This window comes from Eublepharis macularius, chromosome 10 (assembly GCF_028583425.1).
Source record: "Eublepharis macularius isolate TG4126 chromosome 10, MPM_Emac_v1.0, whole genome shotgun sequence".
Classification (NCBI taxonomy): domain Eukaryota; kingdom Metazoa; phylum Chordata; class Lepidosauria; order Squamata; family Eublepharidae; genus Eublepharis; species Eublepharis macularius.
In genome coordinates, this window is record NC_072799.1 from 52,536,731 (window position 1) to 52,608,819 (window position 72,089).

A 72,089-nucleotide genomic window follows, 5' to 3' on the forward strand; every position below is an offset into this window, starting at 1 on the left:
GGGATATTGTGTAGAGCTGTAATCCTTAGTCATTCACCTAATGTAGTCGTCAAACTAGTGATCCAGTAGTGGGATACCAACCTTTAAAACTTCTAAATCAGAGGGAAGAGTTGGAATAGGTCTGAACCACTGAGGTCTGGGTACATCCATCATAAGCAGACCTGCCTGTGGGTGGCAGGGCCTCAACTGATCAGCTCTGGCCTTAAGTTCAGTGGGAGACCACTTGACCCATGTCCTACTCTTTCCCACTGTTCTCTTCTCCTCCCAACCTAGTGGGGAGGTTCCATTGTGCTGCTCGGCACCAATGACAGCTTCATGATAGGGAGGAGTGGTAGTCATAGTGAAGAATGCCTGTATACAGGACAGAGGCTTTGGGTGCTTGTAATTGGGATTATAACCTATTAATGATGATCTGGCATTGTAAGGGGACTGACTGTCAAGCAAGTAACTGCTTAGGTTTCACTAACTGAAACTGACAGTTCATAACCTTTCTCTGTAATTCTATGGCTGCCCACCTAGTGTCAGCAATTGAACCTGCCATCACATTAATAGGAAGCTTATGAATATGACAATAACATAAGCGCCTCGCCTCATGTGTTTTAAACACAGAAATGCTGCCTGGTAAGGAAGGAAAAGGCTGCCAGCTCCCAGCTGGGAGCTGGGAAACTACTGGCATGTGAGTCACCACGCAAGGCTAGTTTTCAACCATATACCCCAGAGATGTGGAAAGATCCTAAGACAATAGGGTCTCCCAGGAGTTCCTGAATTAATCACCTCCACACCCTGCCATCTTTTCTTATTCACTTTCCCATTCCTGGCCATTCAGGGCTCTGATAGCCACTCCCATCCAGCCATTGTGGGTCATCAGTCATCACTGATAACTTTAGTTTTGCCCCAGAAGGTTTAATCAAAGCTTTCCCAGTTTGTTGTCTCACCCTGGAGACAGCCATTAAGTTATTGTTTTTGGGCAGAAGATGCAATCCTGCCCTAGGGTACGTTCCACAATATAATTGGACTACCCATCTGCCACAATTGTGAGTGTGCCTTGGGATCCAACACCCACCCTGAAACCCCCTTCTGAGCCTCTCATTTCCTGCCACAAAGCGCTGGTTGCTCAACGCTACTCTCACGGATGCCCCCTTCTCTTCTAGATTGGTAGCTATCACTCAAACTTGCAACTCTCTCCACTTTTCCTCGTTTTCTAGTTAGCTCTGACTGTGTGTGCTATGTGTATTTGTGCAACTGGTCTTTATTATTTTATAAATAAAAACTCTTTTTGGTTGAACATCTGTTTGTTTATTAAAGAGTTCACTAGAGGAACAATCCTTGTATACTCAGGTGAAAGATCTTGCTCATTACCCTCTCTTGCTGCCTCTTCTTGCATGCTAATTTCCCCAAACTTGCAAGGAGACCCCCATTTGGGTAATACTAGCTTCCTTTCCTCCTTCTTGGGCATTGCTTAACAGGATGGCTAACTTCATCTGCTGAAAAATCTGCTTTATGCGTCCACTCTCTTCAGTGTGTTTCAAAAAAAAATCTATATCCTTTTTAGTCTCTTTCTCCCACTCTTGACTGGCCCTTATAACCTTCACTTCTTCTTTTCTCCCTTGCGTCAATAGAGCTCCACCATTGGAAGAGACAGGAAAGTCAGTCTAGTGCCCACTAACTCTCCAAGCAGGAATAGCTGCCATGTGGAGCACTGTAATGCAGCCTTTAAGCCAATGCTTCACTTCGTCGTATCTGCATAAGGAAAATGTTTACAGGTTTGGCTACTAATAATTATATTTCATAAAACTGTGTCATAAAGCTACTTTTACACAAAGTTGTGGATGATCAATCTTTTTTTTTTAAAATGTGATGAATTATTTGCTCTAAACTTGTGTGGCACTTGCCTCTTTTTGAGCAAGTTCAATAGAGTGTGAACACAATACATCCTAGCAGAAGCCTCCGGATTGGCTCCAGCATAGTCCACTATTCCATCTAATTTCTGAGTCACAGATGACTTTGCAGCCCATCTATTTTTACTACTCTTTGTCAGAGAGCTGGCTATGCTGATGTATAATGCCATTTATATAAACAGGTTATTTCCACAGCAGGCATCTGAGCTGCTTCAAATGTATCATTTTTCAAAAAGCAATTCTTTATAAGCTCTGCTTTCCATTGCATTTGGAATAATGCAGGCTTGGAGGAGATGGTATCAACATTACAATTCTTGTTTTGTTAAAGTGTGTGTCATTAAATATGAGAACATGCAAAAGACACCCCTCAAAAACAAGCATTTATGTTGTCTAGATGCAAATTAATCCAGGAAAAGCAATATTTAGACAGCATATACAATGTGAATACTGGGAGTGAAAAATTGTGGTTATTTTGTACTTGTAGGGACAAAAATGCCCTGGATTGCCTCAAAGGAATTTCATGCCACATGTCCAGAGCCGGATTTAGATGAAGAGAGGCCCTAGGCTACTCCACTTGTGAGGCCCCTCCCAATCCCCCACCCTCATGACTAGAAGAAAATGGAAGAGTGTTATAAACAAAATTGAGTGAAGCCAATGATGATAATGGGTATTTAAAAATCTGCAATTCACAATTTCTCCTCTAAAGGACATAAGATGTTATTATTAAATACTATAGTGATTGTAAAAAAAATGCATAAATGTTAAAATTAACACTGAAAAACTTTTGCAATAACTGAACTTTGTAAACCTTTTGTGGAATAAGCATTAATTTTTAGGAAAATGAAGTTGTAATATTATTCTTAAAAAAACCCACTTGAGTTTACAAATTATATGCCTGGGAAGTATAAACAATATGATCATGATTACCTGACAGCGTGGCACTTTTAGAATCAACTTTATGTTGTTACTAAACAGTCAGTTTTAAAATACATATTAAAAAGTAAACTACAACCATCAAATACAGTAAGACTTAAAATGTTTTTTTCTAGCCTTCCTCATAGCAAAATCATCCAAAATTTCATCAACATTTGTTTGTCTAAGTTTGTCACTTTCAATGTGCAGAATGCTCAGTGCGGACAACCTCTCTTGAGACATTGTGGCCTTTAATTCGTTTTTAATTCTTTTGAGTCTTGAAAACTCCTCTCTCCTGAACAGTTAGTGACCATAAAGCTAAGAAACAGCCGCAAGATTGCTTCCACATTAGGAAAGGCCATCTGAATTTTTTCCTTGTATATAATTTGATAAAGGTCTGTATGAGACAGAGAGTGCTCTTCTGTAAGCCTATGGCTTTGTCTCACGTACAGGTGAAAGTGCAAAAGTTCATCAATAAGTTTCAGGTCAATATCTTCTGGGTATGCTTCCATCAACAGTTCAACACCTTCCTGAATTTCTTGCTTAGATGCTGTCAGATTAGCAAGAATGGAAAACAATTGTGCAGCATCACTGTACACAGTACTTCTTCTTTTTAAATTGGCTTCAAGTGTGTCTAATATAGGAATAAAGGATTTTATCCTAAACTTATCTCTTGAAGAAAGTGCATCTAAGGCATCAGGTGCACTTCTGTCATTTCTTTTCCGTTCCCTTCCTTGTTTTGTAGCTAACATTTGGCAAGGTGGCTTTTGCTTGTTTCTCAAGCTCATCAAAATCTTCTCTAATTTTCCTTAAAAAATCCAGAAGTGAACTGTACAAACTTGCACAAGAACTCAATAACAGGTCTGATTTCTGAAAGGCTTTGTTGACCTTGTGAAAATGACCTAGCACACAGGTCCAAAAATTCAGCATAAACACAAATTCCAGTTCTTCTATTTTCTGCAAAAGATTTTTAGCTTGAAGCCTGGTCTCCCCCTTCCCATTAACATCAGAGTACAAATGACTGAGGGCATCAGTTATAGCACTGTAACTTTCCAAAACAGCTTCTGTGGCTTTTGTGTGCGCGTCCCACCTCGTGTCTGACAAATATTTAGGCACTTCAGACTGAGGTGGCAAAACTGATTTTAGAACTGCCCATCTCTTTGTGGAGGATGAAAAGAAGGTATAAATTTCATTGATAATGCCAAAACAGTTTACTGCATCAAGGCTGCAATCCACAGCTGAACAGCCCATCAGATTTAAAGAGTGACCTGAGCATGGAATAAATCTTGCAAATTAGTTTTTTTCGATTTTTTGCTGCATACCATTGTACTTACCAGCCATGTTGGCAGCGTTGTCATAAGACTGCCCTCGGCATTTTCTAAAGTCAATTTCAAGCTCAGTAGTGAAATAGTTGAACAATAAATCAGCCATGCTTTCTCCTGAGTGGTCTTTTGGCTCAAGGAAAGTTAAAAATCGCTCAGTTGGCAAACCTTCAGGTGATATATATCTGATAATTAAAGTCAACTGATCAGTATGTGAAATGCCAGGAGTGGAATCTACTGAAAAGCTGAAATATCCAGCCTTTCTCACATCACCCAGAATTGCATCCTTAATTTTTTTTGCCATGAGTTGAATAATTTCCTCACACATAGTTTTTGACAAATAAGAGGGATTGCCTGATCCAGAATGTCCATACCAATTGATATGAGCAAGTAAAAATGGATCAAATTTTGCCACTAGTTCTAAAAGACCAAGATAATTGCCATTATTTGGACATCCAAAATGTTCATTGTCTCCTTTGAATGGTAAGCCTCATTCTACAAGAGTGCATATTACAGCAATAATTCTCTCCATGACATGCTGCCAGTACTGTTGTTCTGCTTTTATTTGTTCCTCTAGTTTGGAAGTTAACATTTGCCCTCGCTTCCTTGTTAGGTAGGCCAACATGGCATTCCTATGCTTCTCTGAGTTTTCATGAGTTTGGATAAGATGGGTGTTTTGCCAGTCATCAAACCGTTCAGTAGCTAAAGCTGTGGAAGAAGATGCAAGGTTTGGAAAGAGTTTACAAACAAAGCAATAAATCTGGCCTTTTGATGGAGAATATACAAGCCACTCTCAGCTATATGTTTCCCCATTTGCTTTTGTTGAATAAAAAAGAGCTTTTGTGTAAAACCTGGGTCAAATCCACATTACTCATTCTAAGTCGCATGTTCCCCGCATTCCCCACGCAATCCCGAGTGCCGGTCACATTACCTCATTAAACAGACGCATTTCATTCGCATTTCTCCCGAATATGTGGTCACAGGTTTTCAACGGGAGTTTCACGGTGGCCATGAACGGGCCAATGTGCAATTTATGCGGTTTTTTTAAAAACCACCCCCCTTCCTGTCTCTCCAGCTGTTCCGAGAGTTCCTATTGGCTGATTCAACTTGCAAGTGCGCCGTAGTCTGCAAAAGACTGATTTTGACTTCATAGCATTGGATTTATTGATTATGCTGTTTCTGAATCAAATCTGGTAGTTTGAAAAATCATTTTGGGGTGAATCCACCCTCAGAACGGACTCGCGAAACTTCCTTTTTAACTGTTTTTTATTTTTTTATTTTATATTACTGTAATATCGAAATTATGAAATATCGAAATAATGACACTCCAAGGAAGTGAAACTTCAGTAAAATTCAGGCACTGAACTGTCCTGCATAGGAAATGCCCACGAAAGCTTCCCACATGCTTCCAAATTTCCAAAAAAGAAACGGGAGAGAGCCATCAGTGCTGTCAGTGGGGGAAAGAGAGGCATCATTATCTTCAATGATGTTTCTTTATAAGGCAAGATCGAAATAACGGAAAAGTGCGCTAAAAAAAATAAAAAAAATGGGCGGGAAAAAAGGTCCCGCCCAAAAAAGCGGTTTTCGAGTGGCCGTGTGACCGGAGGGATGCGCGAGAAAGACGGATTGGAAGCAGGAATATGAACGAAGAGGAAAAAATCGCGGATTGGAGGCAAACGGAAGATACCCGATAAACATGCGGGTAATGGGTGAATGTGGATTTGACCCTGGACTGCTTTTTGTGCACTCGCTTGGAATTTGAAAATGGTCCACAATGATGCAGAACTTGAGAGGGACCCCTCTCTACCCAATAGGATACTTCCTCATGTGATAATTCTGACCACAAACCAGCAGCATCTGTTACATTAGATCTATGTTTTGTACTATCTTTATCTGCATCTGGAACACCTTGGACTTGGCCTATCTTACCAGGTGTGAACTGCAAAATCTGACTATTTAAATTATTTTCTTGTGGCTCTTTAGCCTCTCCCTGTCCAGTAAGTGACTCTTGAATTAGTTCTATATTTTCAGTTTGAGCCAGCATCATGGCTGCTTCCTCATAATCAGCTTGCTGTTCCACATCTTGCTTCGCTGTTTCTCTTTCAGGGAGGTTTTTGTCTGGTTATATGCTAGTAGTTGGCTCAGGCTGGATAGCTTCACTGCTGGCTCTTGTTGCTTCAATGAGTGGTTGATGCACGAAAGCAGTGATTGGTCTTAACTTCATTACCATAGCATTTTCAAGTCTCTGTCTCTTGTGCTTGCTAGCACCACTTTCAAATCTTTTACTCATGCTCAGATTAGAATCTAAAAATTAAAATTAAAATTAATCTTCAACTAGATAAACACATGGATCAGAGGTCCATCAGTGGCTATTGGCACAAGGCAGGGCTCATTTGGAGCCAGAACACACAGGAACGGCGTTCCAGTAGATCTAGAAAAGAGGTCATGTGGGTTTTGGCCCCGCCCACGTGATTTCTTTTCCTCCAAGTGCAAGGCTAGTGGGGCTGGGCTTCGAAGGAACAGTAAGCTGCTTGGATTCATTCTGCTCTGCAACTTTACTTTCATTTGTATGGGGGGGGGGAGGGGAGAGAGAGAGAAAATGAGTGAATGAGTGCAAGGCGAGTGGTGCTGAGCTCCAAAAGAACTTAAGCTGCTTGGAATTCATGCTGCTTTATTTTCATTTGTGACTTGTAAGAGAGAGTGAGTGCATGGGTGCAAGCAGGGCTGGCTCTCCAGAGGAGGGTAAGCTGCTTTGAGTTCATTCTGCTTTAAGGAAATACCTGGAGATTTTTGCAGAAAGGGGCCTGAGGGGTGGATGTTGCCTTCTGACACACTTCCAGTGATGTCAGGGGGTGTGACATATGCTAATGAGTTATGCTAATGAGTTCCTGCAGTTCTTTTTTTAGGAAATGACCCCTGGCACAAGGTATAGATGGTTGCTGCTGAAGGTTTACGGAATTCAGTTTGGCACCTGCACATTTTGGGGCTTTTCCCCTCCCAGGACCCTTCTTAAGGCACTGGTAGCGGGCAGAGCGGGGGAGACTCTGTGGTCAGAGTACCAGACTGGGGTTTTAAACCAAGAACAAAGATTTTATTGACTATGTACAAGTAACATGATTTTAAACACAAAAAGGCACTTTAAATCAAACACAGAGAGGAAAACACCACCAGGCACAAATAAAATAAGACAAAACGCAGTTCCTCTGTCCCTGAACTGATCCCTATACTTATTTCCCCTCGGGATGAGGTTCAGCTACCAACCTGCAGCCTGGCCTCCTGCCTTCTACAGGTAGTTCTGGATCCCTCCGAGGATCCCTTCCCACTGCTGCCTTCCCTGATCCCCAATGCCTCTCTCTGCCTGTGGACAATCTGCAGCAAGAGCTTCCTGGCCTCTCTGAGGGTTGCAGGACGACTCCCCCCTCCCAGGCTGGTGGGAGCATTTATATCTTCTGACTCCGCCCCCTGGCTTTCCCTCACTTTTTGGCCATAGAGGCACCTGGGATTTGTAGGCCTACCCTGGAGTTTTGCCCAACTTCCCAGGGTGGGTAGCCATTTTAACTTAACTAAACAACCTAAATTAAAGCAAACACAAGACGGAGTCTATTCTGTCACATCCAACAAGCCAACCCTATAGCACAACATCATTTTCCATTCTAAACATTTTCAAAAGTTTATAAACTCCCAAAATTGCCAAAAGGATTCAAAATAATTTTCTCCAAGACACATGCATTTAGGATGCTTGAAAATGATGCAAAAACATAGGTTAATATTAATAATTAACTATAATTTCTCATCTAATAATTCCAGCAGCAGCAAACACCAGGCTTCCATCCAGTAATCAATACTAGCCATTTAAAAGAGCCAACTGCCAAAAATGTTATATAAAATAAATATGTAAAACTTTGATTAGATTCTGCAATGGCTTTAGAACAATTTATCTACTATTAATGTATGAAGCAGTATTGTTTGGATTTATTGGCATGACAATTGACACCATCAATATTTCTTTTCATATCCAGGAAGTTCTGAGAAAGTGGTTGCAAGTGCATGCTGCAGGCAGGGCTCTGTGAAGTGTGAAAGACAGACTTTCCTGCCTGGGAGAGGTGAGGCCAGTGCCAGTCACATGTGCTTGCCTTGCTCTGTTCAAGCCAAGGAGGAGGGAAGGAATGGAAGGGACTTGGGAGAACTTGCTTGCCTGGTCTATCTGCCCCAGCCGGCCCCCCACTTGCACTCTCCCACTGATTAAAGTGCAGCACGTACCACTACTGACCTGACCCTTGAGCTGGGGATGGCTGTGCAGCTGGTTGTTGACTCTGGGCTGCTGGCTCTGGAGTCCTGGAGTCTGTACTCTGAATAGTGGCACCAGGGACCTAGAAGGGGCAGGGCTTGTCAGTCCAACCCCTGTACAGTCTCATCAGGGCTGGCCTTAAGGCAATTGGAGCAATTTGGCCAAATTGGGCCCTGCGGGCTGCTCCTAAGGGAGCCCCCGCACCAGGGCAATCTAGATGGATTTTATTTATATCTCTAAGATTCTGCAGACTTTGGCTGTGAACTGGGCCCCCCAAATTTTTTTCAAGTTGGGCCCCACCCCAGAGTTTCAAATTGGGCCCCACTTGCTGGCCCTGAGTCTCATAGTTGCTGGGCCCTGCCCTCGCATGAAGTCTTGGGTTTGCAATTTTGGGAGAGGGGAGACTGCCCGCTGGGGGGGGGGGGCTGGGCTGTGGAGGCCCCCTAGATTTAGAGGCCCTAGGCTTCAGCCTACTTAGCCTATACATAAATCCGGCACTGCACATGTCCTTAGTAAACACTTGGCAACACAGGCCAAAATTACTATCAGTTTGGTAGAAGGTTAATTCAGTTTTTGCTCAATGAATTTAACTATCAACCTATCCGAGACACTACTCGGAACATACAGAAGTGCTTTAGACTTTTATGGATAATAAGGAAAAAGCCCCCACCTGCCCACTTTAGACTTTGGTATGAGATTGATATAATGGATGGGAATGATGGAGACTAATTAATGGCTGGTCAGTAGTGTCCATCTCCTAGCCTGTTTCAATGTACAGATTGCTTACATGCTAGCTGTTTGTTTAGGATTGCTATCCTTCATGTACATGGAAAATCCAGACAATACTGCTATCAAACTGTTTCAGTCCACTGTGTTCAATATTATCCTGCTATTTTGTCAGACCTGGCTTGTGATGATATTTTTGACTTTGAATGGAATGGTAGTTCTAGCCTGTCCTGTGTGTATGAACAAAAATACTATGGAATTATTCCAGAACTGCAGAAACAAAACTGAAACAGATATTTTCTTGGTGCACACCCCTATATCTTAATAAAAAGCCAAGATTTATTTGTTTATTTACATTTTTAAAGTCTGCCCTTCGTGGATTACACTATGTAATTCAATGCAACCAGCAGGAAGAGACATCTAATAAGCAATGTAATAGGACTAGGATTGCAGAAATCTGAAACGAAGCAGAAATCAGAGCAAAGTACTAGTATTAAACATGGCATGTTAAACAAGCTTTAATAGGCACTAGACCAACAATAGTGCAAAGTAATTATTGGAATTGACTTTTACAGTTCTTAGCAGCAGCAATAATACTGATTGATTATCCAATTATGGAAAAAAACAAGCCTTTTCTAATATACAGAATTGATTGAGAAAAGTATAGCATGTGATGCTAATGATCAAATTAATCACCTGTTAACCTCAGCAATAAACTTGCTTCCAGCTGATTTTGGAAAAGTGATCCATCAAGAACAACCACAGTTCCCTACAATATAACCTCATGCCTCCTACAGGCTAAGATGGCTGTGTAATTGCTATGTGAAATAATGTGTAAGGAAAATGGAACCCTGCTGGTTTAGGATTCCAAATGCCAGTCTGATGCAGCCTGGAGGCTCACTCCACTTGCCCGTGTGCCTGCTTTGGCAGTCTTGTAACTCCTAGTAAACCTGCACATTTGTAAATAAACACGCAGGAATTATAAGTCTCTGGTGCTCTCTTCTTCAAACGAAACTGGTCTTGCAAAGGCTGCCTTAAATATTCCACCCAAAAGGAGAAAACCTGGAAGAATATTTTAGCTTGAAAAGCTTCAAATTTCAGTAACAGAAAACTAATTTGCAAACTTCATGGCATGCATTGATATTATTGTCCATTCAGAATCCGTTTAGTATGAATGGGTCTATAAGCATGGTCTAAAATGGCATGCCTTGAGAAAGTCAGAACTTCTGGCAAAAATGGTAATGTTTCTTAACTACTGTGGATATCACCTTCTTTACCAACACGAGTGAGAAGATTGGTTCCATGCCTCTTGCCATCAATATGCTTCGGGTTACATGGCATAGAAATGGACTCCTTAGCTAAACCTAATGGCTAAGAAGCAACATCAGAGAAGCATAGGTAGCAAGCTTTAAAGTGTTTTTCACAGATAGCTGCTAGCTAGCAATAGAAAGGTTTATTTGTTTTCTTGTCTATTGCCTGATTAAGAGTGTTTTATGCTTAGTAACACTCTCCGTAACTTGTACTCAATAAACTAAAAGGTATTTTATATTAAAGCTTGTGTTTGGTGTGACTGGTGGCACGTGAGTACAACTTCAGGCAACTGACAGACTGAAAAGTCTGAACTTTTTAAAATGAACAGGCACCTTCCTACTGCCTAAGCGGTCTTGTGTGGCTGTGGCTCAGCAGCAGCACCCAGAGTAGGAGTTTTGGGGTGCCTGATTCATACAGCATGCCAGCGGAACACAGTGTTGCACAGTGTTGCATGACTATCTGTGGAGTTGACAAACAATGGCAGCATTATCAAAGTGCTAGAGGAACACCATTGGCACAAGAAGCAATAATGGGCAGAGCTGGAGGCATGGCAGGGGACGAGTGAATTGTAAATCCTTTGCTTGCTTAAGAGAGCAGCCCCACCCTTAATGATTGCTTAACAATATGATTAAAACCAGATACATACAGTCAAAATATTCCCACTGGAAACTTTGGAAAGTCTCAGATTACTTTGCCCTTCACCACCCCAAAACACCTCAAAGGAAAAGTAAAGCAGGTAAGCTCCCACCATGCACCAGCGATGCCACGGATGAATGCCAAGCCCTTCCCTCCCTTTATTGCCCCCAAATACTCATTTTTCATTGCAGGATCAGAACTGGGACATGTAGAACTGAACTTAACAGAAACCTTGCACAGACAACCACTGCAACTCCCTCCTTTGGATGAACTGTCGTAATAACAGAATGTCCTCTACTAGGTAAATCTCCAAAGGTACCAGGGAAACAGCCCAGCGTGTAGAGTTAGAGAGTAGGCTGTGATATGCAAAGCAGAAAGTACCCACATAGTAGCATTCTTTATCCACTACTCACTCCACAACTCCTCATGAATACTTAGGCCGAATCCACACTACATAAATTTTCCCGCAGTTTTACAACTTTTTTTGCGCAAATCTCAGTGCTGTTCACACTACCTGTTTTCCATTCCACAGTTCTCTCGCTTCTCTTTCAGTTTGGTTTTCATCGCCAATTACTGGTCTATTGTGGGAGTTGCACGGTGGACATGAATGCCTAGAAGTGGTTTTCAAGCGCCTTTTCTTGAAACCACACCCACTTCCGTTTCTCTACCCTGAATAGGAAACCTGTTCCTAATGCGTTGATTGGCTTATTGTCCCCGCAAATGCTCCGTACTCCATGCATGATGGGCTTTCATAGCTTACTTTGTTCTATTGAAAACATTATTTTGATGTTACCAGAATAAAATCTCGTTGCTGAGGAAAGCGGTCTGGAGAATTCAATCCTCAGTGGCGTGATGCGGACCACCACACATTTTTTTCCTTTTTTAAATTTTTTTTAATCTGATTAATGTAATATCGAAATTCCGCTAAATATTCTTGCGCAATTCAGAATATAACGGAACACTTAGGCACTAAAGATTCCCTTTTTTCCACGGCCACTGCCACTTCCTAAATATTTTCATAATTACTGGAATTTTAAATAGGATATCTTTTTGCATAGATCCCAATTTGGTTTTCGGACGCAATCTTGAAAGTTAGATAGATGCATTGAGGAGCCGCTGCACCTATAAAAATCCTATAAAAAATCCTTTTTATAGGATTTTTAAGTACCCCACCAGAAATGTGAACCAATTGCTACGAAAAGTGGCATGTGATATGTCACTTTGCTGATGTTTCAGTATATGGTGATTTCAAAATAACGGAAATCTGTTTTAAAAAATTTTAAAAAAATTGGGTGGGAAGATTGATCCCCACCCACTAAGACAGCTTTGCCAACGGATATGTGAACAGTAGATCGTGCAAGGAATACGCAGTTTCAGCATGAATGTGAACAGACAGGTGAAATTTGCGGGTTGGAAACACACGGATTTTTTCCGTTAACAAAACGGAAAATAGGTGAGTGTGGATTCGGCCTTAGTCACGAGAACCATCTATTGTAGCTGCTGCCTATTTTTCAGTTCAATCCCTAGGTTTCTCTTTTCTTTTCACTGTCTTTCAATGTACAAGAAGGTAAAGGGTATTTCTAGGGTGGAGGGAAAATATCCTGTCCTTTTAAGAGAGGCTTAATATTTTTTTTAAACCAGATGATGCTATTTACCTCCATGTCATAAAAAAAAAACTTCTGCCTGTTTCCACACATTATTTTCTTCATTTATTTACACTATAGTCTGTTTTTGTTGGAAATTTCAATGTCTGGTGTACAGCAGCAGCAAAGAAGGAAGGAAGATGGGAAGAAGAGTCTTTTACACAGGGGGCAGCAAGGAGTGAGAGCAGCTTCTCTCTTGTTTCCTGGGGGCCATCTCCTTGTCTTGTCTCCTATTGGGCTAAACAGGACAGTATCCAGCTTCTTCTCTCTCCTGTCTCTTCTCTAAGATGTAGTCAGATAGTGAGCACCTATTTCTATCTCTCCCCTTTACTCTCAAATATGTCGTTCCTAAATAAACCTTTTAACCTCTCTAATCAGCACAACGTGACTTCACTGCGCTTTGTTTACCTACTCTGCCTATCAGTTTTTTCACTGAGACTCAAGGTGGATTATACACTGTAAATCTATAATGGTCCATACAAAGGGACATCTAACAAGCATGATGTAGGTTGAGGATATAATGAAGAAAAATGATATTACATCAGGAGAAAACGATGAAACATCAAAAGGTTAACACATGCACACACTGATATGTTTTATATACAGGATACAGTCCCTTTTCCTTTATAAAGTACCTTGAACTATTCTGTCATTGTATAGCTCTATTACCTTTATAGAAAATCTCATTTGAACAACTCCACTTTACATAATTTGTAGAATGACAGGAGTATTAGGTCCTTCCTAATTTGCTTATGCAGGCCATTCCACAAGGTGGTGACCACAACACAGAAAGCACATGTACAGGTGGTTGTTGATTTTGCCTATTTGAAGGGTAGCACCTGCAGAAGGCTCTGAACAGATGGGCAGAGCTGTCATGGCGGAACATAGGAGGAGAGCACATTGAACTGAAGCCAGGAGCTGATGGGCAGCCAACAGAGTGACCGCAGAATGGATGCAGCGTGCATGCCTTCATCCAGCTCCTGATAATAACTGAGCTGCAGCGTCAAGACATTTTTCTCCAGGCCAGGTACTCTGTGGGAGTGAGTATCATTGTTGCTATGCTGCCTTCTCTTTCTTTCTTTCTTTCTTTCTTTCTTTCTTTCTTTCTTTCTTTCTTTCTTTCTTTCTTTCTTTCTTTCTTTCTTTCTTTCTTTTTCTCTCTTTCTCTTTCTCTTTCTCTTTCTCTTTCTCTTTCTCTTTCTCTTTCTCTTTCTCTTGCTTGCTTGCTGCTATCACTGTATTTTTAACAATGCTGCTAGATGAGGACATGGTCCCAACTCGTTTATTAGGGCCACAGTTCTCCAGCATAATGGCAGTGTTCTTAGATGGCTCTTCCTGTTTTTTTCCTCCAATACACTAATATTATATACAAGGAGCTTTATTGTATCTAAACAGCCTGAATTATTCATGCAACAATATGGGAAAAAAGTATCTTCACAGAATGAAAAATGTTTCTCCACTCCAAAGTTGGTAGGTGCATATCTTTAATAAAGGTAACTATTATTTCTGTCGTGTATACCAACAATGAAGATGAACAGCTCACCCAAGGCTGCATAAATGCAGCTGCTGTTGGTTCCCATCATTTTGCTCCCTTGTTTCTGCCTTCAAGTATTGAATAGCCTTCAAGCCAATTTCCCCTCTGTCTTAAATTCATGCTTAAAGGATTTCCTAGACCATCATGGTCAAAATAAGAGAAACTACCTACACCAGGGGCAAAAGGTTACACCTGTAAACTTTCTGTCTTGCCCTTAGTGCTCCTGCCCTGACAAAAAAGCTGTGACCCTTCTTGCAGCTGGCATCCCAAACCAACTGAAGATGCCAAATGCAAGTCAACTGAAGTACAGAAAAGCCATGGCCTTGGCATTACTGTGTCAACATCAGCCACCATTTCAAGAAGGGAGATGTTTTAACATGCACTGAGGGCACTGAAATTAACTGCATGGACATAGTAGAACTGAAGAAGCCTCATGTACCAAAAGGCTTTTTGTGCCACTGAAACGCTGCACATTTCCTCGTACTGAGTTCTTTGCACCTGAGAACTAAGCAATGAGCATGCCTTTTCTCTATTTAAAATGACTGAGTTGTGATGCTCATCATTAGACGTACAGTCTTCTGATGCTGAGTAGTCATGAATCATCTTCATAACAAAAGTATGTATTCATCCAAATGTCAACAGGCAGCAGATTTAAAAACTCCTGGCTCTGTTAGGATGGCCTTAATTGCCTGAGCAGGGAGGAGCTTAACTTTTAAGAATTTAAAACCAGAGAAGCGTTTGAATACATGAATTATAAGCTCTGAGGAATGAACTTCTTGGGATATAACTTTTACAGCATGCTTGTTTATTTGGGACCTTCTTTTTGCCTTCCATCGCTGCCAAGGATGTATAAAAATAAGAATTATGAAACAAAGATTGTGCGGTGATATTTTGAGATCAACTAGACAAGAAAATTGAAGATCGGGCGAAAATGGGAATAGGAATATTTTCACGGTAGGTTTAGGTCTCATTTTTTAATATAGGATAAATATGTTACCCAACAATGAAAATTCTGAGAATCTACCTAGATCTGTTCAAAAACCTAGCCAATCAGAGAAACCCCAGAGCACTAGGATGGGTGGGACAAAGATGAGATGGGTAAAACTAGGGATGTATCCTGGTTCATAAGGATTAGTTATGGCAGCATATTTGCCCAAGGTATAATAGCTTCTGCTTTAAAGGGGTGAAACAAAAGACAAAGCATACAGAGAGAAGTTAATGGTTATTAAGGTCAGCTCCAGTGTTGTGTTAAGATTACCAATTCCAAGTGGAGCCTAGAGTTTCCCTAGAATTATATACTGATCTCCAGACAGGGTTGCCAGTCCCCTGGTGAGGGTGGGGGATCCCCTCTCCCAGCCTCCATCCCCCGCCACCACTTACCTGGCCAGCAGGGGTAAAAAGGCACAGGAACAGGCCTCTCAGGGTATGTTTCTGGCACAGTGCAACAAAATCACTTCCAGGAGTGATGTCACCGCACAGGCTGCAGAAGTGCTCCCACGCTTCTCACAGGGGCCAATTTGGGAAGTGCAGGAGCACTCCCACAGCCTGCGTGATGTCACTCCCAGAAGTGACGTCATTGCGCTGTGCCGACACTGTGTGCATGCTTAGCATGCCCACAAAGACATTTGGAAAGTGCCAGGTCCTCCCACTCATTGGGAAGGTAAGGGGACTTGGCAACCCTATCTCCAGAGTCCAGAGATCAGTTCCCCTAAAGAAAGTGGCAGCTTTGGAGGGTGTGCTGTATGGCATCATATCTCCAATGAGCTCCCTCATCTTCCCAAACTGCCTGCCCTAGGCACCATCTCCAAATCTCCCGGGAATTTCCCAGGACAGAGTTGAGAAATTTTTGTTTAAAATAAAAATTGGGGCTTATTTTTATTGTTCAAAATTTATATCCTGCTTTTCTCCCTGATCAGGACCCAAATCAGCTTTTCACAACAATCCCTCCTCTTCCACTCTATCCTCACAACAACACCCTTGTGAGGTAGGCTAGGCTGAGAAATTAGGATGGGCTCAGGATCACCCAGGGAGTTTACATGGTAGATCAAGGATTCTAACCAGGTCAACCCAGGTCCTAATCCAACAGTCTAACTACTATGCCATGCCACCCATGCAGTTGGCAACCCTATGTTGTGCAGTTACAATAATGCTGGATTTAGAAAAAAACTGGTCTTCCAAAATATAGAAGATACTGCCTGAGTGATACTAATGGAAGAGTAGTAAAGATCACACAAAAGGTGACTGGTACATATACAACTAATTGAGTATGTGGGAGACAGTGTACCACCATGTACTTCATTGTCTATTGATAACTAATCCATAGTTTGTGTCTACAAGTTTCTCACATGTAGCTCACTGCTTCAGAATCTAAGGTGGCAGCAGAGACTGTCAACTGCAAACTATGAGGAAGATTTTTTAAAGCTATTTTGCACTGATGTTTCTCTGAACCTTTATGGGATACAGCGATTCAATATACTTTCAAATTAATTTTCTGAGAATTTTGCTGTTATTTAATGTTTGGGGGGAGCATTACAAGCTTTAGAACCTGGTGCAAAGAGAACGCAATGGATGTCTAACTGCTACTGTGTCCGCATACCTAAATATGTATATATGTCAAAGCAACCGTGTATATTTGTCCATATCTTTAGCAACAGGTTTCTAATGCACAGAAGAAAAATAGGAACCATGTGGTAGTTTGAGGGCCTCTTTAACCTTCCCAATGTATTACAAATCTTTGGTTCAGGTGCCATTACCTGCAGGCAAAAAGGTCACGGACTCGAGTCTGCACTGCATGTTTTCCTTAGCAATAAGTTTAGACCAATCAGCATGTCAAGTGGCTCATTTTATGACTGTTTAGTAAGACTTGGAACTCTGTATCTATATAAACCAGAGTACTCTGTTTCTCAATGTCTTTGAACTTAAGTTTTGGGCTTGTGCACATCAGGGCCCATGCATGTTAAATAAACTTTAATTAAATTTATTTAATTAAATTTATTAGATTTCTTGCCCTCCCTCCCCATAAGCAGGCTCAGGGCAGGTTACAACATTATATAGTAGTACTATGAATTAAAACAATACACAATAAAAGATAAAATACACAATTTCATAATTCCAATTTTAAAAGTTAAAACCACCATCTAAGATGCAGTATGTGATAGTTCAGCATAATACATCCCATATACCAGTATCATGGAGGTAGGGTAGGGAGGTCACCAGAATGTAAAACAAGCGGGCTGAAGGCTGCAGTGGAAAGGCTGACCAGGCAGTTTGCCCATGTCTCAACCACCACCATAGGCCTGGCAGAACATCTGTTTTGTTACAGCTGTGTGAGTGGGTACTGGTTGTTTCCAGGTTCAATCACTACAGATAACTTGGCGTGCCTCAATTTTTCAGCACAATTTGGCAGGGTCTAGGTCTCTGTTTGCTTCCACAGCATGAACACTCATTCATATAGTTTTGCAGACGCTATTCTTTGTTGAACTTTACCCAGTTCTCTGTTGCGTTGTTCTGATTTTCCGTCACAATCTGTATTCTGACCTTGTTCTGCTCTACAGCTTGGCAAATTCTGATTTTTTTTCCCCCAAGGTTAAATCAGATTCCTCAAGCATCTTTTCTTTAGGCCAGAGTCCTGGATGCCAATTACAGCTTAGTCTCTAACAAGTGAATCTACAAATCCTCCAAAATTGCAGGTTTATCTTAACAGTCTAAGATCTGTAATGAAAGCATAGTGGCATGATATAGGTGCATAGGTAGGCCCTACCTCACAGACACACAAGCCATTCACACTCCTTGCCACCCACCCCAAACCTCCCTTACAGGTTAGGGGCTTTCCAGGCAAATAATGGCCAGGAGTCCACTGCCACACGTCACCTGTCTAGCCTCCACTACAGCAGGCAGAGAGCCCTGATCCAATTCATCACAGGATCCCCTCCAGTAGCTCCACTAGACAGGCAGCTGGTTCCCTCTATGTACATCTCCTCACCCAGCTACAGCCCAAGGCTATTGGAAAAAAGGGAATCCAAAAGTTACTTTCCTTTTATACACTCTGCCACCATTTAGACTAAGCCCATTTAATGTGACCAGTGTGTTTGTATGTGTGTCAGATATTTCCCCTCAGCTTCAGGCCAGCCAGAGTTAAATAAAGCAAAACATAAATTTTACAAGAAGGAACATTGGAATGAACAAATTTTAAACTAACAAACATATTGGGATAAAACAGAAAAGGTTTCAAAGTAACAGAACAGATTTATAGCCACTTATCTTTCCAGTGCCTCTCTTAGCAGAGTCTCAAACCCTTCTCCCGTCTTTCAAAAGCCTCCTTTCCCATCCTATGGACTCTAACTCTGATTGGTCCAGCATTCCTCCCGCTCCCATTGGCTCTCTCTCAGGAGAGCAGGGGTGCAATAATCTTGAAATTTCTGTAACAGTCTTATAACTAGTTTGTTCTTCACTAAGTTGCACACAAGCTCAGAGGCGGCCCTGGCTTTCTGCATCTGATGGAGACCCATGTGAGGCTGAAGCAAATGGGAGCCCTAAGCACAGCTGAGTCATACCCCAGCCCACCCCAGGCTTCCTGGTATGGGCCAACCTGGCCAGTCAGAGGACTTAAAGCGGCTGTGCCACTGATGCCAGTTCCCAGCCTCCTTGGGTGCCTAGGGTGATGTTCATAGTTCATTGCTTTCCCCCTTTTCTTCACCTGGCATGGTTTGTTTACTAAACAGTCTTGGTCCAGCAGGTGTTGCTGACATCCAGAATCTCATGTTCTCAGCTTGTGAAATGCACAGCCAGCTTGAGGAAAGATATGGTTCAAATTACCTAAACTAACATTCAGGCTGTGAGGATGTCCAAGATGTGAATCAGTGCAAGAGGCTTGAAAAAATTTCTTCCTATGTGAATCCACTATAAAGAAGAAATTGGAAAAGCATTAGCATTCACTATTACTCTGCCATGAATGTCGTAATATTTTCAGCCTTTGTCCCATTTATGAAGCAGTTCACAGCATCAGCCTCAACAGAAGTACACTATAGTGGAATGAATAATCTAAGCAATGGATAAAGCTTTCTGCAGTTAGAACTGTGTTTTTATATGGCCATTACACATCTTTTTCATCTGAATTACAAGGGTCTGACAGGCCTCTGTAGTGAGTGGTGGACTAGGATATGGTTGGGGACTTGGATTTAAAGTCCCACTCATGACGACAGCGTGAGTTTGGGTCAGTCACTCTGTCTCAGTCTAACATACTTCATAGGGTTGACATGAGATCAAAATGTGTGCAGGGACAACGACGACATATGCCATTCTGAGCTCCTTGGAAGACACGTGGGATAAAAATAGATTCGATGGTAAATAAGCCTGTACATCTGAAACAGAGGAAGAAAGGAAAGAGTTTTGTGGATGTGCTGACAAACAGCTAGCAGTGTGCTTTATGTTCAAATGTGGCATGAATTCACACCAAGGTGTGGGGTGTGTGATGGCTCAGAAAATACTGTATGAATAACACTGTGCTACTTGTGCCTCAGGAATTATTTGATGACAAGATGTAATTAACAAATTAAATGCGAAGAATTTACGTCATGACTGGAATTTGAAGCCATAAGCACGTTAGTCATGTTTTCCTGTGCCACGCTATCAGTGATGAGTACTGGCCCTGAGAATATTTGTGTATCTAATTTTCACACACCACCTATGAAACATTGAGTATAGTCATTTCCAACACTAGTATGAGGAAAAATTGAATGATGGGGTTGTCTGAGCAAACGGCTTAACTCTCTACCATTTTTCTCTGGTTGTATGACCTCTATTTCCTTTTACTGATCCTGGCATCCAGCCTTAGTATTGTACCACTTTGTTCACAAAACACACCGCCATCTACTGTCTTACTCAATGGTACCAGTCTTATAACAACCTGGATGAAAACCTAAAAATGTGGTATGTGAGCAAGCTCATCGGACATTCACAAACAGCTAGATTTACTGGTTGTCACAACTGATAAATATGGATCCAACTAGTGTGGAAAACAGGAAGGTTCCTTTGCCAGCCTTGTGGGTAAAAGTTTGGACTCTAGCTCAGATCGATGAAGGAAACATGCAAACGTGTCGCCTTGTGTAAATACAATGTAACTTTTCGCACTGCGTTAAGGTACTAAAAAGTGTCCATTTCAATTCAATACTGGCAGCCAGTCTCTTAGGGTTGCTGGATGAAAACTTGAGTAAAGAGAAGCCGGAGTTTTTGGTTCTCCACAATGGCTTGTGACTGTGCTGTACATGAACGTCTGGTATGTTTGATTTTAACTTCAATCACCATGGGTGGTGAAGTGCTCAATAGGAAAGAGCCATCTCCAGGTCGAGAAATTCCCGGATATTTTGGGAGTGGAACCAGAAGAGGGTTTGGAGAGGCACCTCTGTGGGGCGCAATACCATGGAGTCCACACTCTGAGCAGCTTTTTCTTCCTGCGGGCTGATCGCTGTGACCCGAAGATCAGTACTAATTCCGGGAGAACTCCAGCCACCACCTGGAGATTGGCAACGAAGGACGACGACACCCACACCTCTAAGTACTCCGCTCTGCGCGCTCATTTTTACGCCGCCCGGCACACACCACTTGCCTACACCGTTCTCGCCTCGCCGCCTTTTATCGCCTCGCCCCCCGCCTCGACGCGGCCTGTGACTGAACACTACACAAGGGCCGAAGCACCCCTTTGCGGCGAGAATGGCGCATGCGCGTTGTTAGGGAGGCCCAGCCGGCGAGTTGCCTCAGTAGTCGGTGACGCGCGGTCAGGAATCCTGTTCCTTTTTTTTAATTTCCTGTCTGGCGTGATTACGTCGCGTCGTCGCTTCCGGGTCAGATGTTGCCCGGCGCTTCGGAGCGGCCGGTGTCGAGAAGCCTCTCCTGTCTTCCGAGAGAGGCCGGCTCGGGCCCATGCTGAGGCGCCGCCGCCGGGCCTGGAGTCCAGGGGCGGCCAGAGGAAGAGGCGGCCGCCGCGGAGAGGCGAGAAGGGCCTGAAGGGAGCCGGGCGGCCCATGCGGGGCAGCGGTCGCCATGGACAAGATCCTGGAGGGGCTGGTGAGCTCGTCGCACCCGCTGCCGGTGAAGCGTGGGATCGTGAGGCGCGTGGTGGAGTCGGCCGAGGCGCCGCTGAGCGGGGCGCAGTGCCGGGCCATGTTCGCACTCAGCACCCGCCTCATCCTGCAGGGGCCCGACCCCTTCCAGCGCCAGGTTGGGCGGCAGGTGCTCGAGGCCTACGCCCGCCACCACCGCGACGACTTCGAGGCCTTCTTCACCCGCGGCCTAGTGCTGGCCCTTCTCCAAGGAGGGGCCCCGGCGTCTCCGTCGCTGACGCCGACGCCTCTGGCCCCTAGCCTGGGGCCTGCCCTCGACCCGGCCGTGCTGGACTACATCCAGACTGGCTTGCGCCTGCTCATTAGCTGCCCGGCTGTGCTGGAGCTCTTCGTGTTGCTGCAGGGGGAAGCGTTGCGGCTCGTGGGCGAGAGGCCGCCCGCCCCGCTCTGCGCCCGCCTTTGCCAGCTGCTGGGCGATTTCCCCCAGTGCCTGCCCCGCGGCAGGAAGCCTGCCCTCGCCTTCTGCCAGCAGCTGGTCCGCAGTATCGCCCACTTCCAGACTCAAGGCACCCGCGAGGCCGAGCTGCGCCTCTACGTCTCCCAAGTCACCCAGGTCAGCAGCCTTCTGCGCAGCATCTGGAAAGCAGAGCCGGACACCCTGCTCCCCTCCTTGCAGGAACTCTTCGCTATCATCTCCTCTACCGGTGAGTTACCCTCTTCCCACGGGTCCCTGTGTGCTTGCTGGTCTCTCTGAGGCTAGGCTGTTTAATGTAGTTACGCTGTGTTCTCCTTTAAAAAAGAGGGGGAAGGCTAGCATATTCCTCTTCAAGAGCCTTTTCAAACGGTACCCTTGTTATCTGGGAGTTGCTTCTCTGTGATCCCTACCTATGTTAATCAGGTAACAATACAATCAAGAATCATGTAGCTGAACAGGTTATCTCCTGTGGTAGTGCTGCCACACAAGAGGTGACCCAAACTTGATAAGTATTGACCATATGTGCAGTACCCTTTTGGTTCTCGTTTGAAGTGATATTATTAGGACCAATAACTCCCATGCAGCAGAAACAACATTTTAATTTATTTTATTAATTTGTTTCATTTATATTCTGCTTTTTTCCCCAGTGGGAACCCTAAGCAGCATACATCATTCTTCTCCATTTTATTCTCATAAAAACCCTGTACGGTAGGTTACGCTGAGAGAGTGACTTGCCCAAGGTCAACCAGCAAGCTTTTATGGGAATGGGGGACAGGGGTTGAACCTGGGTCTCCAAATCCCAGTCTGGCACCCTAATCACTACATCACACAGGCTCCATATGTAAAACTAGCCAGTTAGAGTCTCTAATAATTCTTAACACTTATAAAACATCTTAGAATGTTGAAAGGAGAGTTTGGACAGGATTGAGAGTTGGACCAGAGATACCTGAGTTTCCAGTTTGGTAAAATCAACAGGCTAGATTGATTCCTCCTTGTCAATGTGACAGTTCCAAGGTCAATTTTGGTACATTTTAGAATGTGTCAGGGAGCAGTTTGACTCTCTTGACATTCTCTATTTCTTATGAGACCCACCTTACATTCTACTTTTAGGTAGTTGTTCTTGGGTATTAGGTTGACATCTTTGTACTGAAACCTGTTGTAGTAAACTTGAAACCATGAAGATGGACTGAAGTTTTTATTAAGTATATGAAATAGTTGTAATGCTGGATATTGAATGGTCTTTGTTGAGCTAAGGATAGAATTGGTTGTAATATTACTGAAGTGTAATCAAAAAGCTATTTGTTTAGATAACTCCCCCAATAATCTGCAGAAGTCAATTAAGGGCATCTACTGGTGATGTAGTGTATGACAGAGCTAATTGGGTCTGACTTTGAAGGGTTCTGCTAGAAGAATACAGTGCATGCATTTGTTATGAAGGAACAAAGAAGTTGTGTGATCTTTGTACTTGCTCTGTCTTCATGTTTTTTAAAAGTTCAAATCTTATTTAAAAAAAGAAGAAGCAAAACATGGCTGTTTGTCCACCTTTTTAAATTTAAAGTTCTCAGAGTGGCTTACAGCATTTTAATGAATATAGTTTTAACTAGTTCTTCCTCCTCACTCCTATTCTCAGTATATTAGTCCACATTTCTAAGTGAATACTTTAAACTCATTTCTCCCAGGATGAGAATTCTCTGATATCCTGAGAGCTAAGCAGAGAGGAAACAGGTGCTACCCTGGTTCTGATTTTTAATTTGATGTTACCATTATAGATACTTCATTTGAACCCTCGGTTACCCTTGCAAGTCTTGTGCAGCATATCCCATTACAGATGATAACAGTACTCATTGGGAGCCTTACGACAGACCCGAATGTAAAAGATGCAAGTATGACACAAGCTTTGTGCAGGTATGGTCTTTGTAGTGGAGAAGGGCCTGAAAAATGCAGTTGTTGTCCAGTTAAAGAACTCTCAATCAATTCATCATACGGCTTTTTGTTTATTAAATATGCATAACTATACACATGAACAAAATAGTTATTCTTATTACCAGCTTTTTGCTTTTAGATTATGTTTATACTAGTTACAACAGGCATATCTTTAAAGAGGCATTCTTTCCTGTGTAAGTGAAGGGAAGAATGCCTCTTCTGAGCTGCTACTTGTTTATCCATATACTAAAAAGAATTTACTATTAAAATTTGCTGCCTAATTAACCAAGGGCACCTTTAAAATTGATCATATATAGATTGGCTGAACATTGGAACACAATAGTAATGAGAACAGTCTGGCTGCTAAACTCTATGAAAATCCTTTTTATCATCTTGGAAGTTGCTACATAGAAAAGAATGTATGTAATTTTAATGATACAAAGAGAGGGTATTATGTTCTTTATATCATAAAATCCTATCATAAAATCTAATATACAGATACATAGATCTGATGACAGATCTGTTTTGAGCAGTTTGTGTGTCTGAATGCTGTGCTAAGTAATTCTGAATGTACATATTTTGTGTTGGGGGGGCAATTGTATAGTGTTTGGGTCTGGGAACTTGAGGTTGGATCCAGACTTTGTAGTAATGGAGTGGATTTCTACCAAGTCCTTTTGGCCCACAGAAGTTGGGAAACATATGTTTCTTATATGAGAAGTGCTGTTTCTCATAAGAAGCCCTTGGGATCCAGTTCTGGTAGACTGTAATATTTTTGTCATCCAAAGTTAGGCAGTACTTCTTTCAGCAGCACATTTTTTTTGTCCCCCTCCCCCAATACTACTGCATTATTTGTAGAGAAATTATATTTTTATCATTAGTCTACCTTTCTCACTAAGAGCCAAGATGGATTACACATTGCCAGTGAAAATATTGAGGGGGAATTCTTATAAAATGATGCACTGGTTTCCTAAATCTAAGGATCCAAAAATAGTGATGATAAATGTTAGAAATGTTGATAGAACATTAACATTCACTGTTAATGGGCAAGTAAAAACAGTAAGAAGTTTCTTGTAACAAATACAATTCATGACTGTGATTAAATTGATTCTTGATTCTACAGTTTATCTATTCTGTCACATTTAAAAAGATGTGATTTCAAAGGATAAACACTCCTTTTATTTTACAAGGTACAGCAACAGATTTCTGAAGCCATTAATTTCCAACAATCCATGATCAGAAAAGGAGAAGGCTATATTTGTGCCCATGACAAACCTCTGTTGTGATACCTGAATGCAGGGTGGATTTGATTTAAATCAAACTGATTTAAATCACGATTTAAATCACTAGTCATTAAGGCTTGATTTAAATCATAGTTTTCTACATAAAGACTAATTCTTGCTGGTATAACTTTAATATGCAAGTAGATGCCTGCCTTACCGATAGGTAAAGGAACTTCATTAAAGTATTCCCAAACTGGGTCTCTTTTACGGCCTGCTGCCATTATAGGTTTTTTCCTCCAAGGAAAGAATGTGATAAACCTCAGGTCATACACACAAAAGATCCAAAGACTTGTGCAGTATTGTGCTCAAAAAGTTTCACTTTCATTTTGTACTGCTTGCCCCTCCCTCCTCACACTTAGTTTCTTCTTGTGCAGATCTATTCCACTCCAAACAATCAGAAAAATATTTTCTATTCACTGAACTTCTTGAAACTTAGCACTGGAGGGGTTGATTCTGTCTTCATAGGTTTGTAGAACAATAGGTTTAAGGTCTTTTTCTCAACTCTGTTCATGTTATAACATTTTTGCTGTGAAGAAGAGGCATGTGATCTCTGCTGAGCTGACACAAATTCAGTTTTGAGAACTGCAAAACCAAGCATCTATGATAATATCTTGTAGGCAGAGAAACTGCCCAATAATCTTACAAAAACCTCTGGAAGAGCATGACATTGTGAATGGATTAATGGAATTTATTTACCAAAAAAATTAAACATATACAGCCTTATTCTACATAATTAAAAACTAATCTTTATTTCATGATGGAATAACCTTTGGATGGTAATATATTTTCCTCAAAAAGCATTTTATTTTAAAAAATCCGATTTAAATCAAAAAAATCCAATTTAAATCAAAAAATTGATTTTTTTTTATTTATTTTTTTAAAAATCATTGATTTTTATCCACCCTGCCTGAATGCCACCTTAGAGAAAGATACACAAGGTTAAGGGTTTGGTTGTAGTCATGGACAGAAAAACAGTTCAATTCAACAAGGTTTATTTCCTAAAAATGTTGAGATTGTAGCCAACTTTACTACATGGTTACACTTTCCTGTCACATTTTAAGGCTCAGGAAAGATGTAGGCTGCTTGTTTATGTGCTCCATATCACCAGCTGCATGTCTCAACAATTTACAGAATTGATCATAATATAATGATACTGAGTACAGTCCAGCAGAAGTTACTTATGATCAGCCTTCATTAAAATGACTAGGACAAGTTAACTTCGAGTAACAGTCATACATGCTCATTTGGAACTCAACGTGCTCCCAAGTAGACGGATGTAGGACTGCAGCCTTCATCTCACTCCACAGCACAGGGTCTGCTTAGGAACAACTTTTGCTGGGTTGTGCTCACCACAGTCTAGACAGGAACTTTCCACAGTAAAGTTGTTTATTCAAGACCATTTTGACCCAAGGTTGATGAATATGTTTTGTTTCAGAATCATTTCATCTCTGTGCTCTGCTTTGTGATTGTTTTTCAAATTTTCTGCTACCATACCCTATTACATCTCTTTCATTGAATGTCTTAACTGTGGTTAATGATCGTACTTTGCTCAGTGAATGTCCTAGCTGTTGATTATATTGTATTGTGCAAAATATACGTTTATTTGTTTTCTTTCACATACAGTTCCAAATATCTGTGGAAAACATTGCCTTTAGACTTTTCCCCACATGAGCATGAAAACTTCTTCCTTTGTTTTGTACAATTGTAATAAAATCTGATGTAACTGTGCAAGTAAGTGGTCTGGTTTTTTAAACGTAGGAGCCAAAACACACGTTAAGAAATACCTAGGTTCAGCACGTGTTCTCTTACCTCAAGGTTTGCCGGGATCTGTAGGAGTCCTGGAAGCTTAAAGTTTAGCATTTACAGAGCAGCAAAAAGGGGAAGGGAAATACAGGCGCCTGTATTTTAAGCTTTAAGCTTCCAGGACGCCTTTAAGCTTCCAGGACGCTTACAGATCCTTTAAGCTTCCAGGACTTTAAGCTTCCAGGACCCCTACAGATCTTTAAGCTTCCAGGACGCCTACTTTAAGCTTCCAGGACGCCTACAGATCCCGGCAAACCTTGAGGTAAGAGAACACGTGCTGAACCTAGGTATTTCTTAACGTGTGTTTTTGCTCTTAGTTTCTTGAACCAACCATGTTTCAAAATGTTAATTTCTCTTGTTGAAAGTCTCTAATTTGGAAATATCCAGATAATGCCTATCATTTCTCCTGTTATTGCTAAGCATTAATCTTAAAATTCTATGTCTGCCCCTTATGCTCTAATCTGTATATTATCACCTAGAAGCTTTTCATAGTTAGAAATCCAATGTACCTTTTTTGGAACCATAGAGAACTTACTGGACAGCTTGTGCTTAAATATGCCCCAAGTCTACAAGACTGCCTAGAGCAGTATGTTCCATTTCATCGTTAGCCTTTCTCCTTGATGATATACACAGTAACGTATACAATGGAATCTTACAGAAAGCTTGCACAAGTCTATCTATAGATATTTTATCACATCATTCTATTAAGCAATATACAATTTGCTGGTATTTATCTATGCTAAAATACTCCTAACATTTCCTCCAAGTATAGCTTGGTCACCACTCAGTCACAGGCTTTTTCACTAGAGGTCTCACTCCACATTTGTAGGCCTCTTTGGTGACCTCTGGCTTGTTTTCAAAGTCACTACAAAGCAGTGTTGTTTAAGAGGGTCTTTGCTGGAAATTGATACTTGCTGAATGATCGTTTTTGGGTAAGGGACTGAATTCTTTGGGCTATTTTGTATGTTGTTTTAATTGTTTATGCTGTCCTTATTTTCTGGCACATGCTTTTTAAAAGCCTATTTGAATATATCTGATTAGAGGGGAAGACAGGATGAAAATAAGTAATATGTATACCTAACAGGAGTTGTCATCTCCCTCCCTGCTATTATGGATACATTTCTAGGCTACTTTTTCCCCATTGGCAAAAAATCAGTGCGGCAGTGGCTGAGAGTCTTTTAAATAATTTCTCCTGAAATAGCTATTGATACATTTAGCAAGAGAAATTTTATTTGGGGTGAAGCTTTTCCAGAAAAGCTTTAAGAAAAGGCCCATTATCAAGATGAGTCTCTTTCACTAATTTCTCATCATTTCTCAGTCTCAATAGTTTCTCTGTAATTCAATTCTCTGAAATTTCAGTAGTTTCTGTTTATTCCTGGTTAAAAAAAGAGTACCAAAATATTAAATCTTAATTTGAAACATTTAATTCATTCAATCTTGTTTAGTTTTTCTTCTGTGAAAAAAGTAGCATTTTTCTGGTTTGGTGTTATTAGTCTTATACTACCGAATTATTATGTATGAGCTATAACAGCAATGTAATCTAGAATTTAAGTGAATAACAATGGCTAGTTGCAGATGGAAGTAAAGCAACTGCCAGTCTTCCCGCTATTGAGTAGATGTTATCTAGCGATTCATCTGTTTTCCTTTATAGCTGAGGACTAGAGAGCCCATTTGATGTCTTTTAATGATTTTATTTGTGTTTGCCTCATCCTAGAAGCTCAAAACAGGTACTACATATATTTATCACCCTTCAGCACAGCCTTATAAGCAACATCTCCAGCTAGTCCACAAAACCATTTACTAAGCCACCTATCCACACAAATCCCAGCTCTCTGCCCAGTTAAATTTCATTGCTGATGTAGCGCCTGATCTCGTCAGGAATTAATGGATTTGCTACCACTTCTGGAACAGCTGTTGTGTCCCCTGAATCAGCTAGTGGTAACTCTGCAATGAATGCAGCTCCCACATCTACCATGAACTTGCCTGTGATTCTGGAGATAAGCAAGGCAGTCTTTGAGTGTCTACTCCAGAGAAGCAACGGGGCACTTATTGCAGTGAATGTAGCCTTTTGATAAAACTCACTGTTCAGTGCAAGTAGGAGAGGGTAAAGAACTCATTTGACAGGGTTTTTGTTGTAACTGCTGTGTGTCAAGCTTCACATTGAAAGGACTGCTCATCTAGTCTTCCGAAGACACGGCAAGCTGGTGAACAATTGCAGTGATTTGTTAGCTTTTTCAGTCACTGAAAAGAAATAAGAATGGCTGCTCATGTCCCTTACCTGGTTCAGGTTAACTAATGGAAAGGAATGGAAGTGATGGGAGAACCATGAGCTTGGGTGCCATGAAAGGATTGTTTGTATTCATTTCTGTGTCTAAAACAGTACAAAGAGCCCATCTGTTGCCTGTCCTTCCTTTTGCAGTGTTATTCCAAGCTTCCCATAGGCAAATGAGGGCCTAAAAGCTGGCAGGAATGCTGGGGCACTTTTTCTTGATTGATTATTGCTGTTAATGGTGAGCAGATCATATTGTTGCTGCACAAGCACAAGTTTGTTTTCCCCCTTCTAAAAACCAAGGAAATGTTGTGGAATATGTCAAAAATGTTAAATGATGACATTTACTGGCAAAACTTAACATGGAATAAGGAAGACCCAGTATGAAATGACACATTTGTATGTCAAGAGCCTCCTCCTTGTCATTTACCCTCATGGCACAGTATAATGTCTTTTTTGAAAAGGAGAGATACAAGGAAGACCCTTAATGAAGGCAATCTGTTAATATTGACTTTTCCAGTAAATATTTACAAAATGACAAGAGGAGGGAAAGGGAGAAATGCATTGCTTGTTCTCTGTGCCCTTGGCACTTGTGCAGCTACGTTTGGTGTTTGCTGTCCTGTTTATAATGACTTAAGAACTGACAATTTACTTTTAGGAAAGAATTGTACAACAATGATCCAATTTCAGTCTGCTAATAGAAATGTGGATATTGTATAGAAAGTTGCCACCAAACCGCATGAGCAACTTGAAGAATATTTAATTGGTTTTTAATGATGTATGACTTCATTGGCCTGTAAATTGTATTACGTTTATGCTTTTACAGTTAAGATTTACTTACCATTGCAGTTGCACAGAGTTAAAAATGGAAAAAATTATGGAGACAAATGTGACTTCTCTGTAATAAAGGACCTTCTTTAGGGGGGTGCTATGCAGTTGAGTTTGCTGTCAGTGTGACTTAAGGTGATTTCCCTGTAGGGCTCCTGTTGTCCAAACTAAGGTTTGACTGAAGCTATTTAGTCGAACACACATGTTTTGTAATTGAGACATCACATGTATCTTATCTCTTTGCAGAATGATCGACTGGCTTTCTTGGCCATTAGCTCAGCATGTAGAAACCTGGGTGATCGCACTGTTAAAAGGGCTGGCTGCAGTGCAGAAGTTTACTATCCTTATTGATGTTACTCTACTGAAAATTGAATTGGTAAGTATGATAGCTTAATGGTGGGCTTGTTATAAATGTACTGCAGCTACCAGGCATTTTGGGGGGGGGGGGTAGAGTAGCTGATGTTTTGCCTTTTCTGCTCTCTCAAGATTCAAGTAGTCAATAAAACATAACTAATCTACAAGACTTCACTACTGAATATCTGAATTCCATTGGTCATTGTGTTTTTGTATTTTCTTAGGTTTTTAATCGACTGTGGTTTCCCCTTGTGAGACCTGGTGCTTTAGCTGTCCTTTCTCACATGTTGCTTAGTTTTCAGCATTCTCCAGAGGCTTTTCACTTGGTAAGCTATTGTTTGAGCCTTAAAGTATCCCCTTACAAATAGCAGAAACATGTTTTTATGATGGCAGACTTGTATAATTGGTGGGTCACTTCATTGTTTTTCTCATTAAAATCTAGATTGCAGCCTTGAGCATACTTGGAAAAGAACTTTGCAAGCATTCAGGAATTGCAACAAGCTGTAATTAAACAGGAATCAGGCACAAAAATAGCTTATTGTTGTATTTGCGCCCTCTTCTTTCTCTCCCTTTCCACATGTGGCTCTTGGTTGAAAACATTCTGGTTTAATCAACCTCCAACTTGCCAAGATGTCTGAATGCAGATGCTTCGGCAAATTGGGGGAACATGGCAGCAAGCTGTCTTCATACATGGTGAAAGTGTAATTGTAGAAGTAATTATTAGTATTGTTATCATCATCAGTAATAATTACAAAATCTTATATTGCCTGCCTTTCTCACTGAGACTTGAGGTGGATTATAAAATACAAAAATCAGTGCAAGGGCCTCCATTGAACAGTGCAGTAGGACTAGGATTACAGAACTGGAAAACAATGTAAAAATAACTGATTCATGTTTGTTGTGTTGTCTAAATGTAGCCAATAGCCTTTGAGAGAGAATATAAACAAAATATGCTCAGGATTGAGGTGCTTGTATGGTTAGATGTGAAAAGGGGAGGATGTTATTGAGTTGGTTTTAAATTACCAATAATGGGGCCAAGTTTCACATCTGTATGCTGATCTTCAGGAGCAAGAAAGAGCCAAAAAGGTAACCTGTATGGCTAAACAAATGCTGCTGCTATTAACAGGAAAAACTGACTAAAACATCCGAGTATAATATGACATCTCATTGATAGCTCTTTGGTTTGTGTCCTGCTCTACCTGTTATGAGAAACAAGTTCCCATAGCACTTATGACTACCTTGGGGCTAGCTAAGTGGGAGCCTGCTTATGTTATTGCCTTGCAAATAGAAACAGGCTCATCACTGTTGAAAATAAGAATAATGAGTAGTTCTTATGTGTGTTACCTTGAGAATCAAATACATGAACAAGGAAGGAAATTGAATAATGAGGTACAGTTCAGTCAGGTTTTGTTAATTAACAAAATGAGGGTTACCAAGGCAGGCTTGTGTAATGTGTTCCATCTTTGGTTTCCAGCTAAAGTCGGTCTATAATGTTGACTGTTAGAGGTCTGATATGAAGATAAGTGAAGGTTAAAATATAAGGATAGTAGATGCATAGTGAAAAGAAAGACTATATAGTTTGCTATTCTTGAAGTTACTGGATTAATTGGCCTCATTAGAACTCCCCTTCTCCCCAGTATCATTTTGAGCAAAATACTTTAGCTGAGTGGGGTGGAGGTAGGACTTATAGGTAAAGTGGAGATTAGTCACACTAAATAGAACTGTGAATGAATCCATATTTTAATGACTTCATTTTGGAGAAGCTCATATTGTACTGCAGTAGCAATCAAAGTTTCAGGCACAGTACTTATCTAACAGGTTTGTGTTTGGTTAATAAGATTCTTGTAATCAGTTTGCTGGTTTTCTTTTCTATTACAGTGTTTCATCATAAATAAGAACAGATCATTGTGTTCAAATAGTTAAGAACAAGACTTTTTTAAAAGATGTTACTGCCTGACTAAATACTTCTGATTGAGGACACCCAAATATGGCTTGGCTTTCAGAATGTATTGCTTGGTAATGTCTGTGTTGAATCTTAGGTGTTTTTTTACTTTTTATCTTAACATTAGATTGTTCCACATGTAGTCAAGCTTGTAAAATCGTTTAAAAGCAATGGTCTGCCTTCTGGTGCAACTTTCGTGGAACAGCTGAGTGAGTTAATACACTGTATGATGTATCACTACTCTGGATTCCCGGAACTCTATGAACCTATTTTAGAAGCTGTCAAGGTATGCTAATGCAAATATTTAGGTATTTTATTTGTAGAATGCATACTTGAGGTTCAGAATGGTTCAGAAGTTAGCTTTTTGCATTATTTTGAATCATCTTTGTGAGTCATGTTGTGACTTAAGTAAAACTGCTTGTGATTGTAAAACTAGGAACATCACCTGTTAGTGAAAGATAGGAAGTAACAATGTGAAGAATAATTCTCAGTGAGTATATACTTTTAAAAATTACCTTCTATATAAACTGTGGGTATGTTTAATTTGTATGTATCCTGTGAAAGAAACAGCCTTGAAATACAGGTTCAGTTCATGCCGTCACCTTGGGATTTTGAAGCACTGCAAGGTGACTCTTCCACTCAGTGTTGTTAAATAAGGTCTTAAACTCTTATGGAACCACGCTACTTAAGTGCGGAGTGTATTCTCTGACGAAGAGAGCTGTGGTTCTCAAAAGCTTATGCCTCAATAAAGTTGGTTAGTCTTAAAGGTGCTACTGGACTTTTTACTGTTTTCCATTAGAAGTGAGACACTTAGTTCCTGGAATAAAAATATCACTGCTCATATTGTTAGAATTTAATATAGAATCTTTTGATAGCAACATCATTACAAGCAGAATATCTCAAACAGTGAACAGAAGCTGTTCTGTTCTGCCACTACAATTTAAAACTCGGGGTGGTTTTCTCAGCCAACTAGTAACAGGAACACAAATCAAAAAGTGACCTACAGGTCTTGCACTGTCTTTTGAGTTGATAAAGTAGGAGTGTGTTTTGGCCATGCCACGCACAGTGAATCTTTGATGACTGGCCAAACAATTGTAATATCAGTACTTTCAAAGTCACCATGGTTCCTTTACATCAGCTACCAAGAGCCTGTGGACAGGGGAGGGGGTGGATTCCACACTGTGAGATTGCTGCTTGGGGGAAACCAGTGTTATGAAAATAAGTGCAGAGGGATGTTGCCGCTCAGTGTTCAGCTCTCCCTTTCTCCCCTTCTGCAGGATCTTCCCAAACCCAGTGAAGAGAAAATTAAGATGATACTGAATCAGAGTGCTTGGACGTCTCAGTCCAATTCCTTGCAATCTTGTTTGTCTAGATTTTCTGGAAAATCTGAAACTGGAAAGACTGGTCTGGTTAACTTAGGAAATACCTGTTACATGAATAGTGTGATTCAAGCATTATTCATGGCTACAGAGTAAGTTGGAACTTCCCCTTGTAAAGTAAAGAAGTATTCATATGTCTTCACGTGCCGCTAATATTAGTGTCACTAATATTAATATTACATTTACACAAAAAGGTACACTTTTGAGAGTCAGAGCTTCTTTCATCAGCTACACTGTCTGCCAAAGGGAGCTTTGACTCCCAAAAGTTTATACCTGGTATTTAAGGAGCCACTCAACTCTCATCCTGCTCTTCTACTGCAGACCACCACAGGCAGCTCCCCACCTGAAAGTATTTAGATGGAGACTTCCTGTTCTGCACTTCTTAACATTTCTTGATGTTCTGTTTCTTTTTTACTACAGAGTTTCATAAACTTAAGTTAAGAAGGATTTCTGTGTCTTACAATGTGCATGAATTCAGCTGTGGTTTTAAAAATGTACTTGGCTTTTTAATAGAGGATGTTAAGCAGTCTTTCTTCAGTTGCATGTTTGGGGCAATTAAATTTTAAGCTGCAGTATTAAAGCAGACGCTGGCCGAAGCCATTGCTATCGGATACATTTGACCTATGACCTAAGAACATTTTGTATGTATGTAACATGTTTGTATGTCCATAGAAATGTCATCTATCTCCCCCTCCCCTTCTTTTTTAGTTTCAGGAGACACGTGTTATCTTTAAACCTAAATGGCTGCAATTCACTAATGAGAAAGTTGCAACATCTTTTTGCATTTCTGGCTCATACTCAGGTATGTATGACTTTTTAAATGTTCTTATTTCAATAATATCCAGAGTTTGGCATATATAACATTTTTGGAATTAACTGAATTTGTGTGAAGTACAAAGATACTTTTATCTTTTCTTGAGTTCCAAATCATATATTTTTGTAGTAAAGCTGCATTGATGAGAGGAAGGAAGGGAGGAAGGACATATTTTCTGCTTTTATAAGAGAAGAGAATGTTTTGGTAAAGATTTTATTAAGTTGTGCAACTAGGAATTGGCATATGTACTTCTGAAAGGAAATGCAGAATAGTTAAGATGGGGTTATATAGAGAAAAATACATTTGTGGGCTTTGAAGTATATAAGGAGCTGAAATTATTTCCAAAGTTTTCAGATATGCGTACTGTTCTGTTTAAAATATGCTTGCTACATTTAATCGCATGTGTGGTGTGTAGCTATGCCTTGTTAATTTTCCTGTGTATTTTAAATAAAGTTGCTTTTCAGACTCTAGGTTAATATTTTGTATTAACTGATCAATTGAAGATGGAATTGCTGGTAAAATACAGTTTGTGTGTGTTTTTATTCTGTAATCAGTACAACTCATAGCTAATCCTTGAATGTTTTGCTGCTATGTAGCAAGACTTTAACATACTATTCACTTGACTATCTCTCCAGAAATGCTTCTTAGAGTAGCCTTCATAATACTTATGTTCCCTTTGCTTTATTTTGTTTCCTGCATGTAGAGGGAAGCATATGCTCCTCGGATTTTCTTCGATGCTTCAAGGCCACCATGGTTCACTCCTAGATCCCAGCAGGATTGTTCTGAATATCTCAGGTTCCTGCTAGACAGGTACGGCATTTTAGAGTTTATCAGTGGTGATCCTTTGGGTTTTGTTCAATATCTTGTGGGAACTATTTTTCTTGTTAACATGGTTGACTAAAAAGTGCTTTTCACATGAAAGAAAAATGCATGTTCATACAAAGGTGACTATTAAGTTCTCTTCATTTGTTTTATATAAAGTTGCAAGCTTAGAGTTCCATCCAGACTTCAAAGATTGAAAGCTGGATTTTTAGTAAAGAACTGATTTGGTTTCTTAATTACTTCAGATTTCATTTGGACTTTGAATTCATGTCCATGTTCAGAAGCTGAAGTGATAAAGCTTTCTTTCCTCAAACATGCTGGCCAGCTCTTAATGGTAACACCTAGGGTCCAGCCCATACTGTTTTCAAGAAATTTCTTAGTCCTTCCTATAGACCACTTATATCTTTACAAGGGATTGTCTGTAGTGAAACATCCTTGGTAGTGAGTCACTTGTTATATGGATTGGTCTTCCCATATTTATAACTTACTGAAAGTAGATCACTGATGCTGGCATCTGCAGAGTCACAATATATAGAAGCGCCTTAGAGGTGCTACTGGAGTCTTTTCGATTTTGCTACTACAGACTAACATGGCTAACTCCTCTGAATCTTTGACAGTATATAGAGGTTCCCATGACAGCCTTTTGTTCTACTTTAGTCCTGTTCAGGTTTACTGATACATAAACAGAATGATAAATGAAATAAATCATCTGGTTAAATTTACCCCTTCTTAGGCTTCATGAAGAAGAGAGGACCTTGAAAGCTCTGTCTTCATCAAATCTTCAAGATGACATGACTGAAGAGTCACTGGTACAAGAGGTGTCCAGTAAGACACAGATGCTGACCAAACCATCTTGCACAGGAAGAGAAGAGAGAACCTTAATAGAAAAAATGTTTCGAGGGAAACTGCTAACAAGTATATGCTGCTTAAATTGCAAAAGTACTTCTTGCAAAGAAGAAGCCTTCACAGATCTTTCGCTTGCTTTTTGTCCTCCCATATTTTTAGAAAATGCTGACCCACAAAGTACAGAAAATTTGTCTGAAGGAAAAGATGACAGTATGGAACAAGTCAGTACTAGGGTATTTAGTCCTGTCATGGAAACAGTTGGGGACTGCTGTGAAATGATTACAAATGATGGGCTGTTGAAAGATGTTTCCATTCGCTCAAACTGTGAAAATGCTACAGATCCTTTTGTGTGTAAGGCTGAAGACAAGGACAGTTTGCGGAAATATGTTAGTGAAGCTACTCCATCTGTTACTGACTTGTTGAATTATTTTCTGGCACCTGAAGTCCTTAAAGGGGACAACAAATACTATTGTGAAAAATGTGCCTCTCTACAGAATGCAGAAAAAACTATGCAAATTGTGGAGGAGCCAGAATACCTCATTCTCACTCTGTTGAGATTCTCATATGATCCCAAGTGTCACATCAGGCGCAAAATCTTAGACAATGTGTCTTTACCACTTATTCTGGAGTTGCCTGTCAAAAGAACTGTGCCATCCCTGGGACAAGTATCAGGCATGTGGTCTGTGGGACTTGAGTTTACTGGCACTGGTGAGAATCTTGCAAAAAAACTCAAACCATCTGGTGCTGAAGAAGTGTGTTGTCCTCAACTAATTCCCTATGTATTAAGTTCTGTAGTTGTGCACTCTGGCATATCTTCTGAAAGTGGACATTATTATTCTTATGCCCGAAATGTTGCTAATTCAGGACCCTCGTTAGGACCTTGTGATCAAGCTAAAGGTCTGGCTTTGGCTTATCCACAAAGTAGTTTAATGGCTGGAGGAGCTCCAGTGGCAGCTGTTGAACAGGACCTTGATGAAAACGAGGTGTCAAAGGAGTGGTTTTTATTTAATGACAGTAGAGTGACATTTACCTCATTTCAATCAGTCCAGAAAATTACAAGCCGATTCCCCAAGGACACTGCTTACGTGTTGTTTTACAAAAAACAGAACAGTACAAGTGTTCTTGGCACTAAATCACCCAGTGGGCTCTGGGTTAATGGAGATCCTCCACTGCAGAAAGATCTTATGGATGCTATTACAAAAGACAATAAGCTATATTTACAGGTAAGAAGCAGACTGTACATGAATACTGGGAAAAGTTGCTTGACTGGCTCTGTATGTTGACACTTTTAAAAAGTAACCTTTGGCTCGGTTCTGGACTGCTGCTCGGTTCTGGTCATGGTTTCAGTATCCAAACAAATAAGCAAAATATAATTTGCAACTGTTTTGTCTTACCTGTCTTCAGTGCATTTAAACTTGCTTCCACTTGTGCTGTCAGGGATTCTCTGTTCTGGAGCATGCAACTTCTGTGCTAAGAGCTTCTACACATGCAGAACGAACAGCTTTCCATTTCCTTTAAAGCCCTTAACACCAGAGAAAAGCAATGCATGATAGAGAATGCCCCCTCTGCAAAGGACAGAGAAGGGCTCAAACGGAAACAAGGCCTTGAATTCAGAAACATCATTCCCATCTCAGTGGAGCAGCAGCAGGTGGTAACTGATTTGCAGAATGACAAATCAGTCATTCTGGATATGGTGCTGAGCCATGGTTTCTGGCTTTGGCTTGCTGACTGTTGTCAATTCAAACATCGTGCCAAATCAAAGCTACTATAATTGTATTTTTGCATGCTGTCTGAATTAACCTTGTAAATATTGGTAAACTGAATTTTCTACAAGTATGTTATGCATTAGTCACATGGGGTGATAATTCTTAATACTAATACTGCGAAGAATGTGAAAAGATGGATATCTTTCACTGTCAATTTTTGCCAGTTGAAAATTTAAGTCCACAATATTTGGTTCTCTCAAGCAAGTTACTGTTGAACAGTTTCCAACCCATCCACCTTATGCAATGCAGAGCTGATTGTTTATCTGTTTGAACTTCCATTGTATATTGAATGTCACAGTACAAATTCACAGCTGCAATTCAGAGATTAATCTTGTTAACTTTTTCTAATACTGGATTTGAATGGAGCATAATTTAGAATATAAATGTTTTTTAAATAAATAGGATGATGGAAGAGTTAACTGAGAATAAAGTTTCCAAATAAATAAATACAAACATTCAGGAATGTGATTAGTCACAGTCTTTGAGTAGGAATGTACAAACACCCTCCAGTTCAGCTCAAATCCTGCTCCCCTGCCACCAGCAGGAAACTTATTTTTCAGTTACCAGTTTGGCTGTTCATTGACCTAATCATGTCTGTTGGGCAGATTGCTTCCCTGTGTTTCTTCTTAACTATTCATCAGCATAGTGGGCTTTTTGCACATGTGCATTCTCACAGAGCCTGATTGATATCTTCCACTACTTGTCCTTGCTGCATAACTTCTCCGCTTGGCAGGCAGTTCTTTAAGTAGTCAGTTAAATCAGTCAAATAAGTGTGTTAATAAAAATTCTACCCTTTGGTGTTCATTTAAAGAGTCCTTAGTGAAGCTAATAGTGGCTGATCAGTTTGAATTGGCAGCATCTTTGTGCATGCTTAGATGTGCAAAACCTCAGTGCAAACCTATTCATCAGACATTCATGAACAGAACAGGCTTGGTGATTAGCTCACATCTGATCAATACTTTTGAACATTGTAATTCAGCTGTTGAACACATTTGTGGTGGAATTAGCAGCATGGCTAATCTTGAGTAAAGCTTCATGAAGTGTGCATTAGCTTCAAATACATGTTTTAAAAATTACGGTCTGCAAAGCCCTTCTTTGGAAGAAGGCTCTGCATTTAGCTGAGCAGAGTGATAGGATGAAACCCAATGCTCTGTTTCTGAACAAAGCATTGACTGTTTTAATAGAGAGCCCATATTGTGTAGGCAACATTTGCACGTTTGATTTTGTTTAAAGTGGATCTTTTTACCTTAAAGAATCCCAACTTAATTCTCCATTCAGTGGCCTGGCGAAGACTACTGTGCTCTGTTCAAGCAGAGCAAACTCCATGCATAAGTGTTTCATCACGGTGCAATTCCAGTAGAATCTCTCTTCTTGCTGCATTATCACATGGCATGTTGTTTGGAAGGACAGTGAGACATCAGTTAAGTTGCTGGGGGTGGAATGAAAGGCACTAAAAATTGCCTGTGTGAACTAGGAATGCTCGAACTCCTACTGGTTTGGCTCCGTTCACTTTTGCCAGTGGCAATCAGTCAGCCAATTAATTGGGCTGTTTGCAATCTATTTGTATTTGCAGGAACAGGCTCCTTGTAACCATCAGAAGCTGCCAGCTCATGAGAGATCACCTGGAATTTGGGTTCTTCTTATCTACCATCTTGGAAACTTTGCTGCCTCCCAGACTTGTTGTGATGCAGCAATTCAGGGGCAGGGGGAGTGATAAGGATCCTAGTTGATTGCCTTTCTCCACTCCTGGAGCTGTGGGCTTGGGTTGCACAGAAAGTGAAAGATCAGCTCTTCTTCCTTTCCCTTTTGCAACTTTATTGTGTATCTATTTTGCAGAAGGGGCAGGTACAGATCCTAATTCCCAGCTGATCTGATCAGCTGCAAGTCTGTTACTTACCAACAGGCAGTTGTCTTGTTGCAATCTAAACATATCTCTGATTGGCTTTGGTGGTGAGTGTCAAACAAGGTACATTTGAGTACCGAGCAGGTTTGGTGAGAAATTCATGGCATCCCTAGTGTGAACTTGCTTCATCGGAAAAAACTACATCTAACCTATTGTTAAAAGGGAAGAAAATTGAGGCAAAATCATTTTTGATACGAATCTTCATGAGGTTTGTATTATTTCTGTAACAATTTTTTTCTAAATCTGAGAGCATGCTCAAGTTTGATTGCAAAAGAACTAGACTGGAGTCCTTCAATTCTAGCAATATGCTCATAATAATCCCTAGTATCTTAATAAATGTTAAGCATTTGCCTATAACCTGAAACGACACCCCGGAACAGATATTGCAAAATATGTCTTAGCATGGGGCTTGTGAATATAGTGTGTTGACTTGAAATGAAGGTGACCTTGAATGTAAGACGGCCTCTCTAAAAAAGTTAACACAAATTTTTTTACTAGACATAACTAACTTTTATGCAAATATAAGACAGGCTGCTGGCAAAGCTGAGAAAAAAAGTTTTTTATTGGAGTAAATGCTGTATTGTGGTTTTTAATAGTAGGCTGGCCAATCTGTAAAATAATCCATCTGGACAATTGACAGTCCATTTGGTTGCTGGTTGACATTCTCAGACCCCTAGCTCTTGTCTGCAAGAAAGTTTGAAGTATGAGATTGAAATAACTTCTGATTGTACTAAACAAGCTGCTCATCTCTTTTGTATAACGTCAGTGAACAATTCAGTACAGTTCGGGGTTTTTTTGATGTTGATCATTCTGTGGTAGTGATTGACCAGAATGGGTATAGCTGGGTCAAATGTTAAATTCCCTCCCAACCTAATATTTTTGAACTAGCTTAAATGTTCATAACTTGATTTGACCAAGTATTATTTGAATTTTCTTCTTTCAGGAGCAAGAGCTTAGCGCTCGAACACAAGCCCTACAAGCCGCTGCAGCTTCATGCTCATTTCGACCGAATGGATTTGATGACAATGACCCCCCAGGAAGCTGTGGGCCGACTGGTGGAGGAGGCGGGGGAGGATTTAGCACTATTGGCCGATTAGTGTTCTGAGGAAGAGTGTATCAAATGCACTGGTTCCTAAACAGCTCCCACTACTGCTTAGGACTGTTAAAACATTGAACTGTATTAAATAATGTACTAAGCTTTTTCAAGATGTGATCTTTGTTCTAAAGAGAGCCTTGTTTTTTATTTGAAATAAATAAGTGCATCATGGAGAAATCTACCTCTTAAATTCACTTGTTTTTATGGAAGGCCTTTCCTGGCCCAAAGAACAGTCGGAAGACTTTTATGACACTAGATTAACTAGTAAAAGCACTTACAACATGTAATTGTGAACTTCATGGTGAAAGTATGCTACTTTGAAAAAGACGATTACTCAACCCCAGTGCTGTTTGGGTTGGGCTTAATTTTTCTTCATAAATTTGTAAATCTTTAAAGGCACTAGAGATGGTTTAACCTTTAAAATAAATGAAAGCCCAAAACATTAACTTTGTAATCCGAAGTAAGAAATTCAACATATTTGCATTGCAGATACATATGTAAAGAAGGCACTTTAATATGCCTGGTAAATCACTTTTCTAAATGTGCATAGTCTTGTAGGAAGCAAGTTTTTAAGGGAAAAAATGCAACATTTGGTATTTCTAATTGCTTTGAGGATTTTCAAATTATTTCAGGGAATATCTCTGCTGTGTTTTGAAGGAAGAGAATTTGTATGTGCCTTGCTGTACTGTAACTTAAAGTACAAACCTTTTTGAGGCTGCAGAAAAGTGTAGAACATGAGATGTTGATTTTTCTGTTTAATATTAATGAATTTTTGGGAAAGTGTTAGATTTTCCAGAAGTAAAGTCTGGTTGTTCTAAAAATCTATTCGTTGTTCCTAATTCTCACTTCTAAAATGCATTTGAATTTTTATTTAATAGACTTGGTTATCAGTATTTTTGTGTAAAACCAAACAACACTGGCAGGAATTTTATTCCCACGAATGAGAGGAAACCTCTGGAAAGATTAGTTCTATAGGGTTTTCTAAATATTTGTCTTAAATTTCTCTTGCTGGCATTTTTACTACTTTTCCTTCTCCCCCCCCCCCCCCCGTTTTAATCTAAAACACAGCATAAGAGTCAGGAAATTAATGGCTAGCTTTAAGGTACAGTTAGATGAGATGTGAAACCTCTCCTATCGCATCTCTCTTATTTTTAAAAGCACTGTGGCAAAAGGGGATGCTAGTGTGTTTCCTGTGTTCTGCATAAAAAGCCGTAGGTGTTCTGCCTTGCCACTGTAGGGCTGATAACAATGGGGAGGAGTTTTCAGGGTAGGGGCTTAATATTCCTAATTTCCGTGGCCCCCAATTCACATCAAGCCTTCCTCCTGTGCAGCTGCTTTAATTTTATTTGAAAGAACTTAAGAGATCCAGAAACTTTGATCACAGTGTATTAGGATGGAGGGAAATCTCTCTCTGAACTTTCATGAATCATAGTCACTGTATTGCCTTTGGATTATTCCAGAGGTACACGTTCTGGACATACTTCAAGGAAGTGCTTTTGAGTACTGTGATGCTCTTCCTGAGATTTTGGAGAGCTGGTGTCATTCTGAAGAGAGAGTGCTGACCTTGATGGATCAAGAGTCTGACCCAGTATAAGGTTGTTTCATGCGTTCATAATATTTAGCAGTAAGCTGAGTTAAATGCACAGTGGCTAAGTGGTTTGGCTGCGAATCAGCACGCTACTGGTTTGAATCTCACCACTGCCATGAGCTCAGCAGGTGGCCTTGGGTAAGCCACTCCTCTCAGCCCCAGCGCCCCAGCTGTATTGTGGGGATGATAACACTAACTTGCTCACTGCTCTGGGTGACTGATATATAAGCGCAGTTATTATTAATTATTAATCAAGTTAGTGGCATGGACAACATCAAGACTGGTCCTCTCTTGATGTCTGGGAACTCAGGGTTCCATGTTGTTAACTGCTGTTCAAGGATTTGTTTACTTATTTAATTTGTAAGCCTGCCTTACCCTGACATCTCAGAGCTGAGTATAAGATCGCCTTGTTCTCAACCAGAAAATATGTTCCCTCTTTTGCTCAGTCAGGCTACTCCAAAAGCAGCTTGGAATACTGTTTTACAGCCTCACGGGAAAGCTAGGCCAGTAGATAGCCCACCTTTCTGCCAGGAGGCAAATATGGTGCAACCTTCCAAAAAGCCCAAGCCACTCCCTAGAAAAAAGATGCAAACAGATGTTGCTGGGAATAAGGAAGCTGCCCCACAGGAACATGCAGAACGAGGCAGTCCAAGTATGTGGGAAGTCATGGAAGGCTCTAAAGGTGAGTACCAGCTGGATCCAGAAACTAATTGGCAGGCAGTGAGAAGACCTCAGATTAGGAGTAATAGGGTTACCCCTTTAAAAACAGGCTATCTTAGTTTGCACCAGGGAAAACACCCTGTGCAGCATGTTACAGTAATCTAGCCTTGCTAAACTGTTGGCTTGAGATGCATGCCTGCAAAAGGAATTTTGCTTGACAATTCTGTTTTATAGTTCAGTTCTTGATAATAACTAGCTTTTATATAAATTGTGCTGAGTGTAAACTGAGGAAGGATGGTTAGCATCTTCCACATGAAGGTGATAATTAAATGCATGCAGGTTGGTCTGCTCTGTTTATACCTTTTGGCAGATTCCTGGGCACGCTAGCAGTGTTGCCCTTATGAAAGAGGTTTCAGTGTTTTCTACTTGGAGTGCTTTCCTCAGCTGGCAGTTGTACTATATGAGCTTTCCGTGGCAAGAAATCTTTACATCCTGAAAATACAACCACCAGCACCAGCAAAAGAAATAGCATCTCTCTGCATTGCCCATAAAATTATCCTCACCTTAAGAGGGGTCACAAAAAGGTAGGTACAAAAAAAATAATTCAGACTTGCTGTGGTCTGTAGCTAAGATGTTGAGCCTACATCAATATTATGGTACAGGAGCTATTGGAGGAGTACAGGCTGAATGCTATTGAAAACAAGGCTCCCATGAGCTTTCCCATTTATTTCTTGAGATAAATGCAGCAATAGTTCCCTCAAGTTTGTCCCCCATAATCCTGCAAAAGGCGTGGCCTCAAGTTCTCCATTCCACACAGTTTTATTTCCAGTTTTATTTTATCTCTGAAAAAGAAAACAACACAAGAAAAAAATCAAAATGACTGCAGTGCTAGTAGTGCTTTTACCAATATGCCCTGAGAATATTGCTGGTGTTTGCAACTTCTTGATTTAAGCACAGACTCTGCTTAGTGCTACAATGGGGAAGCCTTGTCCCCAAATAGTAATAAAAGAGTGGCTTAAATCCAAAGAGATTTCCTAAATGCCCTATTCCTGCTGCAGCCTTTTGTGCTCCTTCAAAAGCTGCTCCAGTGGTAGAGGATTCAGTACATCACAAGAATCTACAACAGACTAGGAGCTTTTTGTTCTGTATGTGGAAAGCCCTCAGTTGTGTAGCAATGGCTCTGAAACATGACCAAGGATTCCAGGAATTAACCAATACCGTCATGAGGGAAGACCTTGGCTGCTGCAATTTTTTTAGTCTGACTGTTAATACTACTTAAAGTACATCTCCATGTATTCTAAGCTCCTTGGAGTAGTAAGGGCAGGGTAAACATGTCAGGTTTTTTATTCCACTCAGAATACTGTTGTAGGACAGCCCAGTTCACCGAAAAGAAGCAAGAGATTGCAGGTGTGAGAAGACTTATTGGGCAAGCATTCCAGGGTTTCATTGCAAAATGATCAGAGATGTTCCCATTGTGATGACTTCTCATAATCCCTTTTATTCCAGCAGGGGAGTAATTGCAGGGCATGATTTCAGAGGTATCTCAGGAAAAGAACTGATGGAATGGTTTGTCCTCCAAAGGGGTAACAGCAGTGAGGATAATCTCTGGCTATAGATACAGAGTTTTCATGTAAAGAACAATGTCCTTGTACTTCTAGTTCATGGGCAGAGGTGTTTTTATGGCAGCAGTCCTTAAACAAGTCTGCAGGCTAGGAAAACGGCATGGGGGTCTCCCGTTCAGCCTTATGTGTTCATCATGTTATGTTTTTAAGAGCCAGAAACTGGAATTTTTTTCTGCTATCAGTCCAGGAAATTTGCTCAGTATGGCACTTTTCCTGGCTCACGAAGGATTGGACATGGAACCATCCTTGTCAGGGAGTGCCAACCAGTGACTATCAAACATGCTGCTTGATAAGCTAATTATCTAATCTGCTCGCCAAGCCTTTCTATGTATCCATCCTCTGATTTTCAACACAAGAACTTAACTCCCCTTTTAATGGAGGGAAAATAGTAGGAGGGATCTGTGTATTATGCTTATTACTCTGTGAAGTGCCTAGTGCAATAACTGTGGCACATATATAAATAATATTGTGTGGCTCAGACTATATATATATATTCACAGCTCCTGCATAACAAGTAAAAGTCAACAGGCAAATGATTTTCCAATAATCGTCTCAGCCTGGGGGTGCACTGCTGAATGCCTACTTTCAGCCACATGAGCTTTGCCACAAAAAAGTTGGCAGCCTTACTTATGAGAATCCATGAATTTTTTAAGCATGAACTGAAGCTTACCGATATAACTTTCACTGTGCAAAAACTGAATCCTGAATGCCAATTAAGTTTTACAAGCTCTATCTGCCTAGTCTTGAGTGTTGGATTGCTGATGGAGAAGGCACAGTGGCTTGTGTTGGGTGATTGGCTGACTCCGAGCTTTTTCATAGATGATACGTTTTGGAAAGTACACAGGAGTGTCATTTTTTTAAAACCCTGATTTCTGTACCTTGAATTTTAGCTTTCAGGTTGTCTTAAAACTATTTATGTTGACTTTGGTTTCAAATGAACTCCTTTACATCAGAGAGGCAATATATATGTTATATTAAAGCAATAAACTTAGTTGTGGTGGAATTAGTCACGAAACAATTGAAGCCACTAGCAATCAATCAAAATGACTAAAATGATATACTCTATCAGACTGATGACTAATCTTGGTCAGCTGTATCCAAAATACTGGGGGGAGGATGCTTCTAAAAGCCACTTTGGCTACAATCCTAAGAAAACTTCCTAGGAGTAAGTGTCATGATATAAAAGGGGTCATAGTTCTGAGTAGGCCTGCTTAGGCTTGCTCCTCTAGATGTGGGGAGGCTTAGCTGCTTCTGCCTCTGGCTTTCATAGCTTAATAACTTGAAACGTAAAATGTTTGATGAACCTGCCTGTCATTAGTTCATTTCTCTTCCTCCAAGAAACACAGTGTTCCTTGGTTCTCCCCTCATTCATTTTATCCTCATAACCCTATGAGGTAGGCTGGGAACTGGATAAAAGGGATAAAGGACCCAGTATGCTTTATTTTTTTCAAACTTCTATGAACTCTTCTTAAGTCTTAATTAATGCTAAGCTACATTATAAATGCTCTGTACTCTGGCTGCAGCTAAAAATGTACTGTTTAATCAATTGGCATTGATCTCTACTGCCTTTAAATCAGCATGAATGAATATCCAATCTATTCTGAAATTAGATACTCTTTTTTTTGGCAATGGATACTTCAACCTGACAAGTTTTCTATAATATGAAAGCTTGCTTCCTGAATTTTATAGTCTGTTGGCACAGTAAAAAAATATATACTTCTTTATTGTAAGCCATATGCACTAAAGACCTGTCAAAGGAACACTAATCTGCAGTGCAGACATAGTCTTAAACCCTAGTTCATAGATGCAATTGGGAGCCTGCTCAGAATGGGTGCTGTGAAGGGTAATATGAGTGGCCCCTACATACAAAATTCTAGTAATTTTTACCGTGTGATTTCAAATTAGAAGACTGTAGCAAATAACTGAACAGCTGTTATTTGGACCTATACTTCTGCTGGCTTATCTACTTAGCTGGTACAGAAAGCCCCTTTTTTCTGCTGTAAGCAAAAATAAATAAATCACCCATCCCTCTAACTTTTTCTGTACTGGCCCACACATATTAATGTCAAGCCTGTAGTCCTTAGAATTTAAGGTATCACCTTTCTGATTATCCCCAATGTCTTAAATTATGGGTCTGACCACTGTATGCCAGCCCCCTGTTTTGTGGAGGTGATTCCTTAAGTATTCCCAGCCAAACTATACATCCTCCTAATGCCTCCAGTATGTAGTTAATACTTTGGACAGATGATTCTGTAAGCAGAGTTTATTTCTTTTAAGGAACGTTGGATATTTTGGTTGTCACTCACCGGTAGCAGTATTGAATTTTGGAATGCAAGATTTTCTGAACACTTAAAACAACAAAAATGACTGCATGTTTTGTTTCACCCTATTTTTTTTTAAATGCTACTTTTAAAAGATCCAAACCTACAGCAACAACAAAGTAAACGTTCCAATCTAAATTTGGAGTATTGCTTTAAGGAAGTGATCAAGCACAGTGTTCCATTTTGCCTTGAACTAGCAAACTGGATGCCAAGTTAAACAGTTCAGCAACACTGCAACTGAAACTTCCTTCAAGCCTTGTGTTAAATTAGAAGAAAGATCCACTTCTCACAGATCTATGTTTTGTTATGGGAAACCCATATTTAATACCAGGGTGACTCCGTCATAGTGGGTGCCCCCCACAACATTTCTCTTTTCAGTCGCCCTGCTTTCACTCACCGTATATTCAAGTCCCGCAGAGTAAATCAGAATTTTAGGAGCCTTTTAGATGGCTAAGGAAGCCTCCTTCACTTACTCCAGAGGCTACTGCTGCTTCAACTAGGCCACAACAAACCAACAAAAGGAACCCCCTGGCTATACAGACAACACAAGTACAACAACCAGGGTCACAAAAATTAATCATGCAAGGTTGATATAAATTTTTGTATTAAATCCAAAGTGCAACAGTGCAGAGGTGTAATATATCTCAAACAAGATTTAAAGTGCATATATATACAAGAAGAGGTAGTCTATCGGGTAGACAATAAATATATTTCTATATACAATGAATATTCTGGTGGTGGGAGAGTGTAGACAGATGGAAGGATGCACACAGGAAATGTCCATATGTCCAAGAGTGGAAAAAGGACGTGTCCAGAGACACCTAGCCGACGGGCTACAGCTTGCTATTTCCAATTCCCGTTTCGGTCTTTCTTCATCCTGGGCTAGACTCTATGGATGTCCACTGGCATCTCCCCTCACTCCACACACCATTGCAGTTCCAAGTACACCGATAGTTACCAATAGTAACTATCGGTGTACTTGGAACTGCAATGGTGTGTGGAGTGAGGGGAGATGCCAGTGGACATCCATAGAGTCTAGCCCAGGATGAAGAAAGACCGAAACGGGAATTGGAAATAGCAAGCTGTAGCCCGTCGGCTAGGTGTCTCTGGACACGTCCTTTTTCCACTCTTGGACATATGGACATTTCCTGTGTGCATCCTTCCATCTGTCTACACTCTCCCACCACCAGAATATTCATTGTATATAGAAATATATTTATTGTCTACCCGATAGACTACCTCTTCTTGTATATATATGCACTTTAAATCTTGTTTGAGATATATTACACCTCTGCACTGTTGCACTTTGGATTTAATACAAAAATTTATATCAACCTTGCATGATTAATTTTTGTGACCCTGGTTGTTGTACTTGTGTCAACTAGGCCACAGCCAGAGCAGGCCTCCAGTATCTGCCTGGCCAGGAGTAAGGCCAAACAAGTCCGTTTATCTGTGGAGTGCAACACAGATCTTTATTAATTATGCAATAAAAGTCATAAGGATAATTTAATGATGTATCTGAGAGGACTACAGGCAAGGAGCTGCTTATATTGATAACTTGGATTGCAGCAGTTTTAGAACTGATTGATGCAGAAGGGTGGAATATGTTTTTCATCTTAAATATTAAGCATCCTTGAGATATCTTGGTTGAACTTCATTGTAGTGATCTAAAGAAGTTAATGCAAATAACTGCAATGGCTGAGCACATGCATGCAGAAGGTCTGATGTATCAGGTGTCGGGTAAGACTTTCGCTGTTTGAGACCATGGAAAGCCATTGCTGGTCAGAATAGACAATACTAAGCTGATCTGATGGTACAGAACAGCTTCCGATGTTTAGGAGACATTAACGGTTCACCACATCAGTCAGCAAAAATGTTCACAGACTAGATGTTTGAGGTTTTAGCTAAGGAATGCCAACTACAGGTGCTAACATGTTGTGGCTGGGTGTGAGCAGGCTAGGTTCAAATCTCTCTTCAGCTACAAAGACGGGGGATGACTTTGAGTAAGTCACTGCCTCTTGAGTTTACACTATTAGGTTTTTGTAAGGCTAATAGGCCAATCTTGTCAGCCCTTGAAACCTAAGCAGGGTCAGCCCTGGTCCGTATTTGGATCGGAGACCACTGAGGAAGGCCAGGGTTGCTACACAGAGGCAGGCAATGGCAAACCACCTCTGAACATCTCTTGCCTTGAAAATCCCATGAGTTGCCATATGTCAGCTGTGATTTGACAACACAAAAAATGAACAACGTAGGAAAAGCAAACTAATCTATAACAATTACTAGATACCTATGAAAACTGGTGTCCTCAGCTGTCCGATCAAGGGATTATATTTTTTGTAACAGACAAAATCTTGGCTGGTTCTGAGCCTCTCCAGTATTGAAGGAAGTCTGCCATTTCCAAGAGTAAGGCCCTGGTGTGTGGTACAAAATTGACTGTCACGCAATACTTTACTATGGTGAGATCAAAATGTGACATTGAAAGTGAGTGCTGACGGTTTCAAAAGGTGTGCATACTACTTAATCAAAACACATGGATCTCCTGAAGTTGACTTTTGAGCAGAAGAGCAAATGCAGCTTGTAGATAACCAGTATTTCCAACTAGAAACTAGATGGTGCTGTGGTGCTGGCTGTTTATCAGCTCTCAAGAGAGGGAATGTTTCCTTCCTGTTAATTGGAATAGTGCTGGAAGCCCAGGGCTTGCCGTGTCCAGTCCCTCAATGAGGAGATGAGCTGCTCTGAAAAAGAATGATGACTCCCCTTGTTCAGATGTAGCAGTGAAAACAGCAAAGGACGCTCTAGTTGCACAAGTCAATAACTCGTGTGGATCATGGCCAGTGGCCACTATTCACTGTCTTCTTCAGCCTGTATCCACATGTTTACTTCCTATAGCCCACAGGATGAAATCTGAACCCAGTGCAATTTTGTATGAGTTTCTTTGCTTGAATTGTTTTGAGTCTCCTGTGTCAATTTAAAGAGTGATTTTATGCAATTGCATGTTTCCAGTTTGGTGTAGGAATGTGCAACTGTGCAAGTCATGTTTGTCTGAGTTGCTGTTAGCTACAGTAAAGGCAAACCAAAAGAAAATTTACTTGAACTCACTGGCAGAAGGCACTATAATTAAAATGAATCTCTGTGGTTCAACTTTGAAGTTCAGGATGACTTTGTCTGGCAAATATTTAATATCCGTCAGTCTTTCGTGAGTTACAGCACTGCAGGTCTCGAAAGTACTCTGACAGTGCAATCCTAAATGGAGTTACACCTTCTCAAGCTACGTAAACCAGTGTGACTCTGATTAGGACTGCATTATTCATTGCTATCACCTTCACTTCTTCTAGTTACTACACTATATAAACCAAACTTTTCATTAAATTTTAAATACAAGAGGCCCGTTGTACTCCTCTGTGCTGAACTGAGGCAAAGTAGTTTTTCTAAGAAAGTATCAGTAGCAAAGAACCTAACCATATTGCTGGATTAGTTTCACTCTAAGGTTACATGGAAGTAAATCCCATTGAATAAATACGGACAGGAACAGGCTGCAAACATACTTTACAAAAAAAAAACCAGCAAAGTTATATTGATGAAACATATAGCAGTACTAATAAATTATGTTTGGGATACAAAGAACCATTCAGCTAATTCTGCATCCTCGGGGGCAACATGTGTTTCTCAGAGAGCAACGCCACCACACACACACACAACAAAACCACCACTCATGTGACTCCTACGATACCACATGGTAAACCACTTTTGAAATTGAGAGGACTGACTCTCAGGAGCTTGTTGAGGGTATAATAAGGGGATCTCAGCTTAAAAGAAATGAAGTGAAAAATGTTTTCAAACCTCTTGAACACATCTGAAACAGTTCCTTTGAATCTCAGCTAGTAATTCTAATTGATTTTCAATTTTTCATGCTTGTTAAAAATGATAAATTTATAAATAAAGGAACAGGGCTCAAATTACCTTTTTGTTCAAATTAAATGTGAAACCCCTCACTTTCCTATTTAATGGATATACTATCCTGGAGATCTGTGGTCAGATTTCTTGATGTGTTTTAAACCTAAAAAGGGGCTGATGTCTGAGGGTGTGGCATTCAAACTGAGGCCAAAGGGGATTTATGACACTTTCCCTGCATGTGCTGTTCTCCCAAATATCTCCATGCCCCTCCTGCAAGTAAGATGCAGGAGTAGAAAAAGATAGGCAAAGTCTACCTGGATTAACTGCAGACTGGAATGGTGATGGATTTCAGTCAGGAATTGCCCGATGCTCTGTTCTCTCACCTTGCCTGCAGCTTTATTTTAGAGTCAAAAACATGTTGAGATTACAGCTCTCCACCATAATTTGAGTCATTTGGCAGAGAAAGAAAACCTGCAATAATGTAATGGAGGAGAATCTTGACATTTTAGTGTTACTAGAAATGCAGAGCCATTAGAAATACGAATATTAAGGAATATGAGTGTCTACGTTCATGTGCATGTGTGCGCACAGAATCTCGTGTGCATTTGTGCATTAAGACCCAGGGCGTGTTATGTGGTAAAAAATTATCTGAGACTCCGAGTTCTTTGTCATTTTTTAAAAAAATTACCCATCAAAAAGATTGTCAGTTCATTTTCTATATTATTATTTTGGGTTTGTATGCTTTCATTACTTCATAATAAGAATTTTGATAGAAAATCTGAATTTCGTAATGTAGCATGATTGTTGTTAAAAAGATCAGGCAGCACACATGCAGCTTTTTAGAAACTCTGCCCACAGAAGATTTGCTCAGCACTGTAAGAGTAAGTGCTCATTGCCTGATGCTGGAAACTGAAGGGCGAGATGACTTGAATTTGGTTTTCTCTATAAGAATTTTAAAAAGGCATTACCAATCATATGTTCAGCAGTGCTCACATGATGCAGGTGTGCCATACATGCTAGATATGTTTTTTTTCCCCCTTCCAGGTACTGTCTATTTATTTATAAAATGCATATGTTACCTCTCCAGATCATAAAATCAGTAAAATCATAAAAGCAGCATAAGATATTTTCCAGAAGTCAAATTTAAATAGATGTTGTTATTGCTTTCCCCTGTTTTGTGTGGAATGACTCATTTGTTACAGTCATATGAAGTTACCTGCTTGGCACAGTGCATTTATTTTGCAGTCTCTTGGGTCCTTCAGTGCTGGCTGGATTTTTTCTGTCCCTGTACATAAGTGTGGTGTTGAGGACACTCTGCTGACATAATGCCAGCATAATGGTACATTGGTACAATGGTGACGCTGCTGGAGTTCCACTAGCATAGGAGCCAAAAATGGGAAGCGTCAGGACGGAGGCAAGGTGGAGAAGCAAGGCTTAGCTGGGATCCTAGGCTTCCCTCAGACTATCTCCTTGATGGTGAAATGCTATGCTAGGAAATGAGGTGTAAGTGGAAATGTACCAAATGAACTCAGTCAGAGACCAAACTGACTGCCCCCACCTACCACCACCTTCTCTCCCTTTACACAGTCACAATGTAGAAAAGGATTCCGAAAAATGCTGCAGTAGGTTGTGTGTGTGTAATGTTTGCGGGCTTTTGAATGAAGGCAAAACAAAAGCCCTGTAATACTTTCTATTGGAACTAATCAAACTAACCTAATGGCTACCCCTAGGGAATACTTATTGTAGGAGCTTTCAAGTTCTAGGTATTAAGAGCGGGGAGGGAAAGTGCAGAAGAAGCAAAAAATGAAAATTTTACAAAGGAAAAAAATGATCTGTTATTCCTTTTGTGTTGTTAGTTTTGTTTCTTGTTCAAAAGAGCAAGTTGATGCCATTTTATCTATTAAAAATGGTTAACAAGAGGCTTTCATTCAATGTCCCTCTAGCTCTTTCTGTGATAAGAGGAAAAACTTCACTGTTACTACATAGAAAATGTAAAATAATGTCATAAGAAATTCTATTTTTAAAATGAGGGTTATAGTGAAACATGAACATATCAGGTTAACAATAGAATTGCAGGGGTCTGCAGAGTGAAGATTAACTGTGGTGACAGTAGTTAAAAAGGTTGCTTTCAATCAAGTAGGATCTGGCCAAAAAAATCCCCACTTTCATACTCAAGCTTTCAAGCCTTGGCCTCAGCATGAGCACAGTTTATTCGCTAAAGATGCTGAATTTACAATACATAGTATAGAGAGATACTTGATCTACAGCTGAATGAAGCAGCAGGATTTATGCTACTGACTTCAAGGAGGCTAAAAAAATCCACTTTCTTCTGTTTCTCTGGATTGTGAACTGTGATAAGAGCCAGCTACCCTTCCTAAGCACTAGAGCTGTAGGCCTGTGCTTGCTTCTGTGTACATTTGGCATTCACTTCTGAACTGTATCTCAGATGACTCCTCTAGTTACCCTCCTTAAAAAGCTTATGACATAATAAATCTGGTGGTCTTACAGATAATGTAGGACACCCTTTTGTTTGGGTTGATTTTTATTTTTAGTTTTAGTTCATTTATACCCTGCCTTTCTCCTCAGTGTGGACCCAAAGCTGCTTACGTAGTTCTCCCCTCCTCCAATTAATCCTCACACAACAACCCTGAGGTAGGCTAGGCTGCAAATATGTGACTGGCCCAAGGTCACCCAGCGAGCTTCCAAAACAGAGTGAGGATTTTAACCTGGGACTCGTAGGTACTAAATCAAACACTCTAGCTACTACATCATACTGCCTTGGATGTAACATACTAGCAGATTTCCTTCTTCGGTACTTTTCACCCAAGGAGCTCTGTCCTTGGATTTGGGACTCTCCTTGGACCTCCTTTTTCCAGTGCGAGAAGAGCCGGAAAAAATGAGGAAAGGTGGCAAATCAACACTCTTTATGAATGAAGTGCTTCCTTCTCTGTATGAGAGAGCCAATTTGGTGTAGTGGTTAGGAGCATCAGGACTCTAATCTGGAGAACTGGAATTGATTCCCCACTCCTCCACTCTCAGCCCCTCACCTCACAGGGTGATTGTCGTGAGGATAATAATAACATACTTTGTAAACCTCTCTGAGTGAATGTTAAGTTGTCTGAAGGGTGGTATATATAAATCGATGATGATGGCTGCCTCTAAAGAATACTTTTTGTAGGAGCAAAGCTGGTTCTCAAAGAATTATTCATAGATAGGGTGCTTCACGCCATAATTGTTGCGTAAATAGAAATATATGTATCAAGTGCCATTATGCCATTGCCATCTTATGGCAACCCCTGCAGAGATTTTCAAGGCGAGAGACTAACAGCTGGTTTGCCATGACCTCCTTCTTCATAGCAACCCTGGTCTTCCTTGGAGGTCTCCCATTCACGTACTAACTATGACCAACCACACTTAGCTTTCCTAGAGCTGATAAAATCAGGTTAGCCTGGGCCTTCCAGCTCAAGGCATAAGTAGAGATAAGCTGATCTAAATGTTTTTGGTAGCTTTCTCTTCCATCCACAGTACTACTTTTGGCCTTTCCCCTTCCTGGGGAAAGCTTGATGATGAAAGGCACTCTGCACATGTTATAAAACAGTGTTTTTTCTCCCCAACATTCAGAGCAGGTACAGGGGCCTTGGCCCACATCAAATCCTGATTTCAGGCATTTCTTGCCTTCTAATCCTATGCATCTTTTACTGAACTTACTGTCTCTTAGCAGTTAGGTAGGGAAATTGCCTACCCCATTGTCAGATGAGTATCAGTATTCACTAAAATCAGGCTTATCTTTCAAATATACTTGAAGAATATCAGCTATATCCTATGATCTAATATATCATCATGGAAATCAGTTCATAAATTGATTCCCATCCCATTAAATGCAATAATAGAAAGGTAGTTCTAAACTTTTTAATTTTTTTTATGGTTAGACAGCTTTACATCATGGAATGAATGCAAAGCCTGGATTGTCTATTAGGCAATTCCATTTCTATGCAGACTTCCCTATGTCCAGCATTATTTAAAAGCTTATTCTATAGTAAAGCGATATATGTATGAATCTTTGCATAGATGAGACAAAAGCCTCTATTAGCTTGATTCTGAAGTTTTGTTAGTTGACTTGACCACACTCCCGATTATTTCCAGTCCCAAACTTTCCTCGTTTTAATTCTGGGACTGTATCAAACTGATATTATCCTTTTTTGAATGTATATGTCCTTGAATCCCATATACTTTGGTTTGTACACATAAGAGATGGGCTGCTTCAGCCACACTTGTAATCATTTGTCTGTTTCCTTGCCACTGCCTCATAATCAAGCATCTTTTTCTGAGTACCCACATGGTGTGTTCATCACTCAGATGCTATTTCAGATTCCTTGTTTGTTTGTTTTTTGAGCTTCTGTCCTTCAAAAAATAGAGTCTTCTTGTTTGCAGCTTCAGCATATGGCCACCCAGCATAACTTCCAGGTGTGTGTTTGTTGCTCCTTCCCTTCAATATTTTTTCAAAGTTAAGCTTACCATTAGCAAAACACAAGGGTTGGATATGCAGAACTTTGGTACACAGGAATGAAATATTGGACATAGCTCTTCCACATCAAGAAACTGAGTGAATCTGTCCTTTAAAATATATATAGTACTTTGAAAAATAAGATTAATAATTCTGGTGATGATCAGTGATATGCATAACCTGCCGGTTACTGTCCATGGAGGCTGGTGCTCAGAGCAAAGTTTTGCTATACAGCCAGCACATGGATGGACCACAACATGGCAAATAAAAACTTGCTTGCCATACATTAGTAGCACAGTCCAGTTTGAACTGTCCGATAGAGTCCATACTTGCCACTTGTGGCAAGGTTGGCTACATAGTTCACACACATTGATATGTATAGCCCAGTTGCCATTGCCCATGAAGTCTTTAATGTTTACACTCAAGATACGTTAATAGATTTGCTGTTTCCCTCAAGCCCATTTTAAAGGTCAGAGTCAAGCTTTCTGTGAATACTGAGCTGACCCTGATCAGCAAGATGCTCAAGGTTTGATACTGGATTTCAGCATCAAGGATCATAAATAAGATTTCAGCAGAAAAGTAGTATTTTCCCAGTCATGCATTCCTAAAACCTGCTAATGCCGTTTATGCATTATGTAATTTAACAGCAGTGACTCTTGAGCTTTTTGAAGTGCGACCACTTTGGAACTTTCCACACATTCTGGCACCCACTGCTGCAATCCACCAGCTGTGCTATTCTGGAAAGCAATGGCAGCAGCAACCTTTATTGGCATTCCATCCATATTAATAACAAAAACACTCCATGCAATCAAAACCCAGTCTACAAATAGGGAAGCAATGGCTATAGGCGATGCCCGCTATCTTTCACGCTACTGGCAACGTTCCTGGGAAGGAAGGGGCTGCCTGTGGAGGAGGAGATGGGGGGGGATAGGGGATGCAGCGGTCTCTTCCACTTTTCTCACTACTGTGAAGGAGGCCCACAGCTCCCTCTGCCAGCTCAGCACTTTGAATCTCATGACCTACATGTCAGAATGCCACGATGACCCACTTTTGAGCCATAATGTGTGGGCCACAGGTTTACACAATATTATTCTGCTGGAGGTGTTTTGTGAACTGGTATAGTGAGATTTTTATATTATAATAAAGGTGTCTGTGTGTGTACAAAAGAGGTGAAGGAACCAGATCTAGTTTAATACAAGGCAGAATTGTTCAGTTCTTATCTGTCACAATTATGTACAGTTGCTTGAATGAGCAACAAAAGAGTCCATTTTTGACACAAACAAATTCAGTAGCTAAGAGAACAGTTACAGCAAAAGGCAGAGATAGAGGTCATTGTTTGCGTCACTATTATCTCTACACTGAGCAGTAACTGTTTGAAAAACTTCATGTTTCTTTATTTTATTATACCTTGTATTGCATAGCAAAGCTTTGCCTGGAAGAGAAAGATCTCTTTATGGGTTCTTGGTAAAACAAGGTTACAGTGTTGTCAGCCAAAAAATACTGGATCCCAGTTGGGTGGTTTGCAGAAGTTCAATGATGGATTTATTTTGAAGGCTCATAAAATGTCTACCTCAAAACTTACTAGGTACAGCTGCAATAACTCTGCACAAAGCTTTACTGAGAACTTTTCTTGAACTTTGTTGGCTTTACAAAAGTTGCAACTTGTATTAATCTGGTTGCATCTTTCTACTGTTATATCAGATTACATGAATAACATAATCACTAATGCTTATTTATATCAATCGTGGATTAATTGATTATCATATTGAGCACAGCTTTAGAAGGAACTAGTGGAAGGAAACAGCAGATATGTAAACAACACTCCCTAAATATGTACACACACACCACGCACACACACACACACACACCACACACACTTATTATAAAAGGTATTTGCCAGTGATTTAGCAATACAAAATTGATACCTGTTATGACAATTTTTCCCATTTGCTGTGGATGAATTTTATACAATAGTTTAAATAAGCTGCATTTCATATGTACGGTCGTTAGTTGTAACTCACTACTGTTATATAAAACAATAATAATTTTTCTAAAACGTTCTCTTGCTAAAGAGCCCCATGGTGCAAAGCGGTAAGCTGCAGTACTGTAGCCCAAGCTCTGCTCATGACCTGAGTTCAATCCTGGCAGAAGCCGGGTTCAGGTAGCCGGCTCAGGGTTGACTCAGCATTCCATCCTTCTGAGGTCGGTAAAATGAGTACCCAGTTTCCTGGGGGTAAAGTGTAGATGACTGGGTAAGGCAATGGCAAACCACCCTGTAACAAAAGTCTGCCAGGAAAACGTCGTGATGCGACGTCCCCCCATGGGTCAGTAATGACTTGCTGCTTGCACAGTACCTTTACCTACCTTTTACCTTCTCTTGCTAATTTCCCATGAATGGCTCCTAGCTTATCAGGAACCACAAAGGCCATGAAAAACTTTGGTGTGTTTATTATACATTTCAAGACAGCAGATAGATGAAATGCCTGTAACTGAAAAGCTCTCTCAAAGGCCAAGGCATGCAGATGGTTGGTTCACAGGTCTTTGGCTTTCTGTAGGCTTGGGTCAGGAGTCAGTTATTGAAACCCCTGCAAGACACTTCCAGGCTGATCTTCTACCTGCTAATGGGTCAAAAAGGTTAACCTGGTTGAGACATGTTCTTTTTAGGTACTTGCATTTGTAGTATTAGCAGTGAGCTCCACCATAGAGGCTCACAGTGCACTCCCAAGAACACTTCCTTGGGAGAAAGCCCCATTGGACAGATCTGAGTAGGATTTCTCTTTCAGTCATTGTATCTGGGGCACATGTATAATCTCCCCCCAGAGTGAACTAAGCAGAAACCTGTTTTTCTCGTTTATGGCAGCTGCCAGGTTTACAGAACCCAAATCCATTGGCTCTTGAGTCAGCCATGTCAGCTGTCAACGCTGTTCTAGTGGAGATGTTTTTCATGAGTTTAAAAAGCTATTTCTTAAAAAAAGTGATCAAACAAACACGTAAAGGTGCTTGAGATAAAACTAACAGCCATCTAAAACTGGAGTGGGGCTGACTTAGAAGCTCACTGTGGGTGTTCTTTGAGAAGGTGGGGAAAGAATAGCTTACTTCTGCCTGCAGACACTTATGTGTGCAGCTCTTTTTGTAAATCCAGTCACCTTATTATCAGATCCCTGTTAAACTTGTCCTTTAGGAGAAAGTGTTAACGTTAGCTGTTTAACATGATGAAATAGTCATCGTTAAGTGATAAGAATGTGAAGTAGCAGTGTCTGAGCCTACTAAATATGGGCCAAGTAACCAGTCCACTGCCTGAATTTGATGCAAGGTATCAACCAAGTGTTGGAGTCTATAAAGGAATCAAATATCAAAATGAAAGACATGGCAATGAAAAACATCTTCAATTGAGGTCTTGACAGATCTCTTGGAATTAATACTCTCCAAGTGACGTTTAAAACATAAAGGAAGTAAGTTCCCCTTCATATCGTATTCACACAGAATATAAGAAATACCCAAGGAAAGCCTTTTGCCAGAAAGATGTTTATGGTATTTGATGTTCCTAGTGGGATAACAGTATCTTAACAGCCAGAGTCCTGTGGTTAGAAGAAGAGAAATTCTGTCTCTGTTTCATCAATGACCCTGATTCTACACAACTTTCCAACCAGATGTTGGAACTTAATCTTTAAAAGACTTTTAAAAGATCTTTTCCCAGCCCCTTGTTTGTTTTCTTTAACTTTCAGCCTGATAAGGAGTTCTAGGGAACACAAAAGCTTGCATGCCTTTGTGATGCTTCAATAGGCCCTTATAAAAGGAATTTTGCTACAGAACTCGCCCTAGCTGGGAAGCAGAGAACTGAGATGTTCTCCCTGATTCTACAGCAAGGATCCAACAATGTCCATTGTGTAGGCAATTAGCTTGGTACTGAAAGGAGGACCCCACTGATAGGCAGAAGAGCTGTCATGGCTAACCAGTGGTTGGAGTGAACAACTAGTAGTTGGTGAAAACCAAGATGTCTTTGTGGAAGTGGGAAAAACCTGAACAGCCTTCACAGAGACATTTAAATCCTGGAAGACCTAGTCTGAGGACTGCTCCCTGAGAGCTCCTTAAGAGCCCTTAAGGGTAACATTTGATTCCCACCCACCCCCCCGGAAAGAAGGCCAGGCAAGGCAACAAGAGGGAAACTGCTCAGAGGAGAAGTAATGCAGCTGTGAGTGGGAGGCCCACGCACTACTGTTTGTTTTTAGCTTTTTAACTACTATTAAGAAAACCTCTGTTTTTGTAAGTTCATCAGATACATGATTAGAATTATTCCAAAGAAAATGTAATTTGCATTCTAATCCTCACAAGTACAAAAAGAAATCAAATATTCTTCAGATGGCATTTTAATAAACTTCCATCTAGAAAATATATTATTTCCTCCATTCAAATATAGAGACTATTTGATTGTCTCCTCTCGTTTTTATTATAAAACAAAACGTTCTGCAAATTACAAAATTGAAAGTTAATTCTTTGGATCAATACTCAGGCCTTTAAAATTATAATTGCCAATGAACTATGAACAGAAGTAAAACAGCCATTAGAACTGTTCAGCAGCAAGAATTTATACCAGATTTTTAAGGTGCTCAGTAGGTTCTATGAAAATGAAATAAAACCCTGCTCTCAAGTCACAGTTACCTCTGGTCTTTGTTGGAGGTTTCCCATCCAATTACTAACCAAGACCAACTCTGCTTAGCTTCTAAGATCTGATGAGATCAGGTTCTCCCAGCCCTTATTCTTGCACATGCCACTTATCTGTAAGGCAGATGTAAGAAATCATAGGGTCGAATCCTGTGATCCATTAGTGGAAGTGTTTGATGACTGAAGATCTTTCAGGCATTTTCTCATACCTTCTAACCCTGGGAAAATTTATTTCTAGTATTGCGGCACCTGCATGGTCTAATAGCCACATGGGTCCAGAGGGTCCAGTGGGCAGCAGGCAGGGAATGAACTCGCTCTCTCTGCTGGAGGCATACTGATAGAATGTTGCCACCTTCCATCTCCCCACTTAGCCTCCTGACCTACATGTTTATTAGCCCATGCTGGTCTGCAATGGGAATAAACTTCCCCGGGATCAAAAAGAACTGCTGGGGGAGAGGATTGTGAGAAAGATCTGTGGCTCCTAGGATCTCACCCATAGAATTTAGACTGTCAATCATGAGAGACTTACTTTTTAAAAATTGTTAATTTCATATTGATGCATGGATCTAACATGATAAAAGGTGCAGCAGGTCCTCTGACTTCCCAGCTTTCATTTTTTTTAAAAAAAAGTAAGTTTAGTATCTAGCCCCTTCTCTTGCAGATATAAGGAAAAAGGCATACCTCCGTAAGAGAACGGGCTAGAGACGTCCTCTTTTTTTTTTTTTGTTTATAAACTTTTTATTAAACGAAAACAATTACAACATACAAACTTGAACATGTACAACAAACAAACAATCAATTCAATGCATGGAATTTTGTTACAGAAGGAGAGTCAGCACATGTCAACAAAGTTATATACATTGTGGAACTTTATAGTGTAAAACCCTTTGACATAGTTATTGTTTGAAGGATTTTTGATTTCGGCTGAATGTTATGTTTTTCAACATATTCAAAAAACGGGAACCATTTCTCCACAAAATTAGAGCTCACCGGAAACTTCTCTGCTACATAGAGATCGTTGTGTGTTTTTTCCACAATGAAATAATTCCACACTTTTTCCAACCATGCTTCAATTAAGGGAGCTGAGTTTTTCTTCCAAACCAAAGCTATCTCATTCTTTGCTACTACAAGAAAAGTTGCAATCAGATCTCTTCTAATTTTAGGTATAGGTAAATCACCCCACTGATTCAAGAAGATAATCTTGGGGTCTAACGGGATTATATACTCTGTTATTACTCTGATTTCTTCAAGCACTTTACCCCAATAATTTTTAATAAGTGCACATTCCCACCAACAGTGGGCGAACGTTCCTACCTCTCCACATTTCTTCCAGCACTGAGGCCAATGGGTATATATGTGATATTCTCTTAGGGGTAAGATACCACCTGTGCACAACCTTGAAAGATTGTAACTTAGTTGAAATAACATTTGATTTGAAAATGTCTGATGTCCAAATTTTTTTCCAGGTTTCCAAGGATTGGTCTACCTTACTGTCTTTGGCCCAGCTGGATTGACATGAAATCTGTTTTTTATTCACCGTGTTTAGAAGGATAGAATAAAGTATCGATATCATACCCTTTTTTTGCGTTGTATAGGAGCGTAGCACCATTTCAAATTCTGTCAGTGGTTCTTTCATAATTGACTTCAGACCTATTTGTTCTGACATGCTTTTAACCTGTAGATATCTGAACCATAACAGTTTTTGTTTCAGTTTACGTTCTAGTTCTAGTCTTCCCAGCAGACCCGCGGGTGACGCTAAGTCAATTAATCTTGTCAAGTTGGCTTGTCGAAAAATGTTTTGGAAAACTGGATCTTTACCTGGAGAAAACCAGGTTTGATTTATGAAGGAAGAAAATCTGGATATGTCTGGAACCAGTTTATTTTTATGTTTATCCCATGAGTTCAGTATTGCAAATAAAAACCTATTTTTATGAATGCTATTGGGCCTGTTTGTTTGCTTATTCCACATTAGATCATTGATAGTGTATGTGTCTATAAGCGTCTTGAAGAGAGTGACCCAGCCTGCTGTATTATTTACGGAGATAAGTTGAAGTAAATTGAGAAGCCTGATTGCTGTTTGGTATAGGTTGAGGTCTGGGAAATTAAAACCACCATCTCTGGATTTCCGACGTAGTGTGGAGAATGGGATCCTGGGGTGTTTATTTTGCCATAGAAAGTTATTAATTAATGTCTGCCATTGAGTGATTAGAGTTATGGGAATTACCGCTGGGATTGCCCTAAAAATGAAGAGAAATTTGGGTAAAATGAATGCTTTTATTAGTTGGTATCTGTCAAACCAGCTAAGTTGTAATTTGTTCCAATTAGAGATCTCAATCTTGATCTGTTTTTCTATCCTTTGGTGGTTTAATTTAATAAGGTCATTTAAATTGGAGGGAATATTAATGCCAAGATATGTTAGATATTTTGATGCCCATTGGAATTTGTACTGTGTGCCAATTTGATCTTCTAAATTTTTAGCTATATTTATGGGGAGAATTTGAGATTTTGATTGATTAACCCTCAGGCCAGAAATATTACCAAATTCCGATAATAAGGGATGGAGATGTTTCAAAGAATTTACTGGATGTGATAGATAAATAAGCATGTCATCCGCAAAGAGGGATAATTTAAGGGAGTCATTTTTAATGGGAATACCATGAATGTCCATGTTTTCCCTTAATGCTATTGCAAGTGGTTCTAAGGCAATTGCAAAAAGTATGGGCGATAGTGGGCAACCCTGTCTGGTACCTCTATTTATTACAATTTTCTCTGATCGTAACCCATTAATTTTGATGTTGGCCGAGTATATAGCCCCTACAGCATTCAAAATTTTTTCCCCAAATCCAAAAAATTGGAGGGTACTACTCAAGTAATTTTTCTCCACAGAGTCAAAAGCTTTTTGAATGTCTAAAGACAAAAATAAGGCTTCAATTTTGTTGTTTTTGCAATGTTCTATCAAAGACAGAGTTTTGTAGATATTATCTGTGATTTCTCTTTTTGGGATAAAACCTGTCTGGTTGGGGTGGATATAATTGCTTATGAATGAGTTTAGACGCTGGACTAGAATGGATGTGAATACTTTATAATCATGGTTGAGCAGTGATATCGGTCTATATGATTCTGCATTTAATGGGTCTTTCCCTTGTTTATGTATTACGATAATGTCAGCCATGTTCCAAGTAGGGGGCATTTTACATTCATTCAAAACTACATTGCATGCATTGGTTAAGTGTTGAGCTAAAAGAACCGCATATTTTTAATAGAACTCTGATGGATAACCATCCGGTCCCGTAGCTTTGTTATTTTTTGCCAAGTTAATTGCTTCTAATGTTTCCTGCAAAGAGACAGGTTTGTCTAAGAGAGTCCTATGGCAACTTTCTATTTTTTTGACATTTTTGAGGGATTGTAAGAACTCCATGATTTTAGATTGATTAGGGTTCGTTGATGAGTACAAGTTCGTGTAAAATTCCCTAAAAATTTTTAGAATTGATTTGGAATCGTGAAATTTAACCTTGTTTACATCTTGAAGAAGATGGATATCATTCTGAGTGTTCCTCTGCTTTATTCTTTTCGATAGGGTCCTTAAAGCTTTTGGAGTATTAAACCAGTATCTTTGCTTGGTCTTAATTAAACTTCTATGTACTTTATTTGTTTCTAGCGTCTCCAAGATTTTACGTTGAGCCGTTAGAGCCATGTATGTCTTTTTATTTCCTGTTAGTTTATGTTTCTCCTCCAATATTTTAATGGACTCTTCTAATTCCTTCCTTTTCCTCATGTTTTCTTTATTTATTTTTGATGACAAAGCTATAATATGACCTCTAGCCACAGTCTTGATCGTGTCCCAAAGAGTGCTAGCCCCTATTTCTTCTGACATATTCTCATCTATGGTCCTTTTTAAAATTTTACCTATTTCTTCAGATGACTGTTGGTTATAAATCAAATGCTTAGGCAGACACCATTGTTTAGAGCCTTGAATATGTGGTTCTGCTGTTATTAACACATTGACCCAAGAATGATCAGAGCATGTGCTTGAACCAATATCTGAATCAGTCACTTGATCAATCACTGAATTAGAGATCAATATGAAATCAATTCTAGTGTATGTGTTGTGTCTTTGGGAATAGTACGTATAATCTCTTTCCCCTTCGTGTAGTTGTCTCCATATATCAGTAATTTTATGCTTCATTATTATGGGAAACAGTTTGGTTTTACTATGTTTCTGAGTGGAACTTTTCCCAAAATTTGATTTGTCCCACTTATAATCCATTATGTGGTTTAGGTCCCCCCCCAGTATGAGATGACCTTCCTGAAATTTTCCCAATTTATCTAAAGTTTCTTCTATGAAGTTCAGTTGTTGACTATTGGGGGCATATATAGATGCCAAGGTATAAGGTTGATTCCCCAGTAAACCTTTCACAAAAATGTATCTTCCTTTAGGGTCTTTAAGAGTTTTTTTGTGTTGGAAAGGAAGACCTTTGGCCAGTATTATTGCCACCCCCCTTGACTTAGAGTTACCTGCTGCACAATATTGGGATTGAATCCAGCTTGCTTTTAGTAAGCATGGAACATCGTTTCTAGCATGAGTTTCTTGTAGAAAGATTATTTGAGAGTTAGTCTTAGCTAACATTGATATCACTCTTCGTCTTTTAATAGGGTTTCCCAAACCTCTTACATTCAGAGTAGTTGCTTTAAATTTGGAAGCCATATTATACTAATTAAATTTCTACTGTTGCACTAAAATATCGTTTCAGAATTCCTGTAATATTATCAGCAGCGATGAGCTTACAATATATTACTTTATATAATTTTACAAGTTTACATACTATCAATATACGTGCAGCCAAACCTTGAATCTTGTCCCTAGATAAATACCTTATTGATCAACCTTGCTTGCTTCTGTATTTTTTCCTTCTTTTTTATTTCCCACAGTTTCAAAAACGATGTTATCCTTGCTTGTGTTTTACGTTCCTTTGGGATTTTACTACCTCCTGCACTAAACTATCCTGTACAACACTCCCCCCCTCTTTCCCTTAGTATAAAACTTCCAATAAGAATGAATACAAGCCTCAAACGTCCCCCCTCCCCTCCCCACTCCCTTACCCCTAGAATATCAAGTAACTTTATGACTTTCCCAATCAACTTTAACACTTTTAACCACTTTTTAAACTAATATATATTTTCCTCAAAATTGTTTCAAACAAGCTTAATTTTCTATAACTTGTAAATAACAAATGACTTCTTATTAGTTTAACTTTTCTTTAAACATGCAAAATTCTGCACCTCTTCCCTTTCTTCTCCAAACACTTTGAACCTTGTTCCAACAATGAATTCCCCCCCTATAAACCAACACCCCCTCCCCCTCTTCCCAAACTATCTAACAGCCCTATAAACACTCTCTATCCCCCCCAACCTCCCAATTTGTCTAATAACTCTGTAAATATTCTTATATATAAGTATATTCTAACTAGTTATCACCTGATATCAACAATTCCAGCTCAATATAGAACTTTCAGACTAGAGCGATCAATACCCACTCTAGTCTTGGACAGCCCAGCTTCCAAATGAAAAGTTCTACAAATAAGGAGCTATGCTGAGGTCACCCTTCTCCCACCCCCCAAATCCCCATTTGGCATTTATTAAAGATATTTAGTACACAACGAAAACTACTTGTTACTGAGATATCAATCCTGTCTTCCAAGGCACCTTAAGCATGTCTTATGGGAATTTTACTTCCCTTCTGCGGAGAAAGTAAGTCCGTTGATTTCCTCTTCTGGTTCTGTTTGCTTGTCTCCATAGGGATCTCCACCCCGATGTTGTTGAGAAGTTCTGTTCCATTTTCCAAGTTAGTAGCAATATGATGCTTCCCATTCTGTATTACTAATATTTTCACGTAGTTTAGCCATTTATATCTAACGTTGGCTTTCCTCAGTGTCTCTGTGATAGGCTTTAGTTCTTTTCGTATCAGTAAGGCTTCTCTTGGCAAGTCATTGAATATTTGCACAGGGGATCCATTAAATAAAAATGATCCAGTTATTTTAACCTTTTCGATTATCTTCATCCTTATTCTTTGGTCAGGAATTTCTATAATTATGTCCCTTGGTACTGATTTATTTCTATATTGCTTGATTGTTCCAACTCGATATGCTTTGGTGATTAGGGGGGCTATACCCTCCTCTAATTCAATTTGCTTTACAAGCCAGCTTGTAATCACAGATGTTAAGTCCTCCTTTTGTGTAAAAAGCTCATCAATTCCTCTTAGTTTAAGGTGATTTTGTCTGACATTGATTTCAAGATTAATTAGTCTCTCTTGTTGGGTCTCGATGGTTTCTTGCAGCGTTTTTATTTCACTTTGTGCAGCAGAGCTCATATCCAAGGCTCTGTCTGCTTTCTGATTTGCTGACTGCAGATCGAATTTTATTTCAGCAAGTTGTGAAGTTAATGGGGCAATTAATTTAGACATTTGGTCTAGAATGTCAGTTTTCAGTTTTGCAAGCTGTGGAACCAGTATAATTTCAGAATTATTTACCTTTTCAGTCCCATTTGTAAAGCTTCCATCGGCCATTTTGGCCTGCTCCGTTTTTCCTTCTTCGCTTAGTAGTGTCTCTTTTGATGCCGAAAAGAATGATTGTAAGTTTTTCACTGCTCTAGAATCGTTTTTCTTCTTTTTAGCACTTGGATTTCTCATACTCTATTGTTTAAAAGATCCGTTGTGTTGCTTTTAATGGGGATTCAGGGGATGGGAGGATCGGAGATCTCTCAGCATGCATCCATCCCGCAGGCAGCGATGCCACACCCCCGAGACTTCCTCTTTTTTGATGAAAGCTGGGAAACTAGAGAACCTTCTGCAGCACCTTTTATTACAAAGTTAGATTGATGCATCAATATGAAATTGATGTTTTTTTAAAAAGAAATGACAAAAGCACATTGGTCCAGGGCAGGGGGAGTAACCACTTCTGGCACCAGAAAAGGCAGTGTGGTTCAAAAAGCACATGGTTGCTGCTGCTCTGAGCTCCATCCCAAAAGATTTCAGCTTGCCCCACCTGTGCTGGTCTCTACCTCCTGGTCATGGCGAGCAGGGCTGTCTGGTTTGGACTGTGGGTAGGGGCAGGGAGAGGGACTTAGGTATGGGTGGTGGAGCTGCTCCCCTTTTAGGCTTCCCCATGCAAAGACTTCCACACATTTTCATTCCCAATCTTTTTTTTTTTAATTCAGCCCTTACTGATATAAGCATAAGCAAAAAAAAATTAAAGGTAAGGTGCTGTGATGTCACAGATGACTGCACCCTCACTTGAAAATCCTGCAGAACAAAATAAGCTGACTCCACAATTGTAAAACACTAAGGGAGAACAGAAATGCAGACGAACAGTGCCCAAATTGATTCCAATGCTTGGGGATCATCTGTGAGTATCTTGAAAAGCCAATATTTGCTTAGGTTATTTTTATGAGAACTGCTCAAGGTAACTCACAAAGTAAAAACAGTATTGTTTTTACTTTGTGAGTTACCTTGAGCAGTTCTCTGGAAAGGCAACATATACATTTTCTAAATAAATAAAGAAAATATATTTTTAGCCATGTGTTTCAAAAATGGGTTCAGCGTAAGAGCTTTTAATGAGTATTGTGAAACCTCAACTAATAATAGATGTATAAGAAGAACATTGCAAATGACAGCCTATAGCACGTGCATTAAACCTCATGTTTTTATGAACTACATTAAGAAAAGACACTGCCTGGACTATTGTGTGGAGGATGTTTTTTTCTCTGAAAGCAAAAGCGATCTATTCTTGGGGTGAAGCCATACTTCCAAATGGAATATATGCAGAAAAGTAAGAAGAGTTCTTTTCTGTAGATTATTAATATAAAATGGCATTAAATTTAAATATATCTCATAAATTCCTGAATAACCCTGTGGGAACATTTTTGCTTTTATTAGCCTACTATGTGTTGGGTTTAGTTAAGGATGGCTGGACCAGTCAGACAGCCCTTCCTTTCCTTATTAACACAGTGCTCCTCCTGAGCTTCAGCACAGCAGCATGGCAAACTAATATTTACCACACTACCTTACAAATTTGAGTTAAAGAACCAATAGTGGTCTATTTATTTAGAGAAGTAAATTAAGTATAGTGGAGAGAAAAAAAGTAACTGACTAATCTAGCTAATTAGGATGGCTTCAGATTGATAACAGGCCATCTGCTTCATTTGTCCCAGAAGGAGATACCATGCTGCTTCTCCTGGTACATGCAGGGAAAAGGGAGAAGGAGAGAGAGGAAGGAAGGAAGTTCCCTTGGACTACATTCTACCAGTCAGAGAAAGTGAGTGATAGTAGAGTAGCCAGGAAAGAGACTGATACTAGCCTATCTATCAGTCTATGGTTCTTGCCTTCCTTTTGTTTTGTTTGTAGTCTTGAAGGTCTGAGCCAGGGACATCGCCAGTCCCTTTTTCTAACCCAATGCAAGCAAATATCTATACTGCAAAGTATTAAAGAGAGAAGTACTGGCTTCTATTGACTGGGATGATATGACGTCTTAGAATTTTCATGAACATTCTAAGGTCTGGCAGAATGAGGTCCAAATCTAGCGTTAGAAAAATTGTGGAAATCTGGGAAATAGTACCCTGGAATGGATTAGGTTGACATTAAGCCTGACCAGGCTGGGCTGCTCTTGTGTTCTTAGAATTCTAAGAAGGCTATGCTAATCTCCCCCCCCCTCAATTTAACCCTAACTGCTGGCCCTATGGGTCGCTTGAGCCTATGCACAAGAGCAGTGTTTTGTCCTTTAAAACCTCCTACATTATTTGAATTGAGGATGTTTTATATACAAGACTGAAGGATGCAGTGAAAGTGTTGACTGTTAATGAAGCAAAAATCTTCTCAAAAAAGAGTATGTGACTTTGGGACATTTGCAGAATGAATGTAACCAGGTTGATGGTCGCAGATGAGATGTACTTTTCCTATTCAAAAGAATCAAGCAAAGTGGTAAAATGAAATTGGCTTTGCGTCTTTTGATTTTCATTTTGAAGTAGTGAGTGGAAGTTCTTTGTAGAAAGCTGACTTTGCACATTTACTTTAGAGGGTAAACAACTGACATCCACTTTATGGAACAGATTTGCTCTGAAGCTGATCAAATTGATAAATGATCGTATTGGCTTTGAAGATGTAGAAGGGTCTGAACAGAAGCTGTAACAGTGTTTGTGGTGCACAGCTATATCTGGAAAAGCATGACGTGTCTTCTCGACTCTGACTTGGAGAGAAAGAACTGATACTGTTACTTGTTCCAAAGCTGCAGCTTTTTGTTGTTTTATGAAAGGAATATTATGAAGAGCATAAGACTTCTGGAGAACTTTTACAGAAATATGTGAGGGTTGGACATTATGTTAAAACTCTCATCATATTTGATATGTCAACTTTTTTGCATGACAGCTGTTTTTCAAAGGAAACACATCTATATGTCCAATAGTGAACGTGGCCCATGACTCTCTGGATCAGGGCCATATAAACACAAGAGATATTACTGCAAACATGGGGCACAATCTAAGTTTGCAGGGAAAAAACTAAAAAGGAGTTTACAAAAAACAAAAATCAAAATAGAGAATAGTTGTCTTCACAAGCACCCATAACAATTTTCATGACAGGAGGAGGGCAGCAACGGGGGAGAAGGAGCAGTTAGATAGGAGGCACATGGAGTAGGGGAGAAAGACAGACAAAATGTCTGTAAAAGAAGGGGTGGAAGAGAGGAAACAAAGGTGGGGAGAGGGGATGGCCCCTCTCCCACAAGTTTTTGCAGGTCCCTGTTTCTGTTATCCAGATCTGAAGGGAAATAAGCTTTCCTCAGATCTATCCAAATGAATTGTATACATTCCTCTACTTTCCAATGGAATCCAATGTTACCATAGGGTTGCTCAAACATCTCTCTCACCTGCTTCTCTGAATAACTGCGGGGGGGAGGGGGGTTTAGCCCTATCCACAAGTTATGATGAATGCACATATAATGTCTGTACACTGTGCACTTGATTGTTCTTTATATCTGTACTGAGCTATTCATGTTCTAGTCAATGTATGTACAGTTGGACATGTGGTACAAATGGCACATTTACCTGGGGACTGGTCCTCAGTTTCATTCGTGAAGTAAATGTGTGTTGGCTCTTTTTTACAAGCAGCTAGATATACTCTGGGTGCTAAAGCAGGGGGTGAGAGGTCTCTACTTTTACGTGGAAAGGAGCACAAAGGGATCTGAAACCTCCCTGCCCCCTCATGCTACATTACTGTGTTTTGTTGCTTGAAGTGTTTCCCTCCTCAGTTGGTTAGAGGGTCAGACTAGGATCTGGAAGGCCAGGTTCGAATCTCCACTCTGCTGTGGAAACTAACTGGGAAATTTTGGACCAGTAGCTTTTTTTCAGCCTAACAAGATAGTTGAGAGAAATAAAATGGAAGAGGGGAGAATGATGTTGTAAGCTGCTCTGCGTTCCTGTTGGGGAGAAAAGCTGGGTATCAATTTTTTAAAATCTTCTGACCTCGGTAGTTTTGTGCTGACCCGCGAGAAAACTTCTTTGAAAACATTGAAATGAGGGAAGTGAGTTAGAGGAGAGGCTGCAGCTTTTTCCAGCCACATGCCCCTTTTAAAGTTAATGTTTAATGGCCTCCTACTCTCCTGTGAGTGCTGTAGCATAGTGGTTAAGAGGCTGGCTTACAAATCAGCACTCTGCTGGTTTGAATCCCAGTACTGCCATGAGCTCTGGAGGTGGCCTTGGGAAGGGCAATCCTCTCAGCCCGTTTCCCAGCTGTATTGTGGGAATAATAATAAAACTGACTTTGTTCACTGCTGTGAGTGGGGCACTAATCTGTTTAAAAGAGCAGTATATAAACACAGTTGTTGTTATATATGAATGGGTCACACTTGTGAATGGAATATCTGCAACTGACCCATCAAGCTTAGCCTTCATGGTGTCTCTGTACCATAACCTTTCTGTGGGGTACTGAGTAAACACACAGGCCATGCCGTATGACATCATCACTCTTGCTCCTCAATTACTATTTATTATTAGGTGTGAAATTAAGATCTCAGCTTGTGTTAGGGTTGCCAGGTCCAGGTTGGGAAATTCCTGGAGATTTTGGGGGTGGAGCCTGGAAAGAGTAGAGTTTGGGGAGAGGAGGGGCCTCAATGGGGTAGACTGCCATAGAGTATACCCTCCAAAGCAGCCATTTTCTCCAGGTGAACTGATCTCTGTGGCCTGGAGATCAGTTGTAATTCCAGGCGATCTCCAGCCACCACCTGGAGGCTGGCAATCCTACCTAGTGTGGTGATGACTCTCAGCTTACACTGTTTGTCAGGTTGTTGTCAGGACAAAATGAAAAAGAGAGAACCACCTATGTCACCCCAAACTCCTTGGAAGAATGTGAGATAAAAATGTACAAGAGAGATAGGTAATCATTCCCAAACTGTTCTTGTCTGGTTCACCTTGTACACATGCTGTCAGATGCGCCCTGCTTATCTGCCATGTGTGTCTATTATTCTCTGTACTCTGAGCCTCTGAAAATGTGTACAGAACTATCTGCGTAACTGTCTGACTATGTAGCCATGAGTAGCTTATCTGGCAGGTGGCTGCTTTTGCTTTCTCGACTGGCATGGGAAAGTGTCCTTGAAATGCCGGCTGGAGCTGTATCTCCCTGAGACATGAAATGAGCTCATCCTTGTCTTCCCCTCCCATACCCCCTCCAATCTTCTAGGCCCTGCATGCCTAAATTCTAACGGTCTCTATCCCAAGGTGGGAATCCTGCCCTATAACTAACATTGCTTTCCCCCTTAACATCACTTCTGCCAATGTTGCTGTCTGAGAGCACTGATACTGAAGGATCTCTAATAAAGAAACTTTAACTGGACTCTTGAAGTGTCTTCAGTGAAGTAACTGGGGATCTTAGTGGCAGAGCCTGACACATGCTGCACCCCTCAAGCTGAGGAACCAGTTTCAGGTTCCCCAAACCCTGCAAACGGTATGGCTCAAAAAACTTTCCAAACTA

At 40.2% G+C, this 72,089-nt stretch overlaps 1 protein-coding gene across 1 annotated transcript; it reads left to right on the forward strand.

The window, feature by feature from the left end:
* Positions 1-21,115: 21,115 nt before the first annotated feature.
* On the forward strand, positions 21,116-41,630 carry USP38 (ubiquitin specific peptidase 38). Its single transcript, XM_054990324.1, has 10 exons — positions 21,116-22,032; positions 23,573-23,708; positions 30,153-30,282; positions 30,485-30,586; positions 32,330-32,488; positions 33,480-33,673; positions 34,290-34,383; positions 35,099-35,205; positions 35,951-37,286; positions 40,676-41,630. Exons 1-10 carry the CDS (start codon positions 21,309-21,311, stop codon positions 40,835-40,837), a joined length of 3,144 nt encoding a protein of 1,047 aa, XP_054846299.1. The 5' UTR covers positions 21,116-21,308; the 3' UTR covers positions 40,838-41,630.
* Positions 41,631-72,089: the final 30,459 nt, after the last annotated feature.

Excerpts from the sequence above, each read along its gene's own strand:
- USP38 (XM_054990324.1), top strand. The coding sequence starts at position 21,309 with ATGGACAAGATCCTGGAGGGGCTGGTGAGCTCGTCGCACCCGCTGCCG. Across the intron at positions 30,587-32,329 it reads CTCCAGAGGCTTTTCACTTG|ATTGTTCCACATGTAGTCAA; the intron begins GTAAGCTATTGT and ends TCTTAACATTAG. Across the intron at positions 34,384-35,098 it reads CATTTCTGGCTCATACTCAG|AGGGAAGCATATGCTCCTCG; the intron begins GTATGTATGACT and ends TCCTGCATGTAG.